Genomic DNA, 71,775 nt, shown 5'->3' on the forward strand with positions numbered 1-71,775 from the left:
GTTGTAGTTTAATTGCAAACATTCAAAGTAATAGTCATACATAACATTAAATACATAACATAAAGTCATACATAACAAAGTAATAGTCATACATAACATACATAACATTAAATGTGTTTCATACCCAGTGACATAAAGGGTTACACATGATCATAAAATTAAGAGATCATATGTTGCTTGGAATTTCATTATCACCAAGTTTGATCTCATGCTAAGCAAATAAATGTATTACGTGCACACTGCACACGCACCAACACACACACACACACACACACACACACACACACACACACACACACACACACACACACACACACACACGTGCACACACACATACGTGCGCACACACACACACATATACGTGCACACACACACACATATACGTGCACACACACACACATATACGTGCACACACACACACATATACGTGCACACACACACACACACACATACGTGCACACACACACACACACACACACACACACACGTGCACACACACACACACACATACGTGCACACACACACACACACACACACACACATACGTGCACACACACACACACACATACGTGCACACACACACACACACACACATACGTGCACACACACACACACACACACACACATACCTGCACACACACACGTACACATACGTGCACACACACACACGTACACATACGTGCACACACACACATAGGTGCACACACACACACACACACGTGCACACACACACACATGCACACACACACACATACGTGCACACACACACACAAACAAACACATACGTGCGCACACACACACACACACATACATACATACGTGCGCACACACACACACATACGTGCACACACATACATACGTGCACACACACACGCATACACACATACGTGCACACACACATACGTGCACACACACACATACGTGCACACACACACACATACGTGCACACACACACACGATGGAACAGTTTAAGCATTCTCTTCGTTTCAGGTCCATCTGATAACGAGTAACACTATTTATTTATACTTGTAGTTGTACAATCACAATGTGCAATGTCCCCGTTCAAACGTTGCAGTAAGGGCAATCACAGCGTTCACACGTTCACACGTTCACATGTAACTCCAGGTTTCGCCCTCCTCTGTACACGCACACGCAGCGTTTACAAACGAGTGGTCGATGATTGCAACTCCTCGTCTATTACTTTAAACACGAAACAACGAAAGCAGCTTCAGCGAGAAATTACATGAAGAACGTGTTATTTACGTTCTATATAAACGAGTTTAAATAACTTATTTTCACAACTAATCCCCCCATCCACTTATCATGTCCTCACCGATCTTCGCAATCCTTGCATTTGAGGAACAGCGTTACCGGCTCGCAAAAGCATCCAGGCCCCACGACGGGCGCCATGTTGTTGAGGAGGCACGACCGCGCAAAGCCTCATGGGAAATCTCGATTCTGGTTACTCTTACTCCTTCATTGGGATCGCCGTTGCTCCTTGGTTTGTTGTTGTTGTTGTTTGTTACAAGAAATATAGTTAATAAAATATAGAGCCAACCGACATGAAAATACGAATAACAAGCTATTTTACCGTTGGACCAAATTTATTGGTGACGCCTCATAATCTGTCTAGTCAGGGTTCGAATCCCGACAACTACAGAGGGTTTTACCGACCCATCACCCATCCCATAATGCTGTGCGCGCCGCCATGTTGGTTGTATTCGCTTCCCTAGCAACGATAGCATCAGCATCTCTCCAATCGAGCACGTTTATCTCGTTATTCCCACTTACTGCAATGGAACGTTACACTAATTATATTTGGCCTTGTTTAGCTTTTCGCACTTTTTTTTAGCTTGACAACCAATATGGCGCCCGCTATTGCCGGCAGCCTGAACAAATTCCCGCTTTAATTACTGTGCTCGGAAGGCAAGCAATGGCAAACCACCCAGGACACATCACAATCGGTTAACCTGAGCCTCGACCTTTCGGGTGCATCATATAACCGCTGTTTTAGTGGTTATGTAAATTAACGCCATTTTTAAACACTGAACCGGAACCCTCGAAGTCCAAAGTGTCCATCCTGAGGCTGTTACATCTATTTATTATGTAAGCAAATAAGGCAGAATTTCTTTTTTTACGCTTTCAATACCTGTGGGTCCTCGGAGGTTGTGCTTTACCCCTGTCTGTTTATCTGTTTATGAACGAGATCTCTCACAAAGTTACGGACGAATCTTGGTGTACAAGTTGGGTGTGCGACAAGAATCAATTTAGTTTTGGTGAAGATTCGAATCCGGATCAGATAATTTTTTAAGTGATTCTTCACTAATGAGGGATAGGGCTAAAACTGATGTCATACATAGCACGATATCTCAAACAGTTATGGACGGATTTGGACAAAACTAGGCAGACAGGTTGTGTGTGTGACAAGCATGAATTGATTCAATTGTAGTGAAGATTCGAATCCGGATCCAGATCAGAGAATTTTTAAAGTGATTCTTCACCACTGGCTGTTCTTCACCTTCACCATCTTCAAAAACGATATATAAGCAGGATATCTCAAAAAGCTATGGACGGATTCGGATGAAACTTGGTGGATGAGTTGGTTAGGTGACAAGAACAAGCCGATTTGATTTTCGTTTCAGGTCCAAATGCAAATTCAGCCTCTCAGTGGGATTCAAAACGTAAACTGTTCAGCCTGGCGGAGGTATTCGCTCCACCGAGTGTCGCTCTAGTTCACTCTGTTCTTCCATAGTCCTGCAGTTTCATCTGTATGACTGATATTAGTTGAAGGATTTTTTAATTGGAATTTTTTTTATACAAGTTCTAGGTTCGTGAAAGAGCGAGGACACAGAACAGATCAGGACACAACATAAAGTGAACAGCAGGAAAAGGGGAAAACGCCAATAGCAGGGCGAAGGGTAGAGGGAGGTAGAGGAAGACGGACAAACAAAACAAGCGATGTAGGTAGCGATGCAAAGTAGGTGAGATCGCAAGAGTGGACAAGATGGATACATAAGCAAAATTTTGAGAGGTGTGGGGATGCTTTAACGGGTGTAGAAACGATCAGGGGTTTCGATGGGAGATGACCTAAGATGGGGAGGGGGGGGGGGGTGAATAGCTATCTTGAAGACCCGGAGGGACGAACGAGGTCGAAGAGTGTAGAAGGCAGGTGGGAAAAGAAAGGAATAAATGAGTCGAGGTGAGCAGTGGTTCTGGATTTAAGCAGTTTCAATAGGATGGGGTCACTGGTGGACCACGTGCGTCCTGATACCTTTGGGGGGGGGGGGGATGGGGAGGGAATATGGAGAAGGCAGAGGGTGGAAGACCAGAAATGAGGCGGGAGAGGATAGAGAGACCAGCGACCTGTGGGTGATGGCGAAGTGATATAGGCCCATAGACTCAGCTTTATCACGAGAGATTCTAATGATCTTGAAAGTCTTGGTTTTCACGGTGTCAAGGTGAGCAAGATGTGAAGCAGGGGAGCCAGCAATGAAGGGCAATACAATACATGCAGGGACCGAAGTACAGTAATTCAACACATGATTTCCACATGACAATTGAACCTCAATTTACCACATGATAATATTTACACAGCCATTTATAATTCTCTCCTCCCATCTCCCCCCCAAAAACACACAATAGAAACAAGTCAGAAAAAACCTTTTTTTAAGATCTGAAAAAACATGACAGTATACAATCCTAAAAGACAACCAAGCAAGGTAGGGAGGAGAGCAAAGGTGAAAAGAGGTCGTGATGACAATCCGTTTAAGGATCCTACCTTGTTTGTCATTCCTTCCTACCTTGTTTGGTTGTTTTTGTAATATATAAATTTACAGTGCAGCTAATTTGCCTTGTTATTGTTATCGCCACGCTTATTGACAAACACAGGGGCAATACCCCTGGTGCTCACTGGTAGAATAAACAGTATAGTGCACCGACTAAAGGTATTTTAAACCAATTTCAATGGTTGCTAGAAGACAGGGCAGCATGAAGAATCATACTAACATAATCGTAAGACTTTAAACAAACAAAAAAAAAAACTATTTTGGGGGGGTCAAACCTGGACCCACTTTGACCCCCGCCCCCTCCCCCCCGATTCCCCCGCTGACCCCGTAGATCCCATCAGACTTCGATATTTTTAATGCCGTGAACAAACTTTGTTACATCACGGGTGATGAAGGTTGTGGTAAAGTTTCATCGAAATTGTGTGTGTAGTTTCAGAGGAAAAAGCAAATATCTATTTTGGGAAGGGGTCAGGGGGGGTCAAACCTGGATGCACTATGACCCCCGGTAAACCCCCATAGACTCAGATTTTTTTAATGCCATGAACAATCTTTAGTCACAACACAACAAATATAATTTGTGCCAAGTTTGGTTACAATCCCCTCAGCGGTTTCGGAGAAGAAGTTGCAAGTGTTTACAGATTGACAGACGGACGACGCGCCATCGCATAAGCTCCCAGGAGCTAAACATGGACTAATGGACATCAAAACAATTGTGCTGTTTTGATTCATCAGCTGAGCAGAATATTTCATTTACACTTCCTGCTTTTAATTTACACTTTTTAATTTTACATTTACACTTTTTAATAGCCTGGTGTTGGCTTAGCGGTTAGGGTGCAGGCTTGGGTTCCTAGGATCCTGGGTTCGATTCCCGGTCGATCGCTGAATTAACGCCAGGGGTGTTGACTCAGCCTGTCATCCTTCCGAGGTCGGCAAATTGAGTACCAGCTTGCTGGGATGAATGATCATGGTGTGTACCCAGATTTAGAATAGGTACACCATATCCCTGCGCATCCTAAGAGCGTGACCAAGGGTTGGCGTCAGGAAGGGCATCCGGCCATAAAAACATTGCCTCAAAAAGGGAACCATGATTGTCATGGGGCCCGCAAGGCTAACCCCCGCTCTAGCGGGGAAAAATGGCCTTAAAACGATCATTCATTCATTCATATTCATTCACTTCCTGCTTTTAATGTGCGAGTCAGGATAACATGAGGGTAACTGGGATGTCTAGGTAACTGGGATGAAAAATTGTCCCTATTGCTTCAAAATAGCAATAAAATTCTGTAACAGTATCAAATGCAAGTCGTGAAGATGAGCAGGAAGGCGAATAAGGCGAGAGTGTGTGTGGTTTCATAAAGGAGTTTGGGTGCGAAGACACTCCAAATGAAGAGATGGTGCCGCTCCACCATCACAAACACCAGATAGAAAGTCAGGGGCAATGCTCGGCACATTGCGAGCGCTCGACTGGCAGCACCAATGCTGCTTACCCTGGAAGAGCACACAACAGGCATGTCAATATTATCTCTGAATGATGTTACAACTAGTTTAGGGCAACAAAGACCAAGTGTAACTCAATCATACCGGATTGAAAGAGGATGGTGTTATTAGTGCATGAAGCTGCCATGTCACAAATATGAAAAGCCATCGAATATCGAATACCTGGTATGAAGCGGAGCCAAACGGATTTCCTTTATCAGAGCCATGGCCCAAAGAATTGGGCCGGAGTAAGTGCAGAAGGCGGTAAGAATAACAGCAAGAGGACCAGAATGTGAAGACATCCCAGTGTACCCTGCGGCCACATCGACAGTGGCTAGCCCATTCGAATTACCCTGCAACAGATAATATTAATTGCATATATTGGCTTTCCAATTGGCTGGTTAAAAATAGCGTTTATTATATAAATGAGGCAAGCATCACCATATAAAGCATAAAGTACAATGTCTATCTCCACATGGACCCACATGGAAGCTCAACACAAGCACACAACATCTTTAATAGCATTATACTCCAACAATTTGATTGCTAAAACAACTTGATTTGTGTTCCTCTATTTTTCCTGGTAAACGTTTGCCATCATCATGTAGACAAAATCTTTGCTCATGGGAAAGCAAATTGTAACAGGCAAAAAAAGCAAAGTCTTGACAGTGGGGCAACAGGTGGAATCATGCAACAAACAGTGAAATGAATGGATAGGGAAAGAGGATAAAGAGGAGGGGCGGGAAATACAGTAACCCACAACGAAGAAAGGTGCGTTAGGTCAGGTTTATGGGGGTGCAGGGGGAGATCGAGGGTAGGGATAGGGATGACATGGGATGACGTTCAGTGCACTGCAAACTTTAAGTGCTAGAAGACGGGTGTGGTGGAATTGAACCGCCCCAGAGGACAATTCCACACACAGGGGAAAAGAGGAACAAAACAGCAAAAGTGGGAACTAAGCCAGGATTTTGGTAGTTTAGTGAGTTTGGGGTGGATGGTAGAAAAAGTGCATCCAGGAGGAGCTGGTGAGGATGAGGGCTAAGAGAGCAGAGGCAAAAAAAAACTCAAATGGCACTCAGTAGAGCGCATATCTCCACCAGGCTGAACAGTTTACATTTTGTATCCCACTGATAGGTCAGCTCTGGATTCGGACCTGAACCAAAATCTAAACGGCTTCTTCTTGTCACTTACCCAACTCATCCACCAAGTTTTGTCATAATTCATTCACAACTTTTTGAGATATCGTGCTATTATCGTTTTTGGTCCTATCACTCAATGATGAAGAATCACTTTTAAAAATTTTTTTAACTCTCGTATCCGGATTCGGATCTTCACCAAAACTGAATCAATTCTTCCTTTCGTCCGATCTGTCCCACAACTTTTTGAGATAGTGTTCACAGACAGACAAACAAATGAAAAATCACTCATAGAGTGACATTTGGCAAAACAGTACAAAGTAGAATGGCACTCAGTAGAGAATACTTTTGACCTCAAATATAATTTGTGGTGGAATTCAGTGACCTGATATGCAAATCGTCTTCAACCTATCCACAACGTTTCGACCGAATCCGTCCATAACTTTTTGAGATATCGTGCCATAAATCGTTTTTGGTCCTATCTCTCGATGGTGAAGAATCACTTTTAAAATTCTCAGATCCAGATCCCTATCCAGATCTTCACCAAAATCTAACAATTTTGTCCTTGTCGCATACCCAACCTCCCCACGAGATTTCGTCCGATCTGTCCACAACTTTTTGAGATAGTGTTTACAGACAGACAAACACAGACAAGTGAAAAATCACTCATAGAGCGACACTTGGCAAAACAGTACAAAGTAGAATGCCACTCAGTAGAGAATACTTTTGACCTCAAATATAATTTGTGGTGGAATTCAGTGACCTGAGATGCAAATCGTCTTCAAAGTTTAAGTTAATCTGAGAAAATTGACAATTTTAGAAATTTGGCCTATGTTGACCTTTTTGGCTATGTTGACCTCAAAAATAGTTGGTGGTTGGGTTCAGTAAGCTGATGTGCAAATCCTATTCAGATTTTTTTTTTTTTTTTTTGTATACAAGATCGAGGCTCGTGAAAGAGCTAACATTAATCACACAGAAAGACAAACCAACACATAAAACATATAACATGGGGAGCGGTAGACAAGATGGGGCGAGAGGGGGAGGAACACAAACACAACATCTGAGAGCAGGGACATCGAGATATCTGTGGGAGGGAGAGGGCTTTGGGGGGGGGGGAGGCATGGGAAGGGGGGGGGGGGGTGGGAGAGGTATAAAACATATGGACACTGCCAGGACTTCCAGGAAAGAAGTTGCAATTTCAAACAAGGTGGATCTGGGGTGAATTAGTGGGGGTAGAAAAGATCAAGGTTTTGGATGGGGAAAGATAAGAGATGGTGGTGAACAGCTGTTTTAAAGACCTGGAGGGAGGAGTGGGATTGAAGGGAGTGTGGGAGTTTGTTCCAGAGGCCGGAGAAAAGAGGAATGAAAGAGTGAAGGTGAGCAGAGAGCCGAGATTTCGGCAGTTTAACCATCAGAGGGTTGCTGGCAGATCTTGTGCGACCTGTAGGAATATTTGGGGGACAAAGCACAGAGAGAGTTGGGGGAGCAAGGCCGGAGAGGAGTCGGTAGAAGACAGAAAGACCACCAACCTGCCTGCGGTGAGTGAGTGAAAGGCCCTCGGAGATAGCTTCATCATGGGAGATTCCAATGATTCTGAAAGCTTTGGTTTCAACAGCGTGAAGCCGAGCTAGGTGTGAGGCAGGAGCACCGACCCATAGGGGAGAACAGTATTCCATTGAGCTGCGGATGAAAGCCTTGTATGTGGTGAGGAGCTCAGGTGTGCCGAGGAAGGACTTCGCACGACGGAGGATGCCCAGTCGGCGACTGGCTTTGGAGGCCAGCTTGGAAATGTGGTTTTCCCAAGAAAGATAATGGCAGATAGTGAGACCCAAAAGCTTGAGCGACAGAACTTCTTGGAGAGGATTGTTGAAAAAGTAGATGGGAGGGTTGTCCATTCGGTCCTTTCGGAGAGACATAGTAATAGTGTGAGATTTGACAGGATTGAAAGACATGTTCCACTTGTTTGACCAGTCTGTGATTTTGTCCAGGTCTTCAGAGAGTGAGGAGGCTGCAGACTGCCGATCTGAGGGAAGAGGAATGGAGTGGCAGAGAGTAGAGTCATCAGCAAAGAGATAGAGAGGTTTTTCCAGAGAGTCGGAGAGATCATTGATAAAGACCAGAAAAAGCACAGGGCCCAGAACACTGCTTTGGGGAACTCCAGCCTGAACAGGAAGGGGAGATGAGAGAAATCCATTCAGGGCCACACGTTGTCTACAACCAGAGAGGCTTGATTTCAAGTCAATCGGATGAAAATTGAGGATTTTAGAAATTTGAAATGGTTGTTGACCTTTGGCCTATGTTGTCTTTTTGGCCTATGCTGATCTCAAAAATAGTTGGTGGTTGAATTCAGTTTGCCGATATGTATATCCTTTTCAAATTTCAAGTCAATCTGATGAAAATTGAGGATTTTAGAAATTTGAAAAAAGTGGTCAACCTTTGGCCTATGTTGACCTTTTGACTTTTTGACCCCAAAAATATATAGGATTTTGTCGGACCACGAACTCTACCACTTGTTAAAGTTTCGTGAAGATCGGTTTAAAATTGCGACCTGCAGGCAAGTATAAGTGAGCGGACAGACAAACAAACACACACACACACACACACACACACACAAACCGAAGAGATCAACATACTTGCAAAAAAAAAAAAAAATTGGCCCAAGTAACAAACAGACATGGGGTGAAAACATAACCTCAGCCAACCTTCAGTGGTGGAGGTAACAACTGCGCACTGGTTCTATTTGGATGCTGGTTCTTCATACTGCCCTGTTGAGATTTCCACCATCTCATGTATGTCATGGGATCAGCACTTGTTCATGGCATTTTCTCCAGTGTTTTGAAAAATAGTTCGAATTCAGATAAAAACAAGTATTCTTTGACGATCCTGGTTGATCAGTATAAAATATACAGCTGTTGTTCTTTTGAAAGTTAACAAATGTATCAACACCCACGAAACGTTGAGCTATTCTGGAAAAACACAAGTTTTGTGATAACGGCCGAACGTCCCCCACTTCCCTCCACCATCGCCAGTGCAGATATCAACAGATTTTATGAGACTTCACTTGTGGCTCCATTCGCAGGAAACATGCTGCAGTGTGCGAGTTTAACATTTCCTCAACCATTGAAGCCAAAAGAAGCCTCCACAATTACCTTATCTTGCCTGTGACAATGGAAAAGGGCACTTTATTCAGAAGCGCCATCTTTTTCCAAGCCGGCTGATTTTCCCTGGGTGTTATAGTCCAATCAGGTTTGCTATCTTTCAAACGAACAACAGCAGTATATTTTACCATCACCGATTGAGATGGGTTTGAACATCCCTGGCCTGTGGCCAGGTGTGTCGCTTTTTCTCCCATTCTGGGATGTTGCAAGATCCGGCTTCATCCTCGAGTGCTCATGCACAATAAGGTTAGATCTTCATTATTTGAATCACTTGTACAGAATCTCACATAAGGCAACATACGTCTCCTGCTGGTCCTGAACAAGAGATTTATGTCAGTGATGCTATCAGGGAGCCTGTCCACTGAAAGGTCACAGTTACGAACACAAAGGACACAGGCACAAAACACAAGCTGAATAGAAGAAAAAAAAGAACCACCTTTGGAGGCCATTTTTTTCCCGCAGAGCAGGGGTTGGCCTTTTTTGGACACCGTGGTCCCCTTTTTGAAGCGATGTTTTATGGCTGGATGCCCTTCCTGCCGCCAACCCTGTTAGTCGCCTCTTGCGACACACAGTGAATTACCAGTGAACTGGTACTCAAGCTGAATGAATTATATTATTCATAGATAAGTGCAGCTCCACATGTAAAATCATGAAACACACATAATACTACATAATACTACATCCCCTATCTCAAAACATTAGTCTATGGTGAATAAATCTTGCTCATGGTGCTACGAGTTGTCAGATCGTACCTGCTGGAAGAAAGCAGCTTGTCCCAGCCAGTAGTAAATGATGGCCATTTCAAATGGAGGCAGGCAGACACAAGGCCAGACCCAACTGCTAAGCACGTGCTGTAGGCCCAGCCACAATGCAAGTACGGGTAGGTTATGCGGCCGAAGGAGCAAGGACAGCAGGAGTGTTAAGGCAGCAGATGCTCCATTAAATCCCATCTGCCTCTCTCTCTTCTGACATTGTTGCGTGCATTCATTGTGTTGCCATCTTGCATACAATCTGTGAATATTTCCGGTGTTCTTGTGTGGTGTTAAACTTGTTTGATCTCCCAGTCTCTTATTATCTGGACACAATTTGATTGTCCCTGCCAATACCGTCGGCTGATCATCTTCCGATGATGAAAATCCAAGGCAGGTGCCAAGTAATGAATGAATGCCTGATATGGCAAGAAGCAAGAAGACACAGATGTACGCAAGACGTGCCTCCCTCACACCCCTGTCACACAAGCAATATGAGTCAATCATCAATGGAAAACTTTTACAAAATCCATCAGTGAAGAAAATCACTGGTAGCACTTTAGCAAAAGATTAAATAAAATACTTGTACTGCAAGATAGCTTTTTCAAAATAATACAATTACAATTTATAAATATATTTTGTTATTGGAAATATATTGTGCACTTACTCAGAGCTAAGTATGGAACTGAGCATTTCTGGTTGGGTCAGGGTCCCGCTGCCACACCGGTAAGCCCAAACAGCAACCAGGCCAAAGGCCAGCAAAAATCGGCCAAAAAATGAAAATGTCGGCCCACCCGCCAGCCAGAAGAGGCCAAGAAGAGAAACAGCTGACACTGCAGTCAGAGCAAGTTCATTTCCAGGGCTATGAAGAAATATGATCAATGATGTTAGAAATGCTAAAATATGTGGCAAGTAGGACTTTTTCACAACAGAAAACTAGACTTTGTATGGACTAAAGTCAGTCTATATTGGTGTGAAAATAAGCACAAATATGCTCCAAACCAAGTGGTCACAGAGGTAAGCTAATAGCCATCTGTAAAACGTTTCATGTATGAGCCCTTCTTCAAAGTAAAACAGAAAACCCTGGATTGAGAATATATATATATATACACTACTGGTCAAAAGTTTTAGAACACCTCAATTTTTCAGTTTTTATTTAAATTTACGCAGTTTAATGTCCAGTGAATAACCTGAAATGGTACAAAGGTAAGCAGTAAACTTCTCGAGGTTAAGAAGAAAGTTTAGGTTCGCAAAAACGGGAAAATAATGTAAATTGCACAGTTATATTGTAAAAAAGGCCTTCTTCAGGGAACAAGTAATGGGTTAACAACTTACAGCAGTTCTGCAGCAATGTAAGTAAATTAAGCCTTGAAAGTTGATGCAAACAATTTCTACAGGTGTCCCAACCTCTGCTGATTACTTGATTACAAACCTCCTGTCTGTATAAAAGCAGTATTGGAACAGACTGTTATTACACCCCCTGAAGCATTATTTGGACAATATTGCACTGCAGGAAGTAGTATATTGGAAACTGGAGGAAACTCTGACAGGAAGAGGTCTGGCAGACCCAAAGCCACAACAGAATCAGAAGACAAGTTTCTGAGAGTCAACAGCTTGCGTGATAGGCGGCTCACAGGACAACAGCTTCAAGCACAGCTTAACACTGGTCGAAGTAAGCAAGTCTCAGTTTCAACTGTGAAGAGAAGACTATGAGCTGCAGGTTTGACAGGTCAAGTGGCAGTAAGAAAGCCATTGCTAAAATGGCAAAATAAGAAAAAGAGGCTTGCCTGGGCCATGAAGCACCACCAGTGGACTACCGAAGAATGGAAGGTCTTATGGACCGATTAATCAAAATTTGAAATCTTTGGTTCATCACGCAGGGTTTTTGTACGCCGTCGAGTAGGCGAAAGGATGGTTCCTCAGTGTGTCACACCAACTGTCAAACATGGAGGAGGAAGCGTGATGGTCTGGGGCTCTTTTGCTGGATCCAGAGTCGGCAACTTGCACAGAGTGACTGGCACCCTGAACCAAAAGGGCTACCACAGTATTTTGCAGCGCCATGCAATACCCTCTGGTATACGCCTAATTGGTCAAGGGTTCATCCTACAGCAAGATAATGACCCTAAACACCTCCAGGCTATGTCAAAACTACCTTCGAGGAAAAGATCAAGACGGTAGGCTTCAAATCATGGAATGGCCAGCATAGTCTCCAGACTTAAACCCCATTGAGCTGGTTGGGGAAGAACTGGACAGAAGGGTGAAAGCAAAGCAACCTACAAGTGCAACACATTTGTGGGAACTTCTACAACAGTGTTGGGAGAACTTCCCGAACAATATTTGATTTCCATTGTAGAAAGAATGCCACGAGTGTGTTCGGCGGTTATATCTGCAAAAGGCTGCTACTTTGGTGAGTCAAAATTTTCAATTAAATTTTGTTAAACAAAATGATTCTCCGATTTATTTTTTTTATCTCCAATTGTTTATTTGTTCTATGCTTAATTTCAGAGTACATTGAGACATTAAACTGCGTAAATTTCAATAAAAACTGGAAAAATCGAGGTGTTCTAAAACTTTTAATCGGTATATATATATACAGTCGTGGCCAAAAATATTGGCAACCTTGCGCTTTTTTCAAATAAATCACAATTTTCCCGAAAAATAAGTTGAAATTGACAATGTATTTGGTCTCCACAATTCTTTATTTCACTGTTTATATTGCAGAACCTTTGTTTTTATTCAGAACTTAATATATCCTTTCAAATCAGAAAATAAAAAGAAATGGCATTGACAAAATTATTGACACCCAAGACTTAATATTTGGTAGAACAAAGCAATTCTCGCAGAAGGATTTTGGCTTGTTCAGGTGTGTTTGGGCAAACTCCAGTCGGGCTTTCTTATTTCTCTCTCAGCAGTGGGGTCCTCCTGGGTCTCCTACCATAGAACCCCCTTCCATTGACTTGGCGACGGATGGTGCGAGTTGAAACTGTCGTACCTTGTGTCTGAAGGTCAGCTTGAATCTGTTTGGCAGTTGATCGAGGTGCCTTCTCCACCATTCGAACAATCCTTCACTGCAATCTTCGATCAGGTTTTCTCTTGTGGCCACGTCCAGGGATGTTGGCTACAGTGCCATGGGCCTTAAACTTCCTGATAACATTGCGTACGGTTGACACAGGAACATCAAGGTCTTTGGAGATGGACTTGTAGCCCTGAGATTGTCCATGCTTGGCTACAATCTTGTGTCTGACCTATTCAGACAATTCTCTGGTTTTCTTTCTTTTCTCCATGCTCATTGCGGTACATGCACAGTGACACAAAACAGCAGAATGACTACTTTTCTCTGTTCAAACTGGTTCAATTCTGGGCAATTCAACATTGTCCGGGCAATTTTAGGATTACTGTGTGGAATAAGCTAAGATTTCGTAATTTCTTCTTCATCCGCACTGAGGATTTCAAATCACATTTTTCTATCACATTTTATTACAGTTTGACTTTTTAAAATCCTTGTAGCGCTTCAGGATAGACAATGCTGCATATTTTTCCATGTAGTGTCAAGACTCCCTCTGAAACCCAACTCTCTCCCCTCCTCCTGCTCATAAAAGTGAAAGGGCATTCTTTCATGGATCATTACATATTGTTGCAGTTTGAGAATAAAGGCAAGCCCCCCTCTTAGTTAGTTGCACCACAACATGTAGCCTCGCTTTAGCCAGTTATTTCTTATTAAATGTTAAAGTATAGTCTCCTTTCCTGTGTTAGTATGCGTTGAAGCAGGCAAGTAAGTGTAGGCTTCATTGTTCATTGGGCTGGAATGCCATGTGCTACGCCCAGAACAAGTCTGGAAGGCCCGAGGGAGGAGCTGGTGGGGAGTGGCCGGTAAGCGGCGAGCAGCCAATGGGAGCTAAAGAGGAGTGGCCAGCGACGGCAGCCAGGGGAGGTGCTTCGAACATTCGGGTGGGACTCTAGGAGGGGCTATAAAACCCGGGCCGGATCCCAGGTCCTCCTCCTCCGTGGCCAAGCTCCCAGCGTGCTGTCTGTCTCTGAGCTCTCTGTCCCGGGATTCTGAAGGACTGTGTGTGTGATCGACAGCACGAACTCTCCCTGCCCTGCGCTTTGCTGCCTGTTAATAGCGCTTGCGAGGACGATCTCTCCCGGAGCCACAGACACCAACGATCTCCCTGCCTGAGCTTCCTGCATGTGCCGCGGACCTCTCAAGGGGATACGCCCAATGAGCTGACCGGGGCGAACGGCACCAATGGCCGCGCTTTGAGCGCGTCCTTCTTCATCCTTTTCCCCGCGTGAGTGAAAGGGCCCTTGTCCGGGGGATTAAGTTAAGGACGATAAGTTTCTCCTCTGTGTCTCTTTGCCCTGATCACTGTACATTTGTAATAATAAACCTGTGTTCTTTTGCTTCCATTTGGCCGTTCACGTCTTTTCCCACCATTGGCTTCGCATTGTACGAATAAAACCGCTCAATCGGGTTCAATAATAATTAACGGCACGAGTCACATGACACGCAAACCGCTCGGGCGTATCAGACCAGCGTGACTCGTGCGAAGTCCAGTCCCCGTTCTCGTGGCCGCGTGTGTATCGAATGTACTTGGGGATTCGACCAGATACCCTTCCGCACGCTCGCTAAGGGGGTGGCGGCTGGAATTGCTTCGCAATCCGCCCCACAAGTGTAAAGTGGGTAGCGGCCTCGTGGACTCGAAGGCCTGAGGGGGAAAAGGGTTTAACCCCCCTCTGTACATCGACGGGCTCGAGATCCGCAACAATATTTAATATCATGTCACCACAATCACCGAGTTTGAAGTTGTATTACTTGGAAACTCCTTTTCATTACTCGTCAATAAACAACTCTCAGTATTCTAGTGTCTTTGTGGTACTGACTAAATTATAGCGTTTGTAACCACATTTGGGAAAAATAAATAATGTCGAAATCTCCTCGAACAACTAACTTGCCACGTCATGTCGGAATCTGCCTCTTGAGGGGCAAATTGAGGAGGAGCTTGAGGTGCTCCTGCCTCACACCTGGCTCGGCTTCACGCTGTTGAATCCAAAGCTTTCAGAATCATTGGAATCTCCCGCGATGAAGCTATCTCTGAGGGCCTTTCACTCACTCACCGCAGGCAGGTAGGTGGTCTTTCTGTCTTCTACCGACTCCTCTCCGGCCTTGCTCCCCCAGCTCTCTCTGTGCTCTGTCCCCCAAATATTCCTACAGGTCGCACAAGATCTGCCAGCCACCCTCTGATGGTTAAACTGCCGAAATCTCGGCTCTCTGCTCACCTTCACTCTTTCATTCCTCTTTTCTCCCGCCTCTGGAACAAACTCCCATACTCACTTCAATCACACTCCTCCCTCCAGGTCTTCAAAACAGCTGTTCACCACCATCTCTTATCTTCCCCCATCCAAAACCTTGATCTTTTCTACCCCCACTAATTCACCCCAGATCCACCTTGTTTGAAATTCCAACTTCTTTCCTGGAAGTCTTGGCAGTGTCCATACGTTTTATACCTCTCCCACCCCCCCCCCCCCCTTCCCATGCCTTCCCCCCAAAGCCCTCTCCCTCCCACAGTTCTCTCGATGTCTCCATGTCTCTCGGTCCCTGCTCTCAAATGTTGTGTTTGTGTCCTTCCCCCTCTCTCCCCATCTTGTCTACCGCTCCCGATGTTATTTGTTTTGTGTGTCTGTTTGTCTTTCTGTGTGATTAATGTTCGCTCTTTCACGAGCCTCGATCTTGTATACAAAAAAAAAAAAAAAAAAAAAAAAAAAAAAATTCATCGATATGGTTGAAATAAGTCACGGTCTAGATGTTGATCCTCCCTGCCATTTAATGAATCAGGGGTGTGTTCATTTACCAAGTTTCTTGTAGAGCACATGCCAAGTGGCTTAAGCACTCAAGCAAGCACACCATTCTAAACCGTTGATAAGGAGCAGCTGGCAGGCAAGCGCCAACTAGCTGCTTGGTAACTGAACACACCCCTGGACACATGGACGTCGATGGGTGAGGGACGGGGGTGTGCGGGGGGTACTTGAGTAAATGCTGTCCAGGTTGTCGCTTTCAGTTTTACTCAATCCTCTTGTGACAATTTCCCCTAAAACTAATTTATTGTGTTCACAGGAGCTACAGAGTACAAAGAAGAGGGATAGAAAGATAAATAAATAAATGGCGAATCAGAAGGAGGAGCCCCCTGCCAAGCTTACCTATGGACCTACCACTGTGCATTTTGGGGAAGGTGAGAGGGTGGGAGGGGGATGGTTTGCATGCTTGTAGATGTTGAATTTATTAGGATGAAAAGTAGAAGTAACAATAAAAGTATGAAATGCACATTTACATCTAGTTTTTGAGTGCAATAATAAACTTTTGCACCAAGTAGAAGCGAAAAATTAAAAGCGCCCCCTTTTATGAGTTTAATTATTTCATAGAAACATGGCAATGGCGGTCGGATTAAATTATCAGAATGCACCACAGCAAAGAGTGTAGGGGCTAGACTTGCCCGGTCATCACTATTGGCTTCGTCATTTGTACATGCAATGTTCCCCTTCCACCCCGCCTCCTGGCCTTCCCTCCAAGACATCCATATTGTTCAAGACAGCAATTTCTGGCAAACAGGACATCCTGTTGTCATTTGGTGCCCCTCTGATCGATCCACATATAGGATTATACGTATATTTTTCTCAATCCTCGATTGTCTCTCACACTTTGAAAAGGGCTCACGTCCAAAACATTGCTTCACCTTTCTTCTCATGGAGTTTAGAATTCCTCTGTTAATACTGTAAAAGTACTTATTATTCATGGGCTTATCTTTTTGAGTTTCTCTTTTAGAGTTGTTTTGCGTTATGTAACATTTGCACATCAAAGTTACATTTACATGGGTACAACAATGAACATTTATTCACTTGAGATAACGTTGGTGCAAATAACCTGACAGCAAAAAGCACGAAAGTTAGATCCACTTGATAGATAAGTATTTTACAGTATTTAGTTAAGAGAATTAGGTTGTTGGCTTTTTTACTAAACTTTTAAAATGAAACATAATAAAGAAATAAGCGATAAAAATGATTCATATCTGCTGCAAACATCATTATTTCTGTAAAACAACAAGAATAATAAGCAACATTCATGTTTTTAATCTACCATCACTTTCAGGCACAATTTATAAAAGCAAAGCAATCTTTATCCTGACCTGTTGAGCCAGTCCGAGATATCTGCTTGATCTGCCCAGTTGACACCAGTCTGGTTCCACCCACGGAGTAGTCGGCAAAAAACCATCACGATCAATAGTCCCAACATCTTCGGCCACCACATCTGTTTACAGGTCTGTTTTTAGAATGCATGCTGGAACCCATGTTCAACACAACACTGTCGTCATAATCAAAATCACATTCATACTTGTGGAAACCTTCCATTTTTCCTTCTGACCATTGCCATTCCCTGAATCTACGTTCATTTTTCAGTTCCTTTGCAGTCCTTCTTTTCCTTACAATTATGACTCCAATAATTGCTCCATCATCCTTACTCAATCCTTCCCAATGTGCCTTCCACCACCATGATCCAGTTATTATTCTCCTGTTTCGCTTCGTCAATACACTTGGTCCTCACTTAACATCATAGTTTGATTCTCGAAAAATGACTCTTTAAGCGAAACAATATTAAGCTAATCACATTTTCCCATAATAATGAATGTATAAACTAGAGTTACGCTCTTTTGAATATTTCTCATCAGAAAAAAGCATGAAAAGTTAAAATACTATTATGTCAATGGGGTAGTGATGACTTTAGACCAGGTAGATTTGTATAGGTAGCCTGCTCCGATTGTCGTGTAGAAACCACCATGTAATAAGTACTTGTTAGCCCGGATGTCAGATTAAGTGTATATTTGTCCCCGTCACGAGGGGGCGGTTGAATGCTAACTAGCTTAGGGAATAAGGGTAAATTATCCCTTGTACGTCGTTCCCTTGGTGATTTATCCTTTGTCCCTTTTGGCACCGCACCATAAACACTAGTTAGAATTGCCATTAAACTACACTAAATAACAATAAAAACCAACCGGAAGCCAGGCATCAAGCACAAGGGCTGACAAACCCGCCTGGCAGACACACATAGCTCAGGCAGGCCGAGAGCCACGCCCAGAAGGGCAGTGATTGGGCGGGAGTTGACCAACAAGAAGGCAGGGGTAAGAAGCAACTCGCTGATTGGTAGAGGGAAGGGCGAGTGGGAAGCATCACGCTGATTGACAAGGCACGACCGACGACGTCAGAAGGCGGACTGCTCGCTGATTGGTGGGGAGCTGGGCCTGTGGTGTTGGCCTACGGAGATTGGAAGAAAAGGGCCGATGATGTCAGAGCGGGACGGTAAAAGAACTCTCTAACCAGCATTTTCCCTCTTGCTCTCTTGCTTCTCTTGCCTTCTTCTCCTTCTCGCTATTGTGCCTGCTCACGTTCTGGACCTCGCGAACGACCGTGGACGACGGGCTCCAGGAAGCAATCGGACCGACCGTGTTCAGAGACACTATCGTGAGACGTGCAAAGGCAGCAGGAAGAGCCGCGGCCTGGGAACTGCGGTTCTTCAAGCGGATGAGCGCGGCTTGCCGCTGCAGTGTGACGAGGTCCTAGTGAACAAGGGCGCATCGAGGCCTACTGGGCATGTTCTCGCGCACGGGAACCGCCCCCCCCCTCCCCCCCCCCCCCCCACCCGAGCTAATCAGAGCTAAGTGCATGATAAACCACACGTTTATATTTTCCAGTTTATTTTAATCCTTCGACTGTGTCTTAAGTCTGGTGTGGAGGGACGTCCCGTTTAAGAATTTAGTTTACCGTCGCGTTTTCTTGTTATCGGGATTTCTTTGAATAAACCCTTTTGTTGGTTCACGAGTTATCAAACAGAGTGACCACTATATTCGTCATGGGTGTATGTCTGTCTGTGTGTCTGTCTGTGTGTCTGTGTGTCTGTCTGCAGCATAACTACCCGATGATGTCATCCGATCTTGATGAAACTTGGGTGGGACGTTGATATCATGATCTAGTTGTGCCCTGCCTAGAGTGGGCGTATTGCGCCCATTGTGGGCAGAGCGACACCCGAAAAAGATGTCTTTTTAGGGGGTAATCGAGTTCAAGCTACATCTTCTCCGAGGGAGTTGGTGCAATTTGACAGGGGTTTCGGTATTTGGTTAGGCCAATGTCATGTGTCGATTTTTCATTTTCGCCCCAAGGTCAAGGTCACAAGGTCACGAAATTTAGAAAAGTCGATTTTTGATGGTTTTATTACATTGTTTGCTTCCTGATAGGGTGAAATGTCATACATGATCTTATATTATCACATACATCATGAAATACAAGTTTTCGAACAAATTTCAGAATCTTCGACCTTTGACCCTTGAAGGTCACAAAGGTCAAATTTTCAAAGTTGTCGGAATCGAATCAAATTTTCGGTATTGTGTAGCTAACTAACCTCATAACTGATTATACATTGTTTTCTATCTCATTTCAAAGTCAGTAACCTTCGTTTTGACATTTCCAGGCCAGCACCACACACAATTACGTACAGCTGGTGGCTCTTAAAGGCCTGCGCACGCAGCGCATTGGGGCCCTTTGTAAATAGGCATGTACACCGCATGTCGGGGGGCGACACCTGCCACATGAGCCCCCGACCCCCCAGTTCGGGCCTGTTTCGGTTATAGTCCATCCTTTGTCATTGAATACCGCTCGCTTGTGAACCATCGTCGTCTCCTGACTTGTTATTTTTTACACTTCTAAATCCGTTTTTGTTTGAGTTATTTTCTGCAGGTTTGAGAACCCCAGCGGGATCGACAGGTAAGACCCTTCATCCCTCCCTTTCCCTTTCTTCCACCGTGTATATCAAGTCTGCATTTGATCAGTGCCTCGGAGTTAAAGCTTGCTCGGCGATTCGTTCCTGGGAAAGATTTTAATCGCCAGGAACGCAACAATACCCTACATGTATATTACATTCCGAAATGAAATAACATTTTAAAACAACGTTTATTTCTAAATATAAAAGAAATATAAGTTCAAATAAGATAACACTCTCCAGGGATGGGTGTGGAGGTTGTTTGTCGAGGTAGGGTGTGGTGAGGGGTGAGTAGTGGAGTTAATGGGACAGCCCAAGCGCTCTCACGATATCAACTGCTCGTTCTCCAGAATAAAAATGCTTAAATCCTTCAATTTATGAAATAATAGTTTTTCTTACTACCTGACCCACTACTATCACTTTTTGAGTGTTTTTGACTTGTCTTTATAAGGGACTAATGGAACTATCCAGCGTTGCCTGGGGAAATTTGTGTTGTTGACATCAAATCACTACAACCTCAACATACAATCTTCACAAAACGTATTACACTGTCGCTCTTGGGGAAGAAAAAAAAACATACATTGTGTAAGCAACATTCTCACTTGAAGCCTGATCATGGAGGTGTTATAATAAACCCATGTAAAGCAATCTTTTTAATAACAGGTGCACGTGTGAACATCATAGTATCTAAATTTGTGAAGTATTTAACTGAACATACGATCTTCACAAAACATATTGCTTGATCACTCCCAGGGAAAAAACCCAGGCAGTGTATAAGCACAAGATTTGATCGAGGCAAGAAGACAAATTATCCCGTTTGATCGAGTGAATTTTTTTTTTATCCAAACATAGCCCTCGACCTTCCTCTGGATGCAAGAGGAGGCCATGCAAAGTTTTGTCGCACTAGTCCTGCAGGGTCCGAATGCATCAACAAACAAGCAAACTTTCTTCTTTAAAAATTAGATTGAATCACGCTTCAAACATCATCAAAATGGTGTGATACAACTGTTCAGCATCTACATATGTCTTTACGTCTATGTGATACAAAGTATTTCACTGTGGCCCTCTGGTAAATTACGTAATAGAGAACGTCGCGATGTTAAAAGGATATACAGTATGTTCCGTTGTTCCCTATTGTATATCAGTGACGTTATGACAAAACGTTACCTGAATCGACGTTAAGTGAGGAATTACTACAAAGACAATAATTTACACCATCCCTCTGCCATCTGACTTACGTAATGCTCATCTTGCCATGTACATGCTTTGTTAAGCAGCCAAACATTGTAGCCAATCAGCAGCCACAGGGAGCTGAGCAGGAAGTACCATATCATATGTTCTTCCTCAACAAAACTGCTTGAGGCCTGGCTCATGGCATGACCAACACAACCCAGTTGCAGGAAGGTCCTCACATTATTCATCCCACCAACCTGTGAAAGGCAAGTACAGGGGTGTGACAGTTATGCAATAGAACTTCAACAAAATTTCTCAATAATTCATTCAGCTCCAACGATATCGTTATCAATTATTTTTTCCACTTCAAAACAATCTCTACTTTTGCAATGGTAGTTTCATGATCTCTCTGTGGTAAAGTCCTCTAGCTTCGCTTTACTAGAAGATTAATGCATATGACCTGGAGAAAGAACAGGAATAATTAAAAAGCTTTTTCTCTGTCTTTCTGCACCTACCAGCAGCCATCGCTGTTTGTTTGTCACTGTGTTGCGCCAAGCCTGCCTGTGCTGCTGCAGAAATTTCCAAAGCATAGCAGCCAAGACACCATTTAGGCAGGCTAGTGTGGTGAAACTCAAAAAGACGATCAAGGCATTAGTATGACACAGAGCAGGAGGAGTTGGGTGTGTACAAAGGACAGTGTGCAGAAATAATAGCCCGACTCCAAAGACAATGGACAAGGCCGCAGTCGGAGGCACAACTGTGAATTGAAAATGGGGATGCAGCAACAGAATTAGCAAGACCTGTGCAGAGAAAACAAGAGTGGGGAGGCATAGGGCAAATTAATTTAAAAAAATACATTTTACTTAAACACCACACTTGATTTTACTTTTCGTTTTCATAAAGCATGCGAGGGTCATCCCAGAAATGTTGTCAGCCACCTACAATGTCCTACATAATAGACAAAGTACCATTGAGTAACCTTTTTCATGCCACATTATTCTACCTAATCTCCATCCTCTTCAATTTGCTTCTTCCAACAGTCAACTAACCTTTTTAGTGGCCAGACGGAAGCCTCTCCTCAGTGAAAGACACATGAAAACCCGCTTGGAGTTTGCAAAAAAGCACTTAAAGGACTCTCAGACTGTGAGAAACAAGATTCTGTGGTCTGATGAAACCAAGATTGAACTGTTTGGCCTCAATTCTAAGCGTCATGTCTGGAGGAAACCAGGTACCGCTCATCACCTGCCCAATACCATCCCAACGGTGAAGCATGGTGGTGGCAGCATCATGCTGTGGGGGTGTTTTTCAGCAGCAGGGACTGTGGGACTGGTCAGGGTTGAGGGAACAATGAACGAAGCAAAGTACAGAGATATCCTGAATGAAAACCTGAAACAGAGCGCGCAGGACCTCAGACTGGGCCGAAGGTTCACCTTCCAACATCTCTGGAGAGACCTGAAAATGGCTGTCCACCGATGGTCCCCATCCAACCTGACAGAGCTTGAGAGGATCTGCAGAGAAGAATGGCAGAAAATCCCAAAATCCAGGTGTGCAAAGCTTGTCGCGTCATACCCAAGAAGACTCGAGGCTGTAATCGCTGCCAAAGGTGCTTCAACTAAGTACTGAGTTAAGGGTCTGAATATTTACGTCAATGTGATATTGCAGTTTTTTCTTTTTAATAAATTTGCAAAACTTTCTAAAATCCTGTTTTCTCTTTGTCATTATGGGGTATTGAGTGTAGTTTGATGAGGGAAAAAATGAATTTAAACGGTTTCAGCATAAGGCTGCAACATAACAAAATGTGAAAAAGTGAAGGGGTCTGAATGCTGTATGTATGTATGTATGTATGTATGTATGTATGTATGTATGTATGTATATATATATATATATATCTGATGTATGATACTCTTCACAGAGTGTTGATGCCACTGAAGCAACTTCCTGAGCAAGGGTTATAGTGGGTGGTTGATGATTGCCTTCCCAGTAGTAGTTCGGACAAGAATTTGGAATTTGTTTATGATGCCGAAGATAGCCTGACTACTCTTCATGAAGGACACCGAGGGATCATTATTGACCACCAACTAATGCCGACAGACAGGACACCAGTTTAACATCCACCCAAGGGACGGCATACATATTGCTGAATCACCCTGCCTGTCGAACACTAGGATGACAGTTCATAGCGATTCGACGATTCTAAGGTCGAGATTCGAACCCAGACTCGACAGCTTAGAGGCAAGTGTGCATACCTCTAGGCCATCCTGCCAGCTCAAGGAAGATGCAATGAGAGATAAAATGAAAGTGAAAAATGAAACAGTGAAATATTATTGTTATTATAAACGCCTGAGGCTCAAAGACTTTCTAAAAATCTTGTATGCAAGACATTAGTAGACAATGAAGAAATAAACATTGTATATGGCATTAACATCTGAGCCCCCAGCATGATTTAGCCGTGTGCTCAGATTAAAACTCAAAATAAACCAAGCATCTATCTATAATTCCAGTAATCTCTGTGTGTCTGTGTATCTGTGTGTTTGTGTGTTTGTGTGTTTGTCTGTGACCGCTGTTTCTCGACAACCACGGGTCCGATATACTTGAAACTTGCCAGGTATATTGCTGGGGACCCGAGGATGTGCCTTTTCAAGGTTTCATATTAATCGGACAAGTAGTTACCGAGCTATGGCGATTTAGCCGTTCGCCGTTCGCTTTGGCTTTGCGAATGGACCGAACCATTTCATGTAAATAGAGGGAGGGGTTCTGTGGTCGTTCGCTTTGGCTTTGCGAATGGACCAAACCATTTCATGTAAATAGAGGGGGGGGGGTTCTGTGGTCGTTACTGCATGTAAACGCATGTTTTTTTGCACGCACGTACGGGCAAGCACGTAATCGGAGAAGTAGTTACCGAGCTATGGCGATTTATTTACCAAACTAATCACAGTTACCTCCCACGGGTAACCCACGTACCCACGGGCACGGGCACCCACGTACGGGCACGTCCTAGTAAGTTAAATAAAGATAGCATATATTGTGAAATCAGGAAAAGAGTCATATAGTTGCATCATGGTAGCCCTACCACGACCAAATACAAACAAGTACCTGAAACTCGAGGAGAATTCCAAGGACCATACTGTAGACATCATACTGGGCAAGGCTTTCTCCCAGCGATTGGCTCATGAACTGCAGAGCTTCCTGGTACCGTTTCATTAACCGTGAGCCCAGAATGGATAAATCCTTGGATGAAACATTTCCAGCATGCACAAGGTCAATCCATGCGCCATGTTCCATCTCGGTTGCTTTGAACAAAGCATGACCACGATCTACAAAGATACAGAGCAACCTCACTTTCTGACTAGCCGATTCCTTCATAATTATCATATTTTTACGATGAATAAAGCTGGTGGAGGAACGTGCGCATTTAATAAATTATGATACATTAAAATTGAACTCGTATTATGTATGCACACAGGGAGATGGGGTAAGGCGTGGGGTGATATATACATTTTAGGAAGAGATGCGTCATATTTGTGTTTCACAGCCAATCATGGACAAGACATGGTTGACTCTATATATATATATATATATATAAACTATTGGGAAATCCACTGAAGCTGCATTTGCTGACTAATGGTGCATTGTTTTCCATATAAGAATGGCATTTTAAAAAAAGAAAGAGAACGCATCTGAAAATGCAAAGCCCGTTCGCTTTGTATTCAGAATTCTTCTTCCGTATGCTAAACATGACGAAAACAGCTTAAAAATACAAAAAGATTGACGAGTTTAGGTAACATTGACCTTTTGACCTTAAAAGCAATAGGCTTCAGTGACCCAATATGCAAACCTTGCTCAAATTTAAAGTCAATCAGATGGAAATAGACGATGTTGTGGCCTTGACATCTTGACCTTCTTGACAGAACACAGGTAACACTCAATAAATTGGGTCATATTGGGTCACTGATATATTGATACGACTGATATTAACATTATATGCAACCTTGCCCTTTGACCTTTTGATCTAAAAAAAATAAAACAATCAGCTTCTAGCTTTTGATTGGTGAACCGATTCAGTGACCCAATATGCAAATTCTTAAAATTCCAGGTCAATTGGATGAAAATTGACGATTTCATGTGACTTTCACCTTTTGACCTTATTATTAATTTATCTTCACCATATTCTCATAATAAAACTTTGTTGAAAATTTGATGACAAAAGCGCAAATTGTAAAACGTTACGGCCTGTACAGACACACAGACAGACACACATACAGACAAACACACACACACACACACACACACACACACACACACACACACACACACACACGTGATTACAAAAACCCCACGGGCTAAGAATTATTGAATTTAACATGGATTATAAAGGATTTTACAGGGATTACAAAGGATTTACATGGATTTAGATTTTACATCGATTTTAAACACAATATTGTTGTTGTTGATTACCTTATAAATAAGGAAAGTGAAGTTAGTTAACTATTTGCCCTTTTTGTTGATTTTAGCGACACAATCATCGGCGAGTGGTGAAAGGTAAATAAACAAATTTTAAAGCTCAACATAGATTAATTTTGCAGTAAATTAGCGATACTTAAGTTGGTGAGAATGGCCTTCATAGGACCCTATTTGAATTGCATTTGAATTGTGGAATATTAAATTATGAAGATTTGGTTGAATAATAAACATAGGGGCAATACCCCTGGCGCTCACCTGGTAGAATAAACAGTATAGTGCACCGACTAAAGGTATTTTAAACCAATTTCAATGGTTGCTAGAAGACAGGGCAGCATGTAGAATCATACTCACATAATCATAAGACTTTAAACAAACAAACAAAACTAGAGGTTCCAGGGAACCTGAACTCAACTGGTCTATATCAATATGGTTAGAATATGCATAATGGAACCACAAATGATATAGTTTATATGTGCTAAAAATATATGACAAAAATTGATTTTCAATATGGCCGCCCTGCCGCGTCCATTTTTGGGTGTGCAACACCCAAATGCAATCCCAAACAAGTTTATGTCTTAAAGATGCTGCATAACAAGTTTCATCAAATTTCATCAATATTTGTGACTTTTAGAGCGTAGACGTCGAATTGTTTACAGACGACAGACAGACAGACGACGGACACTGGGTGTCGACAAAAACCCAGCTGGACGTAGTCCAGTTGAGTTAAAAATACCTATTTTGGGAGCACCCCCCTTCCCCAAACCCATATACCTCCTCAGACCACAATTTTTCTAATGTTTTGAACAAACATTGGTACATCACGGGTGATGAAGGTTGTGGTGAAGTTTCATCGGAATTGCTTGTGTAGTTTCTGAGAAGAAAGCAAATATCTATTTTGGGGGGGTCAAACTATCCACTAAAAAAAAAAAACCCACCTTGAGAGGCCACTTTTCCCCACAGAGCAGGGGTTGGCCTTTTTCGGGCACCGTGGTCCCCTTTTTGAAGCAATGTTTTATGGCCGGATGCCCTTCCTGCCGCCAACCCTGTTAGTCGCCTCTTGCGACACACAGGGAATTACCAATGAACTGGTACTCAATTTGCCGACCTCGGAAGGATGACAGGCTGAGTCAACCCCCCTTGTGTTAATTCAGCGATCGACCAGGATTCAAACCCAGGATCCGAGGATCCAAAGCCGGCACCCTAACCACTAAGCCAACACCAGGCTCTATCCACTGAAAGCCTATATCCAGGAAACTATCCACTGAAAGCAAATATCCACTTTGAGCCCGGTAAACCCCCTTAGACCCCGATTTTTGTAATGCCGTGAACAAACTTTAGTCACAACACAACAACTATCATTTGTGCCAAGTTTGATCACAATCCCTTTAGCGGTTTCGGAGAAGAGGTTGCAAGTGTTTACGGACGGACTGACGGATGGACGGACAATGCGCCATCGCATAAGCTCCCCTGAACTTCGTTCCAGTTTAACTAAAAATGTAGGTAATAATAAAAATGAGTTTATTAATGACTCACTGAGGGAATGCGAGTCACTCGGAGCTAAGAGAACAGTCAACTGCCATCCATTTATATGCAAAAAACGCAGTTTGTCGCGAAGAGGCAGGTGATCCACAACCGGCAAAAGCAGATGGCCTAAGCTGTTACGTGGCACAGGCAGGCCCAATGTGAAGGACAAAGTCACAGCAATGTCTGTTTGCTCTGCATGCGGTACAAAATCTGCAGCTGGAAAACAGCACAAGTGTGATCAAAATAAAACATTTCTTAAACAAGAACTTTGAAAATTCTTCATATTTTTAGAAATCGATTTAGAAATCTGAATTGCTTTTTAAAGAATACACAAATTTCGAACAAAAAGCTACTATTTATGTCGCACAAGGTGGCACAAATTAGCATCCTACACCAATATACCAGAGTAGACAGGTTTTGGAACTGACTGGTCACAGGGAAAGCCGAGCTGAAGAAGATGAGCGGGGTGAGGATTTCCTCATCACTTGAGCCGCCATGGCTACCAGCGTTGGATATTCCATGATCGGAGCATACCACCAACAGATTCGGCAAAACTGATGCATCAACCTGAGTAGACTAAGGTGGAGATTTAAAATAGCAATCAAATTGCAACTCCTTCAACCAATGAAAATTACTTTATGATGAAAACTTTAGAAATCAAAATGCAAAAACATTTGAAAGTGATATGTGGCTGTTAACAAGAGACATGAGAGGTTTTGTTAGGTTCAGTGTAAAGATGAATGTATAAATATGAGAGGCCTATTTTGAAAGCCTCATTGAGTCAGAATATGAGTCAAAACTGATCTTCGTTTCAATGAAGATTGAAATAAGATTATAAAAACAATGTTAAATGGCAGTTTCTGCAGTGAACACCTCAATAAACTCGAGTTGGCCTGTTTGTGCTTTGGCCCCAAGATTTAGCTATTGTATGTTATTTGGGATCACGTACAGATGAATTATTAGAATATTAAAATATTACAATACGGAACAAACAAATACCAAATTAAGCGTTGAGTGTACTTCAGCCTGCAAAGAATGATCAATCTTCTGGATGATTGTGTCCATCTCACGTAGCTTGGGACAAGCAAGGGGGCTTCTTGGCCCAGAAACGTGGCCAATGTGGTCAAGGCCCAAATAATGAAGCACAAGGATGTCCCAAGAGGATGATGAAAGCTCCTTGGGCAAGTGGCGAGTCACGTTATCATCGACCTGTATAACACGCAGGTAGTATCTCGTGATTAATTTTCAACAAGGCAATCTGATTTGGTTCCCAGCAACACATTTTTCATACATAACAATTTATATACAAGTACTGTATGTACAGTATATATATGTATATATATATTGTTACGGTTTTTAGAACCTTCACTTTGTAAAATAATAAGCCTTGTAAATAATTCCCTGTAAATATCCCCATCTTCTAAAGGTCAAAGGTCGCACCCTAGTTAGTCCATTTTGCAACACGTAGGATAATAGGACCTTCTTCAGTTATTTCATTAGTATGTGTTTCAGGTAAGGCTCTGTTTCCAATAGTTTGACTCTGCATTGCATTAATCAAATAACCTAGGCCCCTTTTCAAATCCCCTTCATTTTGTGGCGGAGCCTCCCTCCAAATTGGATTGCGCGCCTCTGCCAGCCGCAGCGCTGGCTCCAAACGCCATTAACCACGCGGTCAGGCTGGAGGAAAAGGGGGAGGAGTTGTCGGAGCGAGGCGTGGCCCCCTCAAAGTGTTATGAAGGGAGGAGCCGGTGAACCCTCGCGACCAATCAGGGCCGAGGCGTGCTCACCGGTAGGCGGACCTAAAAGGTATGCGGCTTGATACGCGAGCGCGTGATAAAAGCGCTCGCGTGGGACTACTTCAATAGAGCCGCAGTGAGTCAAGAGGTTGCGAGGCAGAGCAGAAGGGAGAGCCAGAGAGCCGTGGTGAGTCAAGAGGTTGCGAGGCAGAGCAGAAGGGAGAGCCAGAGAGCCGCGGTGAGCAGAAGAGAGAGGAGAGCAGAGCAGAAGGGAAAGCCAAGGAGCCAAAGAACGAGACCAGACACGAAGTTGAGTGAGAGAGTCGGTCCGCTCGCGCTGACAATACCGTGGCAATACCAACTGCACTGCCTGCCGGGTTTCGCCACGGAACCAAAGCGTGGACCGGAGTGGAGCGCGAACCTGGAGCCGGACCTCAACGCCTGAACCATCTGCCCGGACCTTCCTCCCCTGCCATCTGCCTGGACCTTCTCCTCCTTCCTGCTATTCCCCGTTCGTGTAAGTCTGTCTGTATTGTCCTGGGAAATGGGCATGTTAATTAAGACTGTGTAAGCTTGCCCTGTGTCCTTTTGCTCTTCTTCTTGTATATGCCCTTCTTTCGTTTCCTCTTTGGGTTTTGTTGTAAATAGTTAATAAACCATATTTGTTCTTCCTTACCTTTTGGTTTCCTCTCCATCCGATCGCTTTCATGATTTCCTCAATTGAGTACCGGTGGCACGATTTCAGAACCGCTCAGAATCGGGTTAGTCTTTTTGCTAACGGCCCGAGTCGCAGCTCGCTTCGCTCGGCGTATCCATTAACGCTGCGGCCCGGGTGGGAGTTATCTCCTCGCTTTACGGCCAGGGGTAGCACTCAGGTATTTGGGACTTTATTGACCAATCACCCTGGCTACTCCCGACCGGAAGTGACGTTATAATTTCCAGGGCTGGGGTATCGGCCAGTGTAAAAGACAAGGGGATTAACCCCCCCTTGGTAAGGGGAGCGCCGACCCCCGGATCTGCAAAAAAAAAAAAAAAAAAAAAAAAAAAAAAAATATATATATATATATATATATCCCATATATATATGGGTTTTTATTTGAAGGGATATTTTGGAGTTCTTTTCTTCCTCCCCATAAAAGTTCCCAGGGAAATTGTTTATGGAGTGGGTAACCTGTGGCATTTAATGACAAAGACACACAGAAAAGTCCTACGGGCTTTCAAAAGAACACCACCATGGACAGTTTGGCAGGTGGACAGAAAGCCATGATGGCGAAGTGAGATGTGGAGCCCTGGAGAGGGCCGTTCAAAAAGGCAGTACTGCCCCACTGGAAGCGGGTGGCCAATGAGATGGACCCGCCATGCATGAGGGCGGTCCTGGGAGTAGAAAGGGCCGTGCCCACATATGCAGATAGAGGAAGCGACATCCCTCTCGAACATTGCAGACAGAGGAAGACACATCCCTATCTCTGTTTAGCCACGTCCCTCATCACCATTCTATCTCTTTACCATCACACCCCGGAGCCACACTTCACCTTGTGCCAGCCTCAAGCCTCGCCTGTTCTGCTGCCCCCCCCCCCCCCCCTCATTGTACGATTTTGGTATTTGGAGCCAATCGCTGGGGTTATGCCTGATTTATTTTATACATTAGACTGCATGTTCCTTTAATTCCTTTCTCTGCAGTTATTTATCGATTGTCCTGTCCTCCCTTTTCTCCGAATAGTGGACAGTAATCCTGTACGAATAGTGGACAGTTTCTCCGTATAGTGGACAGTAAATAATCCCCCTTTTAATTATGAGAAATATTCACCCACCTTTTGCTTCCGTTGCATTTGACCACCTTGTTCAGCTTTTATGGGAATGATCCTTGGGGAATCATAATAGATAGCAATTGAACGCAGTAACTTAAAAGATTGTTTCGGCATTCACATAGGCCTTTGCCAGACCTTCGGCTCAGTCGGTCGGTGTTAACAGACCGCCTGACATGACAATAACTTAAGATCCAAAAAGCACCCGAAATTTCATAACCTGGGATATATGCAACTTCATAACATGTTGTGACAGCATGGAAAAAGCTCAGCAGCATGGGTGCGGTTCAAATTCAAACATAACTTATACAAAAGAGTACAAAATAAAAAATGGTTTAATGTAGCAAATTTTTAAAAACTACATGAAAGAATCATGTAAATTTAGCATGAATGTTAGATGGAACTGAAGATAAAGCTGTAGATCGAAAAGCAACATCTCATAAGTGTTGGCTTGCACATCCTTTAAACCCAAATGCACACGTCTCTTCCTGCATCAAGATAATATTTTATGGAATCTTCAACAGCTGCAAATTTTGCTCCAGTACCCCCCAAATATTTAACTTAAATATATTTGCAAGTTTAACTTTTGAACACAAGTACTGTACACATGTATGTGACAAATACAGCCATGACTAAATTCTGCATAGTTGGAGAAACTTTGTGTAGAGTGACTGCAGGAATACCATCATTAACTGAAAACGCTACAATTATGGCCCATAAACACATATCGTCCATAATACGCTAGTCACATCGATCTGTCTGTGACATAAAATATCGTGAGATGACGTAATCTCACGAGATAGTGAAATGTTCTTTCATCAATTAATTTTAACGTATTTATACATCACAAACTAGAACGGGCACTCGGTAGAGCGCATACCTTCGCCGCAGCTACTGTTCTGTACTTGGCATGGGAGTGTAGGGAACAGAACAACAAAAATACGATTTTGACCTTTTCGTGACCTTGACCTTGACCTTTGACCCGATTGCTCCCAAAATCTAATCAAATGTGTCCCGTATAATAACCAATCATCCCACCAAATTTCATGCAATTCGGTTGAATACTTTTTGAGTTATGCGAATAACATACACACACACACACAGACATACAAATAAATACACAGCGATCAAAACATAACCTTCCGCTTTTGCGAAGGTAATAAGATAATTAATTTCGGATCATTTGCTAATACAATAAGGCTACTTACACTACTACTTATCATTTGGGATAGAGAGTGGGAATTCCATGGAATTTCCATAAGACATATCACGCAAGATAGTGAATTTAACATTCTTTTGAATGACTTCACAGTTCACACCCAACACATGTAGTCATAACGTTGACCTGTAACGTCCGAGGTACAGTGCGGCCAGACTGCCGGCGACTGAGAGACAGTGCGACAAGCAAACGGGGAACATCATCGGCAAAGACATTGTTGAAGTCACATCTTACATTACGTGGAATTTCCGAGGGTATCTGCTCGTATGTATAATTCTGCTTATCCAAATTTGTCATCAATATATGGCTAATTCAGCTGCACAATGGAACAAACTTGAGGCAAAAAACCCACATAATGGCAGTCTTGTGACCTCACTTGCTGGTACCTTTTTGAAAACATCAATACACCAATAAATTCCATGTTGTGTCACCTTCAAAATATGTATAAAATTCCCCCCTGCACACTCCCCTCTAACCAAAATCCCATTGCTTTCTCTAAATCATCAGCAAACATATTGGGAACTAGAACGGCACTCGGGTAGAGCGCATACCACCGCCAGGCTGAACATTTTATGTTTTGTATCCACTGATAGGCTGGATCTGGATTCGGACCTGAACCAAAATCTAATCAGCTTGTTCTTGTCACCGAACTAACTCGTCCACCAAGTTTAGTTATAACTCGTCGATAACTTTTTTTAATATCATGTTATATATCGCTTTTCGCCAAATCTTTCAATGGTGAAGAATCACTTGGAAATTAAATAATTCTCCTATCTGAATCCACATTCAGATCTTCACCAAAATCGAATCGATTTGTCCTTGCACACACCCAACCTCTCCACCAAGTTTGGTCCAAATCCGTCCATAACTTTTTGAGATATCCTGCTATGTATCGGTTTTAGCCCTGTCACTCAATGGTGAGGAATCACTTAAAAGATTCTACGAGCCGGATCCGGATCCGGATCTTCACCAAAACCTAATCATTTCGTCCTCGTCACATACGCTACCTCTCTGCCAAATTTCGTTCGAATCCGTCCACAACTTTTTGAGATATCTTGTTCACAAACAGGCAGACAATCAAACAAACAGACAAACCGACAGGGGTGAAAACATAACCTCCATCCACCTTCGGTGGTGGAGGTAACTACTCATATGAAGATTTTTTGGCACTATAAACTCAAACCTCTGTAAAGTCACTGACGAAGAAAGATGAAGTACCATCGTGTACAGAGAAAATCGAAGGAAAGAGACGCAGCCAAGTGTTGTCACCGAAGAAGTGTAGTCTCTTGCCAGCAGCATATGCCTGCCACACAAATGAGTCATCTGCAAAAGCACCTGAGCCCAGGTTCAGAAGGATGTCCAGGAATCCCGGCACTGTTCCTGAGGTCAATGCCTGCCAAGTGGGGTAAGATATTCAGCAATTGCACACTGTTTGTAGAAACACAGAATATGTGCTATTATTCAGATTGGTTAAAATCTCTTGGAAGAATGTACATCACTTTTTTTAATATTGAGAGATTATATGTATAGTACCATAAACCCTGGTGTTGGGCTAGCGGCTAGGGTGCCAGCTTAGGATCCTAGGATCCTGGGTTCGAATCCCGGTCGATCGCTGAATTAACGCCAGGGGGGTTGACTCAGCCTGTCATCCTTCCGAGGTCGGCTAATTGAGGACCAGTTCACTGGTAATTCCCTGTTTGTCGTTAAAGGCGGCAAAAAGGGTTGGCGTCAGGAAGGGCATCCGGCCGTAAAACATTGCTTCAAAAAGGGGACCGAAAAACAACAACAACCACGGTTCCCGAAAAAGGCCAACCCCCGCTTGCGGGGAAAAATGGCCTCTAAAGGTGGTTTTTATATGTATAGTACCAGCAAAAGGGGTTTCCTGGCCGGAGGAGCCATGAAGCACTCTAAAACTTGGCCGGTACAACCTTTTGCCTCTGTGACAAATTGTCCAAATCCGTCCAGATGTGTAGGAGTGCATACGTAACACACGGACAGATCGGCATTTATAGTTATAAATATAGATTTCAACACTGGCAACAACATAGGGAAGCGGAAGTTGTGCAAGTGGAAGTATAGTTACCGAAGGCCAAATTTTTCAGCCATGTTAGCTGCGGCACACTGTCAGTGAATGTCAAATAGTCACCATAGGATGACCGAGAAAACTGGAAGAAAAAAGCATGGAGTACATCCAAGAACGATTTAGAAATTATTTAGAGGCACTAATGGTGGATATGGCAATAGATTGTAAGGATCAATAACATCCGGCCTCTCAATGTTATAGGACAATGTCAGTGATTCAAATTTTGCAAACATCGAGTACTGGCAACGATCGCACAGACACTGAAAAGTCGGCGCCTGATAAATGTCAGATTAGAGGCATTTTGGAAGATAAGGCATGTAAAGGAAAGAATTTGTGAAAATTTTAGATACCCAGGAAACTAAGGGATTGTTTTAAGAATTTTTGCAGGTTTTGTGGGTCTTTCCTACCTTGATGCGTGGCATCGTCACAGTGGGGGCACGTGCATGTGCTACAAAAGCCCAAGCCCGTCCTTCCTGCACACTGTGTGATGTGTATTCCATGCACTTTTGGGCATCTGCTTCCAGTGCCATGTCTGCACGTAGACCGTCGACAACCATGAGCACAACACGAGCGAATACTGCATCAGGTGATGACTGCCGACCTGCAAAAATAACCGAAAAAAAAAAAGAGCAATCAGAGACTGCAGACCCTCATCAGGATCTGTTTTAGTGTTTTTAAGGCTTTTGTGTTAAAACAAATATGGCGGCTGAACAACGTGACCAATGACATCATCAATATTTATTTTTCTCCACCAATTTATCCTTAGATGACGCTCAAGAGATTTCATCTTCATCAGATGAAGTTTTGTACTTGTCGAATTATGACGTCATAATGGAGGAACCTATGACACCATCATTAACATATTTTATTCCCCATGGAGAGTTCTTTACAATGAGCCATAGCTCACTCAATTTCTTCTATGCAGCGCTTTCAGAGATATGGAGGTGGAAAGTTTTTCGGTTTTTCCAAGATGGCGCCCATACCACGTGACCTATGGCGTCATAATTATCATTAAAAATATACCGGAGGAGGTGCACCTATGGTGAAAATTTCAGTGTCAATCGGACCAACGCTTGCAGAGAAAATCATATTTATTCCGTGCGTGCGGACGGACAAACAAACAGACAAACAAAAAACGACTCAAATGCAATACCCTCTCCTCTGGCGAGGGTAAAAACAAAACAAAATCCACATCAGAAAAGTCAAACATAACAAGCGAAATAACGAAGAGGCAATGAAATATTGAGGGAACGATCATATTGGCCAGGAAGCAACATGCAAATCTACCGTGATTTCCAGGTTCTGGTGGTATATCAGCCAGTGATGAGTGGCCAGGAAGTACTTTTCGCATTGAGAAAAACCCAGAGTGAAAAAGTGCCAGGCCTTGGAGCTGGCATGCCAGACAGAGGAGTGATAAGTTGTCCAGACGCATCATGAATGCAGACCAGACTTCAGGAGAGTCAGCTTTTCCATTCTGCACATCACATTTGAAGATGGATTTCACACGACAATAAACTCTGCCCCCCACTTTGTTGAACATTTGAAAGGGGAAAAAAGTGTGCTCAAAAACAAATATATGCTTAAATATGGGCTTATGAATACCTTTTCCTAAAAATCCACTGCAGCTATTATAATAACCACCAAACATATGATGATATCCCAAATGTCTCGATTTGTCGGGTCAAAAAACTAGCGATAACCAATCAAAAGATGGTTGTTTGCCTTTATGAAGATTGTCTGCTTTGAACTTGTGTCACAATTATCGAATAAAGGGACCTCAGCCTCATCACAATCTTACTATAATTCACCAAATGTCCGTCCGTCTGTCTGTCTGTCCGTCCGTTCGAAGGTACCGTAAAAACTGCTGAAGCGATCTCAACGATATTTTGGGTGGATAATCCTGGGATCTCCAGGAGTAAAATAGGCTATTTAGTTTCCCAATTTCAGCTTTAGTCTCCAGCATTCTCAGGTTTGGACTCCCGCATAACATTCGCGTTCGGATAACGTTCATTGTTCTCATTGTGACGATGTTGTTTTCCCGGGTGCCGCACAAACAGCTGCACCGATCGCTGCACAGCTGCACCGATCGGACTCGGTGACCTCAGACAAAGACCTTTTATAAGGACACGGGTTGAATCCCTGCTTGAGAGAATTATAACCCATTTCAACTGAAGGAAACACGTATCGGGAGTACATACGACATAGCGATTGTGAACACGATTATCGATCACGATTCACGATCACGATCATCACGATCATAGTGCATCAATCACTTTGGGACATTTGGTGAATTATAGTAAGATACTGTTTAGATTTTGATGATTTGAGTGTGATATCATTTAACGGATGTTTATATGAATCGTTTAAAGTAAAAAAAAGCCTTCAATTTCTGATACTTTACCTTTTCATTTGGGCCTCCCAATTGAAGCCCCGCCCAAAGGGCGGGTACCGTTGCTAGTCTATTTAATAAAACCTAAAAACACAGTTTGTTTGTCATCAACTGCAATGTGTACCAGTGGTGGTGCCACCTGGTGATTGTGGGAGAGGGTATTCCAAGTCAGCTGTGGAGATCACTGGGAATTTTGTATTTTCCACGTGGTATAACACAAGTGCTTTACTGACCTCGCCAGAAGTAGGGGGTACTACTCACTCATAGGGAGCGGGTCTCTCTCTCTCTCTCTCTCTCTCTCTCTCTTTCGTGTGCAGCACAAAGCTGCGGGGTAGCATCATTGGCTGGGGGAGCAGCAGTACATGTGATGCCATGCCCATGACTGGTTATGTCAGGAATTTGGAACTTAGCCATGGTGCCGGCGAATGCTCACCTACTCTTTGTGTAGGATACTGTGGGACCTTTAGCATCCACCAACTGATGTAGTCCGTGGGCCGAGCCCCTGTTTTGTTTACTTTCGTGACTCACCTCGCGTATCTACCTGCATTTATAATATGTTGTGTAAAAATATTACAGAATTCATATCTGAAACTCGTCAAGCACCAAACTTGCACATATTTTCAAAATGTGGAAGAAACACCCAAAATGTTGATGATCTTTTTAATAAATATTGTCCAATCACAGCACGTGTAACATAGGCCATGAGCAGCCGTGAGCGCTAATCAGCCAATCGCGTGCTTCGTTGCAGACTGTACAGTGTACATACAGTACTGGCACAGCTGTCATGGTGACTTACATGTCATCAGATGCAGCTACGGAAGGCAAAGATTCTGATGTTAGTTCTTCGAGGTTTTGCTTCATGCATGTCATCAATACGAACAGCAGAGTGATTCCATTCAGTGAAAAGAGTGTGAAGAAATATCTAGAATGTGCTTTTAAGTGGATACAAGTGGAAGGAAGTCCCGATTCATTTTTTAATACAGGTGGATTAATTCCATTTTTTAATAAGAACTTTGATAACTAGTTTGATAATTAATTTCAGTTCATGAATAATTTAAAAAATACTCAGTTTGATATTAAAATTAGAATGGCCGTCTTCTGGTAAAAAAAATATTGTATAATTTCCTTACTTTATACGAGAGTGTGTGTGTGTGTGTGTGTGTGTGTGTGTGTGTGTGTGTGTGTGTGTGTGTGTGCACGTGTATGTGTATGTGTATGTGTGAGTATGTGTGAATGTCTATGTGTGTCTCTGTGTCTGTGTCTGTCCCTGTGTCTGTTTTTGTCTCTGTCTCGTGGGTGGTGTGTGTGTGTGTGTGTGTGTGTGTGTGTGTGTGTGTGTGTGTGTGTGTGTGTGTGTGTGTGTGTGTGTGTGTGTGTGTGTGTGTCGGACCTCGATCACCCACACTCCTGAACAGTTCCCCCATCTCTACATCGAGTATATATTTTATATTTAGAATTCCCATTGTTGTACACAGCTATATAATAATGGCCACAAGATGGCGCTATAGTTTTTTCTAATTAGCATAACTAATTAATGTGCAACTTTTTGCATTGATGAGTTATTAATTCTTTATAAGTGATTTTTAAACTAAATATGTGCAAAATTTCAGCTGGATACCAGAGGTGGGTCACAAAAGTCAAAAACTACACATTTTGCCTGTTCTGCCCACGGTATAATGCCAGCAGATGGCACACCCGTTTAATGTCCCTCCAAGGAATGGCACACACATTTATGAATCACTCTGAGGGAGCAGGTGTATATAGTTTCTTAAATGTACAATTGTTTTGCTGAAAATAAGCACAGTAATATCTGTAAACTGACTTCCCAAGATAAGGTTTTTCATGTTTGTTGATGTTTGCATACATTATATCATAACATCTCATTTTGTGTAATGGCGGTAGTTCGGTATGCAGCCTGTGGCTCCTTGGCTGCATCATTTTCTGGAGGGTGGCTGTTCCTATGATGCAGTGCCCCCTATTACCAGTGAGCTGGTCCTTATTTTGCGCACCTCGGAAGGATGACAGGTTGAGTCAACCCACCAAGTGTTAATTCAACGGCACTACATGGGCTCAAACTCAGGACTCCAAGATCTCAAGCCAGCCACGTTAACAGTTAACTATTAAATTTTGTGTGATCTACACAAAGATTTGTGTAAATCTACACAATCTACACAATCTATCTACACAAATCTACACAATCTACACAAAGTCTACAGGATGGTGTAGACTGTAGAGGTAGTGCACATCCCTTTGAGTCGTCTAGTTTTGGGTTTGATTCTCACCCAGTCTGTAAACTGGTGGATTGGTGATTTGGATCATCCTTCAGATGTGCCATCTGATAGCGGTACCCGGTAGATGTTAAAGACCTCACTGTAGCTTTAACGAAGATTAGGCGAGTTATCGCCAAACAAATCATCGTGAATGACTTGTCCAAAGCTTCCCCCTCAGACAATCAATCCTTCAAGGTGGGTTTAATTGGGGCCATTAAAGAAGTAATACTTATACTTTATAGTACATCTCTTGTTGTGTAATAAACAACAATTATTTTTCCATGTCCAACAATATAATCCATGTGGTAGCTTCCTCTTCTTCTTCATCATCTTTTTCTTCCTCCTCCGTAATATTAATATTCTTCTTCTTTGCAAGTGGGCTCAGGCCGAACTAATCATGTTTCATTGTAATGTTTCTCAAGGTAATCTGCCATCTGCTTGGAAATCAGCCAACATTACCGCTTTACACAAAAAGATGCTAAAACGGATCCTTGCAACTACAGACCAAACAGCCTGCTCGCAATAATCAGTAAAGTCATGAAATAGATCATCGCTTCTGACATAAAATCCTTCCTCTTCTCCAATGGCTTGATCTCGGATCATCAATTTGGATTCAGACCAGGTCATTCTACTCTGGACATGCTGCTTCTGCTGTCTCAACAATGGATGGAGGTCCTCAATGCCAAACAGAAAATCAGAGCTGTCTCCCTTGACATATCTCGTGCCTTAGATATGGTCTGGCACCCCGCTCTGCTCAACCAACTCTCCTCTTGTGGTATCAATGCAAACTTCCACGCATGGCTTGCAGACTTCCTCACCGGTCGCAGTCAACGTGTGGCCCCAAATGGAACTCTCTCATCTCCCCTTCCTGTTCAGGCTGGAGTTCCCCAAGGCAGTGTTCTGGGTCCTGTGCTTTTTTTGGTCTTCATCAATGATCTCTCCGACTCTCTGGAAAATCCTCTCTATCTCTTTGCTGATGACTCCACTCTCTGCCGCTCCATATCTCAACCCTCAGATCGGCAGGCAGCAGCCTCTTCACTCTCTGCAGACCTGAAAATGTCACAAACTGGTCAAACAAGTCGAGCATGTCTTTCAATCCTGACAAATCTCACACTCTTACTATGTCTCTCCAAAAAGACCATCTGGACAATCTTCCCATCTACTTTCTCAACAATCCTCTCCAAGAAGTTCTGTCACTCAAGCTTTTGGGTCTCACGAGCAGCCATGATCTTTCCTGGGAAAACCACATTTCCAAGCTGGCCTCCAAAGCCATCCTCCGTCGTGCAAAGTCCTTTCTGGGCACTTCTGAGCTTCTCACCACATACAAAGCTTTCATCCACAGCTGAATGGAATACTGCTCTCCCCTTTGGGCTGGTGCTCCTGCCTCACACCTAGTTCATCTTCACGCGGTTGAAACCAAAGCATTCAGAATCATTAGAATCTCCCGCGATGAAGCTGATTGTGAGGGCCTTTCTCTCTCTCTCACTGCAGGCAGGTTGGTGGTCTTTCTGTCTTCTACCGACTCCTACCTGGCCTTGCTCCCCTTGGAATATCTTATCTTGTTTGGTCCGTGTCCGTGCTCTGTCCCCCAAATATTCCTGCAGGATGCACAAGATCTGCCAGCAACCCTCTTCTGGTGAAACTGCCAAAATCAAGACTCTCTACTCACCTTCACTCTTACATTCCTCTTTTCTTTCACCTCTGGAACAAACTCCCACACTCTTCAATCCCTCTCCTCCCTCCAGGTCTTTAAAACAGCTGTTCACCACCATCTATCTTCCCCCATCCAAAACCTTGATCTTTTCTACCCCCGTTAAAACACCTCAAATCCGCCTCTTTCAATCCCCAACTTCTTTCCTGAAATTCCTAGTCATGAAATTCCTAGATGGGTTCATTTGCTTTATACCGTGTACCCCTCCCTCCTCCCCCAGCCCTCTCCCTTCTACAGATCTACCGACGTCCCTGTTCTCTACTGTTGTTATGCTTGTGTGCTTCACTCTACCTCCCCCCTTGTCTCCCACTCCCTTCATTGTATGTTTCATGTGTCTGTGCATGTTTTCATGTTCAATGTGATAGCTCTTACACAAACCTTGATTCTGTATACAAAAAAAACAAAACAAAAAAAAACCACAATAATTATTTTTTGCGTGTATAATAATCTATATAAATAAAACACAGTTTGTGTGTGTATATGTTACCTATAGACTCCTAAAGGGAGAGGCTCACGTACTTGATTTTTGGCGTAGACATGGCCATTGGGCCTGGGAAGGACATGGCCTACCTAAAAATGACCTCAGATGAAGAGATCCATATTTTTTATTCATATTTAACTTAGCGCATTTCAGCGAGGAAGGAGGCGGCCTGTGCCAGAGCAGCTCGCTGATTCGCTCAGAGCGATCACGTGATGTTCCATCCTCGCCGCCAGACTCCACGCTGCCTGCTATACTATAGATCAGTGGCTATACTCCCACGCAGGCTGCATTGGGATTATGTGGGGATTATCAGCGGCAGCCTGGTCAACTGAGCCATGACGTCAGAGTGCTACACTGAATTCCGGAGAGCGCTATACACCCGTACACTGGAGTCCTGTGCCGCCAACCACCATATATCACGGTGTCATTTGTGCGAGGCTTTTGTCCGAGTGAGCTTGAGTTGAGAGGGCGAATGTACGGGTTGGGAATGTACGGGTCTCCCTTCCAGCGCCCGGCAACGCCGGTACTGGAGGACGTCATAGGATAGGCGAGTCTCCAAAATCCGCTTCGTGCTGTTGCGAAGATGCAGGACGATGTCGCGATTGTTGTACTGCTCCTACCAAGTACCATGAGAACTACAACGTCATTGTTGACTGGCCCTCCCCTTCCCCTTCCCTCCCCCCCCCCCTTCCCCCTCTCCCCCTCCACTTCCCCCCCCCCCCCCACTCCCCTTCCCATAAACCCCGCCCCCCATCCCCCCCTCCCCCGACCGGCAACGCCGGGTACTTCTGCTAGGATATCATATTGTGTAATCTATGTAAATTTATATGCACGTCTCAGTCACTCCAACCGTATATCATCGGCCTTAAATCGAAAACTGTTCAGCTCAGTTGGTAAAAACAATATTCTCTAAATACGGGATTGAAAATGCGATGTTTTACTTTTACTTACCCCTTTACAACTCGCAAGCAATCAGGCAATCAAATGTAACTTGGAAACCTCTTCATCATTTTTCCACTCTTCGATCTTTCATCGAGACAAATATTAATTTTGAGACGCCACGACATTTAATATCGGGGCTAAGACTGCAGAACCAAATATAACTTATAAGTTCATAATCGACCTTGTACTCGTAGTGCAGATAGCCGGTTTCGCTCCAGAGGAAACGGGTCAACGGGAGTCGGGAGTACCCCTTTCACTTCCGGAAACGCTGCTTGCTAGTCACAGTAGGTCGAATAATACAAATACGATAAATTACATATGGAACACATGAATCTTTGTTGAGTAAGGACCACATCTTTTAAAGAATGATACTCCATAATAGAAATCTCACTCATCTAAATTGTTACGTACGTAACCGTCATGAGCTATAAATAGTAATAATAACAGGATTATTATTGTTTATCATATGCTTACTATTCATTTCTGTCCGATACTGGCTACATGCGTAGTTTAGGAATAGTTTATGGGAATTAGTATATTAGGCGGTGTATGTGAGAAATATATTGCTTTTTTTTGGTATGGTTGACATCGGTCTTTATCTCTTACATATGTTACATAATGATATTCTTTAATATAATTTTAGTTCAGCACAGTAATCTGAAGTTCATGTAACACTTGAAAGAATTGTTGAGTTACGATAAGGAAGTAGACAAGCGATGGTTGTTGTGCGCATGCGTGCTAAGTTGGCGCTTGCGGCCTAACAATGTCTGGCAGTGACTTCTATTTGCGCTACTACGTGGGACACAAAGGAAAGTTTGGCCACGAGTTTCTGGAATTCGAATTCAGGCCAGAGGGTATGCTGCTGTTTGAGCTGAGTGCTCTTGTGGTGTTTTCTTCCTTGTGTTTAGTGAAGGTGTGCATGGATCAGGCCTAGCGAGTCCAAATTGAAATTGGACTTCATTCATTTTGCTACCTAGTCTGCGTTTCGATTTTCGACCCGACTATAAACTGTCTTGTTGGTGCTTGTTGAGCGTCGCATTACATGGTGTGCCGTCCCTCGGATGGACGTTAACCTGGACATCCTGCCTGTCGGAATTCGTTTGTGAACGTTAAATATCCCACGGTTCTCTTCACGAAGAGTAGGTGAGGTATCGCCGGCACCATGAACTAATTCGAAATTCCTGCCCGAATCTGCAACTACAAGAGGGCACTGCATCCTCCATCAGCGGCCGTGTTCCCAGCAATGATGCAAAGCAACAACCATAGGCTGCGTATGAATTATGAAATGAATGAACACTCCTCTTCCTTTTTGACACACAGAGAAATAAAGTTGAATTCTTGTTCGCAGTTCTCTTACTGCTACTTGTATTATAGTCAGGTTCACTATGTTTTTTCGTTCAAAATCATGGTAGATTAGCAAACCTATACATTTTTGGAAACGTTATTACATGAAAAATCTGAAAATCAATGTTTACATTTGCCGATTCCGACCAATTCGACCAATCGACCAATTCCATTCGACCAATCGACCAATTCCATTCGACCAATTCAATTCGACCAATCGCTTCGATCGACCATTCGACCAATTCGATTTGCCAATCAATTTGACCGACCTTTGCTTGTGTGGAATGGACTGTGAAAACGATGCGGACTATATTGTCGGATACGACACACAGGACAGTGATGACGAACTCTAAATGGCATATTCTGTAATCGTGTATGTTTGATGCCATTGACTGCCTGTGTATATTTTGTCATTGACTGCCTGTGTAGATGTGAAGTTATACTGACTGCATGTGTATATATGATTTTGCTGACTGCCTGTGTATGTTTGGTGATATTAATTATTGTGACACATTTTGATGTTATTAACTGCCTGTACAAAATGATAACATGTATTTGATTATGCAACTTATCGCGAATATAAAGACAGTATTGTAGGAGCTGTGCTCCCACGTCGATCGGAAGAATGGACGCGACAAAAAGCTGGAATTCGTCCGAGTTTCTTTATTCCCACAAAACAACTCGGGTACTCTGAAAAGCCCGTTTATCGGGCAGCAATATATATACACACATTATCCCGGAGCGTTTGCCCAGGAAAGGCGAGAGGGGGCGTGGCCTGGCGTCCTGGCCGCGGCCTGGCAAGTCGAGGGCGGGCATGCCCGGGCGTCCCGGACGTGGCCTGGCAAGTCGAGAGCGGGCGTGGCCGGGCATGCCTGGGCCTGCCCGGGCGTCCTGTATGAGCCCGGCATGGTGATCGCTCCACGTCCCTGGTAGGTGCAAGGCGATTGTAAAAACCCAGCGGTAGCCGCTACAGTATTTTGCAATTCAAAACCTTTGATTCGTGTCTTACCATTCCCCATAGCACTAATTTGATACTTTCATTGGATTCATTGTCCCTGAAAAGATAGGTTTAGTATATTTTAAAAAGTTGTTAGGGTAATTAGAGGCAGAAATAGAACAAAATATGTATTTTACAGTGGCCATTTTGAAAATCCAAAATGGCCGCCATACAGGTATCTCTCCGAATGTAAACATTGATTTTTAGTTTCCTTATGCTATAACCTTTCCAAAAATGTATAGGTTTGCTAATCTACCATGATTTTGAACGAAATATAATTTATTGACATAATGAACCTGACTATTACCTGTAACCTGTGCACCTAATCATTTGAGCCTGAGCTACTGTACCATGTGACTGCACAATGCACATGGACCCAGACAAACCAGACCATTGTGATTTCATTCTTTCCAGGCAAACTTCGTTATGCTAACAACAGCAACTACAAAAATGACGTCATGATAAGGAAGGAGGTACGTATGTGATTCCCTTGAGCATCTCGATTTTATATTTGAGGCTTTGTCTTTTCTGCGTATTTTCCTCTCGACACACAAACACTCCCTAACTACCTGCTGGGCACCAAGCTTTTCAGAGGTAATTCAACTTTACATCCGTGACGGGCTCAGAAGGCATCGTTGCATGTGCTCCCAAAATGCCAATGAGCCTCCATATGCTGGACGCTCCACGTTCACCTGCTGCGTCTGCAGGCCTACGTACACAAGAGCGTCATGGAGGAGCTGAAGAGAGTAATCGAAGACAGCGAGATAACGAAGGAAGACGATTCGTTATGGCCGCCGCCAGATCGTGTTGGCCGGCAGGTGAGCACATGGGTAGGGGTCTTCGTGGGGGTTGTCTGGGTGTATTTTCAGTAAAAAGGTTCACCGCTATTCTCCTCTTCTTCCTATAATGGATAACACGTAGCAATAACTTGATAACGAAACTGTTGCTGTTCGTGCACGGTCATCGTTCTGTGTCACCTGCAGGAATTGGAAATTGTGCTTGGTGATGAACACATCTCGTTTACCACATCCAAAATTGGCTCCCTCATTGATGTGAACCAATCCAGGTTAGCGGTACTTTTGCACTCACTAATTGTCAGATTTTAGCTTTTCCATGTGTCTTTTCTCTGTATTGAGGAAAAATGTCAAAAACAATTAATCCACATTGTTATCGGGCAACATGTATGACCTTGAATTTTTGTTACTAGGACGTGCCCGTACGTGGGTGCCCGTTCCTTGCCAAAAAAAAAAAAAAAAATGTCTGGGCGTGCCCGTAAGTGCGTGATGTGACCGTACAATGAATGTATCGTCCCGACGCCGCAGCTCGGATGGCGCTGCAGTTAATCGGGCCTGTATCGGCAGAGTTATTATAAACGTGTACTACAATCGATCGTACCTTACAGCGTCTGCTCGCCACGTTCAGCATCAGTACGTCGTCACTATGACTATCCGTAAATCCGGAAGTGACTTCCTCATTTGACTGTCCGGAAGGTCGCATATCGCAGTTATGATGAATCGCAAATTAGTTTTAATTAGTTATAAAACATAGTTTAACGCCAACATAGTTTGCCAACGTGAAATAAATGAATACGCTCTCAAATGTGCCGTCCGAGGCAGAGTCTGTTCGGCACGTTCGGCACACGTGATAGCTCGCTGCTCTCTGATTGGTTGAATCGTTTTTTGGACATAGCTCGGTAACTACTTCTCCGATTAATATGAAACCTTGAAAAGGCACATCCTCAGGTCCCCAGCAATATACCTGGCAAGTTTAAAGTATATCGGACCCGTGGTTGTCGAGAAACAGCGGTCACAGACACACAGACATACACACAGACAAACACACACACACACAGAGATTACTGGAATTATAGATAGATGCATGTCTGTTTTTAAAGGGGTGTGAATACAACAACAACAACATGCATTTTAAGGCCATTTTCCCTGCTAGAGCGGGGGTTAGCCTTGCGGTCCCGATGACAATCTTCTCCATTTTGCCCTATTTTCTGCATCTCTCCTTGTTAACCCCCTTGCCCGCATTTCTTCCACCATCTTTAGCCAAGTCTTTATCGGTCTTCCCCGTCCTCTACTTCCTTCTACATCAATTTCCATCACTCTTCTCAACCAGTCACTTTCATCCTTCCTCAACACATGACCAAACCATCTCAGCCTGTTCCTCTTCACAGCATCAATCACAGGCAATATTCCCATCATCTTTCGCAATTCATCATTTGTCTTCCTCTCTCTCAACGATACTCCGCACATCCATCGAACCATTCGCATTTCCACCCTTTCCAGCCTTCGTTGCTGCTCTACGTTCATTACCCATGTCTCGCTCCCATAAATCATAACACTTCTCACACATGCAGCATACACCTTTCCCTTCAGCTTCAGCGACACTCTCCTCCTCATCAGCACGCCACTCAGTTCCCGAAACTTCTTCCATGCACATCTCACTCGAGCAACCGTTGCCGAGTCTGATCCACCTTCTCCATTCAGCATGTCTCCGAGGTAGCAAAATGTTTTCACACCTTCCAGCTTCACGCCGTCTCCAAGATCCAACTCAACATTTCCTCCATCTGCAGCTCCCTCTGTGCACACCTTACATTTGAATGTAGCTGCCACACTGGTAAATGACCCTCTCAGACCACTACATTTTTGATGAACCCACTCAGCACACATTGTACATTGAATGGAGTTCACTCCGACACCCTTCCTGCACACAGCACACGGCCACTTCCCAGTTCTTTCCACCTCACCACATGCTTTACCACTTGCCATCACCTCCGTCTTTCCGATATTCACCTTCAGACCTTTTGTCTCCATACATTCCTTCCACTTGTTCATCTTTTCCTTCAGTCCATCCATACTTTCCGCAATCAACACCAGATCATCTGCATACAACAACTCCCACGGTAAACCCTCCTTTACGTTCTGAGCCAGCACCTCCATCACAACTACAAATAGTAGTGGACTTAGTACCGACCCCTGATGCACTCCCACCTTCAGCTCAAACTCACCACTGTTCCCGTCCTTCGTCCTTACAGCTGTGCGCGCTCTTTTGTACATTGCCATCACTACTCTGATCAACCATTCCTCCACTCCTAACTTCCTCAATGCCCATGTCAATACTTTGCGTGGAACCCTATCGAATGCTTTCTCCAGATCAACAAACCCAAAAAACAACTTCTTCCTCTTCTCCATGTACTTCTCCTGCAACTGCCTCACAATGAAAAGCGCATCTGTCGTTCCTCTTCCTGGCATAAATCCAAACTGCATTTCGTCGATCTTCACTTTCTTCCTTATCCTCCTCTCCAACACCCTTTCCAATACCTTCATTCCATGCTCCAATAACTTTATCGCTCGGTACGAGCCACACTCCAGAGGGTCACCTTTCCCCTTGTATAGAGGGATGAGGGTACTCAGTTCCCAATCCACTGGAATGCGGCCTTCTTTCACCACCAGATTACAGATCTCTGTCATTCTCTTCACACCCCAACTTCCTGCTGCCTTCAACATATCTCCCACAACTCCCGTCGGCCCTCCCGCTTTTCCACTCTTCATTGCTTTTATCGCTTCCTCAACTTCCTTCTCAGTTATCTTCTCTGCCGGTCCTAAAACTGGGTTACTCTCTATGTTGCCATCCCATTAATTCTCTGTATTCAACAGCATTTCCATATATCTTTTCCATCTTCCTTTAATTCCATCATCTGGGTCGAGGTCGAAGAAAGGTTATTACCAAATGAAGCCGAGTGTATCTTGACCAAACTATAAACTGTCATGCTGGTGTTTCACAGGCATTCATCAATGTGTCGTCCCTCGGATGGACTTTAACTTGGTGTCCCGTCTGCTGACGGTGGTGGACGTTAAAGACTCCAAGGTGTCCTTCACTTAGAGTAGGCGAGTTATCGCCGGCACCTTGAACAAATTACGAGTTCCTGCTCTGACCTACATGGGGCACTGCATCAGCGGCACAGCTTCAACCCCAGCAAATGATTCTGCTCGCAGATTTGCTGCATCCGTAAGAAAAAGAAGCAGAAGCTGATTGTCACAATCCTTGTCATTAGTGGCTTTGCAGAGAAACCAAAAACTTTATGCCATAATCTGTTACTTTAAGGTAATCTCTGGAGCATCTGAGTTCTATTTTAACATTCATTGATAAGATCGTTCGTATGATTGGAAAACAGTGATTCACAGCACACCACAAGAAGGATTGCAGGTAACATCAAATCTGGTTTCCACCTCACGCTATAAATTGGAAAAAATAATCGGACTGAATTTTTTTTGTCCAGACTTGTTTTTGGAGCCTGTACATGACACAGGCCGCTCGTCATTACGCTAATACCTGCATTTGTTAAATTTTGAAATTAATGTGGCATTTTGTGTAATTTCCCTGCTTCTCCACCCACACAAAAGTGAGGGGAGGGAGGGGGGATGTCTTTGGTAAGGTGGGGGAGAGGCAGGCGGTTAGCTCAAAATTTGATAGCACGAAGAAAGTATATTGATTGGAATTGTGTTTATTTTCAAAATAGGTTTTCTGTTTCAGGCAGAATGTCTGAACTCGGTCTTTCCTTCCAAATTCTGTGTGCCAACCCCATCCCATTCTTTCCCCGCCTTGCGTTCTCAAATCCATTGCCTTATCGGCTGCTTTTCACACCCGAGAGTGTGGAAGAGGAAGATGTCCATCCTCGACTCTTCACCGGTGACTGGCCCAAATGGCAGTAGTATACATGTTCTCAAATTTCTGCTTTTGTCTGCTCCCTCTTCCTGTGCTTTCCCTTTGGCCGCCCGGAGGTCTGCCAACATCGCTCCCATTCACCAGGAGAGTGCCACAACATCATCTCACCTTGCCGGCAAGCTTACTTCCAATTACAAGGGGTGTCATGCAATCCATAATTGCGAGCTGACCTCAAATCTTTCATGTTTTCAAAAGGCCCGATTTCTGACCATTCGGTTGGATTCTGTCCCAAACATTCAACTATGAACATGTTGCTACTTCTCTCTCACCAATGGTCAGAGACACTAAATCTCAAAAAGATCCTTTCATTTTCTCTCCTGGGGGCAGATGGAATGCTTCAAGGCAGTGTCTTGAGCCCAGTCTTGTTCCACATCTACATCTCTTGCGCTATAGAAAACCCTCTTCCTTTTTGTAGAGGACTTCACCTTCTTTGGTGCAGTAGTTACTCCATTCCACTGATAGGCTGCCAGCAGCTGGGTCACTATGTTCATCTACAATCGATTACATGTTGATCTCACAAATGGATTATGTCCTTCACTCCTGAAAGATGTCTCACCCTGTCACTTGGGGAGGATGGTCAAACCAACCAACCAATCTATCTATTTCCATATTCGGCCACTGGAAGAGGTTAACATGTATGCCTCACCATCAGCCATGACCTCTCCTGGGCTGACTATATTGCAGATTGGGCGTCATTGGTTGATCATTGTCATTCTTTAATAAATCAGAATTGCTCACAGACCCCAAGACTTTTTTCCATACTTCAATGGAGGACTGCTTCTCAAAGGGCTGGTACCTCAGCATCACATCTGTTTCTCTCTTGGAATCTAAAATGCTCACCATTCTTGGCATCTCCCAAATGAGGCTGAAGCATATGACCTGTTGCTCTTACATCGTAGACAGGTCTTGTTTTTATGTTTGTTTTTTTCTTCCTCTTCTCGTATAATTTAGTTTAGCTCCCTCTGCTCTCTTAGCCATCAGACCATTCCCAGCTCCTCCAGGACACGCACGTTCTTCCAGTAACCTCCTTCCCCTGTACTTACTTCTAGTAACCCCTGTACTTTACCCTCCCTGTACTTTACCCTCCCTGTACTTTACCCTCCTTATAATTTACCCTCCTTGTAATTTACCCTCCTTATAATTTACACTCCTTATAATTTACACTCACTGTAATTTACTCACTGGACTTTACAGCGGCATTATCTTTGCACATCCACCACTTGATTGTCTTCCACCCCACACTTAACTTCGTTTCCCTTCTGCATGCACACAACAAACACCGCAGGCTTGTGCTGGGTTGTGGCTTGCTCTCCCACCACCGCATTGCAGTCCTTGATCTTCCACAGTTCTTGCTTCCCAACTACCAACAAATCAAATTCTGTTTTGTGCTGTTCACTCCTGTAAGTGATCTTGTGGCTCTCCCGTTTCTGGAAGAATGAACCAGCTATGGCTAATAGATGTATTCACGGTCTTTACTTTTGAGACGTATGAAACGCATGTACTTTCATGACGAAAGCATGTTCTAATAGTATGTACTTTATCGACTTATTCACAATCTTAATATCTCTCTCTGATATACCATACACTTCACAGAGCATTGGTTCCGTCAAAGAAGCTTACGGGGCAAGTGTTATACTGGGTGATTTGCCGTTGCCCTCCCAGCAGTAGTTAGGTCAGGAATTTGGAATTTGTTCATGATGACGGTGATAGTTCACCCACTCTTCGTGAAGGACACCGTGGGATCTTATGCATCTACCAGCAGACAGGACGCCAGTTTAACGTCCATCCGAGGGACAGCACACACATTGATGAATTACCCAACCTGTGAAACACCATGACGACAGTTTATAGCTCGGTTGGGAATCAAACCAGGCTAGACAGCTTGGAGGTCAGTGTCCGCACCTCGAGGTCATACTGCCAGCCCACGTTCTTAATAGTATGTCCTTTTTATCATAATTGCATTCTAATAGTACGTACTTCATAGACGTGCTCACATTGTAGTAGTACACACTTTATAGACGTGCTCAAATTCTAATTGTACATCTATATATATAAAACAGTGTGTGTGTGTGTGTGTGTGTGTGTGTGTGTGTGTGTGTGTGTGTGTGTGTGTGTGTGTGTGTGTGTGTGTGTGTGTGTGTGTGTGTGTGTGTGTGTGTGTGTGTGTGTGTGTGTGTGTGTGTGTGTGTGTGTGTGTGTGTGTGTGTGTGTGTGTGTGTGTGTGTGAGTGTGTGTGTGAGTGAGTGACAGTCAGTCAGTGAGTCAGTCAGAGAGAGAGAGAGAGAGATGTTACCGATAGACTCCTAAACGGAGAGGCTTACGTGCTTGATATTTGACATAGACATGGCCATTGAGCGTGGGACGAACATGGCCGAACTCAAAATATTTGACGATCCATATTTTTTATTCATATTTACCTCAGCGCATTTCAGAGCACGGAATCAACGGAATCAGAGCAGGTGGGTGCTGATTCGCTCAGAGCGATCACGTGATGACGCTATGACGCTATGAACGATATGACGCTATGAACGCTATGACGCTATGAAAAAAAAATCGCTATGACGCTATGACAGTATGAACGCTATGAAAAAAAAAATCGCTCGCTTTGCCAAGGGGCTCGCTCTCCCCCCCACCCCCCCCCCCCACTCCCCTCCCCTACCCCTCCCCTCCCCCACCTGGCAATGCCGGGTACTTCTGCTAGTACTTCATAGAAGTAATCAGTTGAAAAAAGAATGACGTGCAGTACGGGCTACCACCAGGTGGATTTTGTGGCCTACGTTAGCACATTGTTTGGCAGTTGCGGAGAAGTACATGGAGAAGAGGAAGGTCTGGAGAAAGCATTAAATAGGGTTTCACGTGAAGTAGTAACATGGGCATTGAGGAAGTTAGGAGTGGAGGAATGGTTGATCAGAGTAGTGATGGTAATGTACGAAAGAGCGCGCACAGCTGTAAGGACGAAGGACGGGAACAGTGGTGAGTTTGAGGTGAAGGTGGGAGTGCATCAGGAGTCAGTACTAAGTCCACTACTATTTGTAGCTGTGATGGAGGTGCTGGCTCAGAACGTAAAGGAGGGTTTACCGTGGGAGTTGTTGTCTGCAGATGATCTGGTGTTGATTGCAGAAAGTATGGATGGACTGAAGGAGAAGATGAACATTGAACAAGTGGAAGGAATGTATGGAGACAAAAGGTCTGAAGGTGAATATAGGAAAGACGAAGGTGATGGCAAGTGGTAAAGCATGTGGTGAGGTGGAAATAACTGGGAAGTGGCCGTGTGCTGTGTGCAGGAAGGGTGTTGGAGTGAATTCCATTCAATGTACAATGTGTGCTGAGTGGGTTCATCAAAAATGAACTGTAGTGGTCTGAGAGGGTCATTAACCAGTGTGGCTGCTACATTCAAGTGTAAGGTGTGCACAGAGGGAGCTGCAGATGGAGGAAATGTTGAGTTGGATCTTGGAGACGGCGTGAAGCTGGAAGGTGTGAAAACATTTTGCTACCTCGGAGACATGCTGAATGGAGAAGGTGGATCAGACTCGGCAACGGTTGCTAGAGTGAGATGTGCATGGAAGAAGTTTCGGGAACTGAGTGACGTGCTGACGAGGAGGGGAGTGTCGTTGAAGCTGAAGGGAAAGGTGTATGCTGCATGTGTGAGATTAAAGTGTTATGATTTATGGGAGCGAGACATGCGTAATGAACGTAGAGCAGCAACGAAGGCTAGAAAGGGTGGAAATGCAAATGGTTCGGTGGATGTGCGGAGTATCGTTGAGAGAGAGGAAGACAAATGATGAATTGCGAAAGATGATGGGAATAGAGCCTGTGATTGATGCTGTGAAGAGGAACAGGTTGAGATGGTTTGGTCATGTGTTGAGGAAGGATGAAAGTGACTGGTTGAGAAGAGCGATGGAAATGAATGTAGAAGGAATTAGAGGACGGGGAAGACCAAGAAAGACTTGGCTAAAGGTGGTGGAAGAAGAAATGCGGGCAAGGGGGTTAACAAGGAGAGATGCAGAAAATAGGGCAAAATGGAGAAGATTGTCATGGGGACCGCAAGGCTAACTCCCGCTCTTGCAGGGAAAATGGCCTTAAAATACCTGTTTGTTAGCACATTGTGTGCGGACAAACAAACGGACCCAAAGGCAATCCCCTCTGGCGAGGGTGAAAGAGGGTTTTGAAGACAGAAAGAAAACTCCACTGTAGAAAAGAAAACTTTTCTTTCTCTGAATGTGTTTTAATGTTGGTGTTCAATTTTGGAGCGGCAGGTTAAACTAAAAATTGAAAAGGATTTGCTGATTAGGCAGAACACTCATTGACTGGTACTATAACAGCACAGGTAAAAAATACCACTGTTCAATTGCCACAAACGCATCAACATTTCACTGTGCTTATTATCGGTCGTGGATGATAAATCCCCTTCCTTCACCCCCTCCTGTAGTGATATGTAATTTGGATTAATATTTGACTTGTTGATTATGGCTCTAAATAGCCTGACTGATGTCAGTTAATCAATCAGCACACAACCTCATGTTCTGCTCGGTAATGGTTCCCAATTAATGTGGTTGTCATAACGTGACTCGTTGTTCTCCAGGGACCCAGATGGCCTTCGAGTATTCTACTACCTCGTGCAAGATCTCAAGTGCCTCGTGTTCAGTCTCATTGGTTTGCATTTCAAGATCAAGCCAATTTAGACCTATGCTGAGCCTGACTGCTCACAATTTTAGGTCAGCCAAGCTGGAAGAATCGTTCCAGGCTCCCATTCTGATATGACCGTGCTTTGAGGATGATGGCAACACGTGATTTTTTTATTATTATCATTATTGTATTTTACATTTATTATATATTTTTTTTTGGAGGAAAAAATTCACCTGTACGTTCACCCGTTATTTTGACCACCTCTCGGCCAGCACCCACCTGTGTTGCACCAGCACAATGGGGACTTGTAAATGTTGCATTTTTGCCTACTTTTAATCTGACAATAAATAGTTTTCATGGAACCTTTCACTTTGTCAGGTTGTTCTGCAGTCTGACTTTCTTTTCTAGCTGCTTCCCACTATAAATGGACGAGATGTGTGTGCGTGCGCCACATTTTTTGTGTCGTTCTACTCATGCTTTTTTTATGTGGATTATGATGTGCCGAAATGATCGTCATGATCTCCTGAGTTGATTAGGCTAATTAACTACAAAGAATCCAGAAGAATTCCCGTGTTTTAAACGCATGCCATCTTCAGGTGTTTCGAGCTATTTCATAGGTCCTTGTACACATGGCAATCTAATTACAAAATATACAAGAAAGAGCAATCAGAGATTGCAGACCCTCACCAGGATGTGTTTTCAGTGGTTTTTAAGGGTTTTGTGTTAAAACAAATATGGCGGCCGAACCACGTGACTTATGACATCATTATTAACAGACTAGGGCATTGCCCGTACGTGGGTGCCCGTTCCTTGCCAATGCCCGTACTATATATATATCTAAAATTATATCCCCCCCCCCCCCTCTATTTACATGAAATGGTTTGGTCCATTCGCAACGACCACAGAACCCCCCCCTCTATTTACATGCAATGGTTTGGTCCAAAGCGAACGGTTTGGTCCATTCGATGTGATTCGATGATTCGATGTGAATGGTTTGGTCCATTCGCAACGACCACAGAACCCCCCCCTCTATTTACATGAATGGTTTGGTCCATTCGCAAAGCCAAAGCGAACGACCACAGAACCCCCCCCTCTATTTACATGAATGGTTTGGTCCATTCGCAAAGCCAAAGCGAACGACCACAGAACCCCCCCCCCCCCCCCCCTCTATTTACATGAATGGTTTGGTCCATTCGCAACGGCAAAGCGAACGGCGAACGGCTAAATCGCCATAGCTCGGTAAGTACTTGTCCGATTAATTTCAAACCTTGAAAAGGCACATCCTCGGGTCCCCAGCAATATACCTGGCAAGTTAAAAGTATATCGGACCCGTGGTTGTCGAGAAACAGCGGTCACAGACAAACGTACAGACGTACAGACAGACAGACAGAGATTACTGGAATTATAGATAGATGTTATTCCACATGGAGAGTTCTTTGCAATGAGCCATGTCTCAATTTTTTCTACACAGTGCTTTTGGAGATATAGAGGTGCAAATGTTTTCGGTTTTTCCAAGATGGCGACCGAACCACGTGACCGATGACGTCATCATTTTTTTTTTTTTTCCTCCACCAATTTTGCCTACATGACGCTCAAGAAATTTCATCTTGATCGGATGAAGTTTTGTACTTGTCGAATTATGACGTCATAATGGAGGCGCCTATGACATCATCATTAACATATTTTATTACCCATGGGGAGTACTTGATAATGAGCCAGGTCTCAATTTTTTTCTATTCAGCACTTTCGGAGATATAGAGGTGCAATTTTTTTCGGTTTTTCCAAGATGGCGGCCGAACTACGTGACCGATGACGTCAGCATTATTATTTTTTCTCCACCAGTTTATACCGACATGGCGCTCAAGAAATTGCATCTTGATTGGATGAAGTTTTGTATTTGTCGAATTATGACGTCATAATGGAGGCCTTGGGCCTAGGCCCTAAAGAGTTAAAAATTGGGCACAGTCTATTTCAGGGCAAGGCAAATATGTGTGTAAAGTATGGCGATGCTATGTGCAACGATGTGGATGTAGTACTGCGCACAAACAGGCAGACAAACCAACCAACCAACATACTTGCCGGAATCTTTTCCGGCAAGCAACAAACGGACTCAAATGCGTCCGTTTGTTGCTTCAGGCAAGGGTAACTCGAACAGCGAGCAGTGATGATAGGCTTCCAGGCAATTTGGCTGCCAAACCACGTGATCGATGGTGTTATAATTTTCAATAAATTCTCCTCATGGGTAATCGATCTGATCTGTAAAGTTTTATATTGATCGGTTCAGCGGTTTCCAAGAAGGCTTTTAAAGTGGCACTCGGTAGAGAGTATACCTCCGCCAGGCTGAAAAGTTTACATTTTGTATCCCACCAATAGGCCGGATCGGGATTGTTGTCACTTGCACAACTCATCCACCAAGTTTTGTCATAAGTCGTTCACAACTTTTTGAAATACAGTACCGTGTTTTATGTCGTTTTGGGACGAATCTCTCAATGGTGAATAATCACTTTAGAAAATTAAAAAAAATTCTCTGATCTGGATCCAGATCTTCACCAAAATTGGATCAGTGGTAATGGAGCATGAAAAAGGTTACCTTGGGTAATGGTAATGGAGCACGGACAAGGTTACCTTGGTAATGATAATAGAGCATGGACAAGGTTACCTTGGGTAATAGAGCATGGCGAAGGTTACCTATGGCAATGTTTGCAGATGATTTGGTGCTGACATAAGACCCTAATGAGATAAGACCCTGTGGGGTGGGTTAGTAAGGGTAAATGTGGGAAAAAAGAGCAAGAGGGGGAAAACAGGATATGGATCTTGAGGATTGAACAGCAGGAAGATTGAAGCACGTGGATTTTACTTAGGAGGAAGGTAGTGGTTGAGGGTTGGAGTGTTGTTTTGTGGTTGTCTATGATAATACGATTCTGACACATTGAGGGCAGATTTACAAAGCCGTATTAAAATGGTTGTGAATGGAGGCTTGGGTCATGAGAAAGGAAGAAGAGTGCTCCAAATGATGGACACCTGCAAGCTGAGAGAAGGTCTGAGGATGTTTTGAGGTTGAGCAACAGTCAGAGGGACATGACCGAACAGGTAGGGCAAGTATGTCTTGTGTTCGTGCTCAGGAAGAAGAGAATGTGGTCAGACAAGTCTTTGTGATGGATATAGCTGGTGGCTGGAGGAGGAGGACAGACAATATTTGGCATGGAAAATGAGGGGTCTCGGGAGACGAGGTTCGGGATAGATACGTGTAGAGAGTGAAAACTCGTGATTGGCCCCAGAGGAGGGGATTCATTGGGGGAAATTAGTCATGGCCATGAATTGGTCATGTAAATTAGACATGGTAGACGGGACGTCTTGTTTGAAGGCACAAACATTGATGATTCACCCTGCCTGTGAAACACCAGGATGGCAGTTCATAGCTGGGTCGGGATTCGAACCCAGGCTCGACAGCTGAAAGACGAGTGTGTGTACCTCGAGGGAGTCCAGGCCATCCTATATCAGCCCTCCTGTTTTGTTATGAATTCATGAAAACTTTTCCTTGCTTTTCTGACCGTTTTATAATCGATACGTTGTAGCAAAAAGTGATCAATGCTTTCTGAGAACTTTGTGAACATTCCAGTCTCAATTCGAATGACGTTTTAAATTGTAAACACCGTCATTGTATAAGCCTGGTGTTGGCATAACGGTAAAGGTGGGTCTTGAGTTCGAGTCCCTGGTGACCGTTCAATTAACACCAGGTGGGTTGACTCAACCCGTCATCCTTCCAAGGTCGGCAAAATGAGTGCCAACTTACTGGGAACATGGGGCACTGCATCAGCGGCACAGCGGTGCTTCCAGAAAATGATGCAACGAACAAATAAAGCTGCAAACAAAACAACAAGTACCTATTTTAAATATATAAATACTCTGTTGTTACCAAAAGAAGAAGAACCATTCGTTTCACTTCTTCAAACGCACAGGGTTACCAAAGCAGTTTTTTCCTTGGCTCGGGTGGATACCCATGGACGGGTCGCCACTTCCACGCATTGTTATTGAAGGTAGAGCAATAGGTGCAGTTCAATCAAGGACGTATGAGCACGTACCACATTGAGACAACCAGAAAACAATGTCGAACCATTGAATGATGTGCTGAGAACCCACGAGCTTGTGTTACATTTCATTTGATTATAACTAACTCCAACCACAATATAACGAACTAACCACCCACAATATAACTCCATCCACAATATAACTAACTCGACCCACAATATAACTAACTCAACCCAAACAATAATTCCTTCCACAATGTAACCACCCACAATATAATTCCATCCACAAAATAACTCCATCCACAATATAACGAACTAACCACCCACAATATAATTCCACCCCCAAAATAACTCCACCCACACTATAATTCCACCCCCAAAATAACTCCATCCACAATATAACGAACTAACCACCCACAATATAATTCCACCCCCAAAATAACTCCACCCACACTATAATTCCACCCCCAAAATAACTCCATCCACAATATAACGAACTAACCACCCACAATATAATTCCACCCCCAAAATAACTCCATCCACAATATAACTCGACCCACAATATAACTAACTCGACCCACAATATAACTAACTCAACCCAAACAATAATTCCTTCCACAATGTAACTCCTCCCACACTATAATTCCACCCCCAAAATAACTCCATCCACAATATAACGAACTAACCACCCACAATATAATTCCACCCCCAAAATAACTCCATCCACAATATAACTCGACCCACAATATAACTAACTCGACCCACAATATAACTAACTCAACCCAAACAATAATTCCTTCCACAATGTAACTCCACCCATAATATAACTAACCACACACAAAATAATTCCATCCACAATGTAATTAACTGCACCCACAAGAGAACTAACTCCACCCATGATATAACTAATTCCACCCATGATATAACTAACTCCACCCATGATATAACTAACTCCACCTACAATATAACTAACTCCACCCACAATATAACTAACCACCCACAATATTACTAACTCAACCCAAACAATAATTCCTTCCACAATGTAACTCCACCCATAATATAACTAACCACACACAAAATAATTCCATCCACAATGTAATTAACTGCACCCACAAGAGAACTAACTCCACCCATGATATAACTAATTCCACCCATGATATAACTAACTCCACCCATGATATAACTAACTCCACCTACAATATAACTAACTCCACCCACAATATGACTAACTCCACCCACAATATAACTAACTGCACCCATGATATAACTAACCACCCACAGTATACCTCACTCCACTCACGATATAATTAACTCCTCCCATGATATAACTAACTCCACCCATGATATAACTGACTCCACCCACAACATAAATAACTGCACCCACAATATTACTAACTCCACCCACAATATTTACTAACTCCGCTCACAATATAACTAACTCCACCCACGATATAACTAACTCCACCCACAATATAACTAACTCCACCCACAATATAACTAACTAACCAGAAGCAGCCTCGTTTGTGCAAGACGGTCCTAAACTTTTTGAAAGCGTGTGGGAGACCTATATAGTTCTATGGATGTCCCATCGGCCTCGTTTTCAATACTTTTAGTATTATTATTATTACATTTTTTATTTTTTTTTGCAACACAGTGATGTTCAGGCGCGTGGCGTGTATAGAGCCTAACGGCTCTGAAAACGCCATAAAACCCAAAATAAGAAGATATAACTAACTCCGCCCACGATTTCCTTGTCAAAACATGGAAGGTTCGTGAGACGGAAGAGTCCACCCGCAATGTAACGTTTAACAACATGCACCTCATCTTTACACACATTAAAGATTCTGGTATCGTTTTCGGTTTTTTCACTTGATGAACATAAAACGTTTCATCGAATAATCCGCAAATTCCTCTCAGCAGATTCCTGACTAAAAAAAATCCATTTCTGCTGTGGCGGAGAAATTCAGGGGAGGTGAAACACCTTGTAAAGGCGATTTCATAATCGTAAACCCCTTGGGCTAAGTGAATATATAATTTTGAATTCGTCATCTGTAATGAAATAATCCTGAGAAATAAAAATGTTTTTGACGTTTGAGTCCTTTATAAATGAGGAGGTGCGACGTCTATAAACAACAACTGTCATCGCGTCACGCCAGCCTCGGCTGGAAGAGGAAACCAGAGAAAGAGGAACAAAATAGAAGGCATAGGGGGGAAACAGAGGAGGTGAGGGAATATAAAGAGGAGGAATAGGAATAAGACCCCGCCATAGCGACCGCCTCGATGTCTTCGAACAACAGCTCTGACCCTCACCGGCCCAGCAAGATCCAGAGGTGAGACCACACCGTCTTCACAAGAGCGTACGTACTTTGTGGAAGAGCACGACGTTCGGCTAATGCGATATGTCACCACATTTCTCAATTTCACATGTCTTATTGACCCCAAAGTATTAATCACTGGTACGATTATTCACAGTTTTGTACTCCAGGGTTCACAGCTCAAAGGGGAATGCACTCCGCTCCGCTATTCCTTCTGAGTTCTGTTTTTGCCAACGCAGCATTTAATGCCCTCATTTGGAATCTTGGAGATGTCACTGTTTTGGATACAAGATCGAGGCTCACCAAAGAGTAAGCACTTTGACAATGAACAAACAGGTAGAGGAAGAGATGTAACATCAACCTGCAGGTGAGGGAGTGAGGTTAGTGTGGTGGATCAGGGATGACGTGAAATGGTGGTGCACCATCGGCTTCCTCTTCTTCTTTCATGGACAAGGCTGTGGGGTAGCATCATTGGCTGAGGGCGTGGCCGTGCTGCTCATGGCCCTCTGCTGGTCAGGGTGGGAATTTGTAATTTGCCCAGGGTGTTGGTGATGTGATAGCTCGCCTACTCTTCGCGAAGGAGACCGTGGGATCTTTAACGTACACCAACTAATGCCAGCAGACATGACACCTGTTTGAAGGCACACATTGATGAATCACCCTTCCTGTAAAACACCAGGGTCGGGATTCGAACCTAGGCGAGACAGCTTAGAAACAAGTGTGCACACCTCGAGACCATCCGGCCAACCCACCGTCCGCCTGAAACCATGCAGAGAACAGTGGGATTGAAGAGCGTCAGGAAGGGCAGTCTACAAACAAGCGAAAATGGGAACAAAAGAGTTGAGTTGTGCAGGAAGCTTTCATTTTGGGAGTCTTAACCAGCCGGGTTTACTGGAACTGGAAGGCATGCATCCTGGAGTTGTTGGGGAGGATTGAAGGACTGAGAGAGCAGAGAGTGTTGAAATATAAAGGCCATAAATCTACCTGTGATGTGAAGGCAACGGGGCTTGTACTTTGGCCTCATTGAGGGATTATGCTAATATTTTTGTGAGCTTTTTATTCCACAGATTCGAGGAGAGGCATGTTATGATGTGCCAGCCCACAGGGGAGAGTAGAACTCCGTTGAGCTACAGCCGGAGGTCTTGTAGGCCGAAAATTCAAGGAATGCCTTGGAATGCTTGAGGATCCCCAATCTGCAGATAGCTTTGGCATGTGGTTGGGCCACAAGTCATGGCTGAAAAGTTCAAGAGACCGACTCTCTTGCTATTGCTGACCAAGGAAATAGAGAGGTGCGTTTTCTTGACAATCCTTCCTGGAGTGACAGGGTATTAGTTTGTCAGGTTTGAAACGCATTATAAAAGAAATAGCCCCGAGCGGCCTGACCGTCATTTCTTGAGGGAGGTTGTAGTTCAGACTTCTGCTGATTTGGGAAAACCCCCTTAGGAGACCCTCTGGGAGGTGAAAAATCTAAGAGAGAGCGATCCTGCGGACCATCAAGTAGAAGGGTTTTATCGGGTTTTAGAGCAATCGGTTGGTAAATAAGGGACGAGTAGGGATCCAAAGTTTCAGGGGGTAACTCCTCCCCTCCCCTCCCTGCCCTGGGAGCCCCCATGATCCAAAATCGAAAAATCAAAGCCCATGCTCTTGTGGGGGCTACTGTCTTGTATTCATGTGTCAAGTTTCAGAATAATCAGCTCGGTGATGAGGGAGGGGTAGAAATAGCAAAAAGATAATGGACGTACAGACATCCGGACATCACAGCTCATTTGAGAAGTTAATCTCTTCAAGAAGAGATGTTTCTCCAAATCTGGAATTTATTCCGTCGAATGCATTCCATGATTTGGAGATTGATGTAGTTAGTTTGTCTGCTCTGGAAAGCTCAGGTGAGAAAGACAGTCATATAGATACTGGGTATGATGAGGACTGGGTGAGATAGATTGGGTAGATGTGTTTTTTAAAATTAACCACAGGGAAAAGAAACACCACAAACAAACAAACAAACAAATATGTTGTGCATAGCACAATACTTGTGAAGTCCTGAAAAGAAGTTGTTGGCCTATGTGCACCTCAAATACTTAGTGGTTGAATTCAGTGACCAGATATGCAAATCCTCTTCAAATTTCAAGTCAATCAGATGAAAATTGGTGGTCGTGACTTGAATTGTTGTAAATTTACAAAAGGAAACAGTTGACACATCGTCTAACCTTGGAGCAGTCAAAATGGGTACAGGAATGTGCTGGGATTGGGTTGGGTGACTGAGCATGACAAATATAGAATCACTTTCCACTTTCTCATGGGAGCCATCTTGGAAAAACCAAAAAACTTTGCACCTCTATATCTCCGAAAGCACTGCATAGAAAACTAGAGAGGTTCCATGGAACCTGAACTCAACTGGTCTATATCAATATGGTTAGAATATGCATAATAGAACCACAAACTACATAGTTTATATGTGCTAAAAATATGATGAAAATTGACTTTTCAATATGGCCGCCCTGCCACGCCCAAATGCAATCCCAGACTAGTTTATGTCTTAAAGATGCTGCATAACAAATTTCATCAAATGTAATCAATATTTGTGACTTTTAGAGCGTAGACATCGTTTACAGATGACAGACAGACAGATGGCGGACACTGGGTGTCGACAAAAACTCAGCTGGACATAGTCCAGTTGAGTTAAAAATTGAGACATAGCTCATTGTAAAGAACTCTCCATGGGGAATAATGTATGTTAATGATGATGTCATAGGTGCCTCCATTATGACGTCATAATTAGACAAGTACAAAACTTCATCGATGAAGATAATTTCTTGAGCGTCATCTAGGGATAAATTCTGGGAGAAAAAATATAACTATGACTACATCGGTCACGTGGTTCGGCCGCCATATTTGTTTTTAACACAAAAGCCTTAAAAACCACAAAAAAAACACGACTGGGCGAAGGTCTGCAATATCCGATTGCTTTTTCTTGTTTTTTTTTTGGATTGATTATGGCACTTTCTTGACATTCAACTGCTAATATTATGGTCCCTGGAGACTTTACTGTCCATCACAAAGAATGGATAGTCCACTGTAACAGCACAGATGCTCCTGGTGACAGTGCATTAAACTTCTTTATCGAGTTACTGAAAACTTCTTGATCTTCTGAAAGAAAAAAGGTATCTTCTTGATCTGTTTTTTTGCTCAAATCCTGGGAGTTTTCTGCAAAGATGCTGCCCCTGCTAGAAAGCTCTGATCATGTCAACATCAAAGTTCAGGTTTCTTACTCCTCCCTATCAACTGTTGTTCATCCTGCCCATCAAACTGTCTTGCAATGAAGCAAAGCTGACCGGGATGGCTTTCATTCTTTTCTTGCCGACATTCACTGGAACTCAATCCTCTGTCGCAACCCCTCTGAAGCTGCCGTTACCGAGTGGGTCCGTGCTGACATTGACCTCTTTATCCCTTCTCAGACCTACCAAGTGAAACCACACTTTCAGCCAGAACTGACAAAGTCATGATATGTGGGTTGACTGTGATGTCTGTATTTGCAGGTACAAACCTCCGTCGTCAGAAACGAATCAATCACTGGAGGACCCAACACCAGACTACATGAATCTTTTGGGCATGATATTCAGCATGTGTGGGCTTATGTTGAAGGTGCGATGTCCTTAAAACCTTATTATCTATCAAGGCATTGTAGAATAAAAATAAATCGCTTATTTTGCATTGTACAATGTTTCAGAAATAAAATCGAGATCAGTTGCGAAATAAAACTTCCCCCTTCTGGACAGCTCAAGTGGTGTGCCTGGGTGGCCGTGTACTGCTCTTTCATCAGTTTTGCCAATTCTCGCAGTTCTGAAGACACCAAACAAATGATGAGCAGCTTTATGTGAGTTCACCGGTGTTTTTATACTTTCTCTCTTACAGCTTTCTGGTTTTAATCACAAGTAGTATCTATCACTACAGATTTGTAATGCCATATTTTGGATGTTTCCTCTTGCCAAAGTGAAAATTGCAAAAGGAAAGCTGTGATGTTTCAAAACTACTAACAAGTATAAACCATTACTTATTTTAATAATTAAGCACCCACTGTTCTGTCTACAGGTTGTCTATTTCAGCTGTTGTGATGTCATATCTACAAAACCCTCAGCCAATGACCACACCTTGGTGACCCTGCTTTGCCACACCAGAATTATCAGTTAGTCCAGAGGCGGCCTGGCAGAACTGCGGCCGTGGAACTTTGATGCATTTGGCTACGACGTTGCTGCCGTTCGGACCGAAGCAAATACAGGCCGTTTCCAAATGGCAGATATGGAGGATAAACGTTTTGCTCATGAAGAACAGATATTCTCAATAACTATGCGGTACTTTTTTAGTACCGAATAAATGTTTATTACTTTATCATGTCAAATGCTTCATTTGAGACCACACCACGTTAAACAATATGGAGATGTTACGTGCAGTTTTAATTATCGCAGAAGTTTACAAAAACACATCCATGTTATGTGGGGGTCAAGCCAAACGACAGGAAGTACTTTTGCCCAGAGAAAGTACATTTCGACAGAATCCCACAAACGTTGAATGCTACCACTGTAAATCGCATGCTCAGTTTGTTTCTGGTCCAACGACACGAGTATGGACAATGGATACCTTTTGGTTTGAGGCACTCAATGTATGTAAAACATCGTTTCAAAAAGAACATACTTCCTTTTTATTAATTAACTCGACTGCATCACTCGAAGCACAAATAAATGCGCTGCACACTTTTTAAATTTTGGTCACCAGTCATTTTTGCAGCAAATGAACCTACTCTGCTTCGTACTCGCTTTCTTCCGTTCTACGTGCACGTCGTATTCTGCAGTTGCTGCTCAGTCATCTGGGTGCATCACTGCTGTTTTTGTCAGGGCCTAAACACACAAAGTCATTCGCATAATTTACAAATAAATGAATGTTTTTTTCAGTTAGTGCATCTTAACATATTTTAGTTTGTGCATCATACCATTTATTTCCTTCTTTTGGAGGGAAAAAGGCATTACAATATGTTTATAAGCTGAACCAACATCAAATCTGCCCAAGACAAAACTTCAAAATCAGAACAATTTTCTAACAACCTACAACAACAATAATAATTTTTGTACAACAAATCCCAGACTCTCCTTTAAAAAAGAAAAAAAAAAATTATTGCGCAATACTGGGATTATCCCAAATGGATGTCACTTACAGCATACACAATGGTAACAGTTAAAGTTTGTATTATGTGGAATAATTTATTTTCAAGGTGACAGAGTCCAATCTCCAGTTGTGCCCGTACCTTTGTCTGTCATGCTCTTTTCGCTGGGACGTCAATACAGCATTACATCTAGCGCTAGGCTAGACGGATGTACACGTCATCCCAGCGTCCAGCATTCAACCCATCCCGTCGCTTTGCTGATATGATGGCAGTTGAACAACATAACCCATATATCTGACTCTTTCTGATATCTGTAGGCGACGGGCCAAATGCCAGATGCAAGGCATTGGGATGACGGATTCAGTAAGATGGAGGTGTAGTCGTCAGAAGTTCTTACGTCTGGGACGTCATTACAGCATTACGTATAGCGCTAGGCTAGGTCTTGATGGTGCGGTATATTATTCATGACTCAATGAGAATTGCCATTTGCAACACTTGCAACAAAACAACAACAGGCATTTTAAGGCTATTTTCCCTGCTAGAGTGGGGGTTAGCCTTGTGGGCCCCATGTAGTCAGGGCCCTTAGGGATATTTTGGGCCCGTTTGGTTCAAATTCTTCCAAAAGCACCAAATTTGGCCCAGGTGTTTCCCATGCCATACTCTTTCGATTTTTGATGGGCGCCAAGACGGGCGCCCTCCCCCCCCCCGGGGGGCCCATATTGGCGAAATACTAAATGGCCGCCACCCGGATTAGAGGAAAATCAGTTAAATAACCAAAAGGGTTGGAATCATGTATGATACAACTTTTCAGGGGTTTTCGAGGTCGAGGAATCCAATTATGATGTTATTTTGATGATTTGAGGTCAAGGTCAACCCTCAAGGTCATCTTAAAGGTCATTTGAGTCAAACATGTCGGTTTTTGAGTTTTTTGTCTTTACGTGAGGTTCACCATTTTATGTTTCTGGGTTGGGTAATCGAATTCTGACCTTATTTTTGACAATTAGAGGAAATATTTACATGTCTATTTCCTAATTTTCAGGCATATGCAGTTCATCAGTCTAATTACAAAGGTATGGATTTTGATGTTTTATGAACTGTATGCCATATCCTTGTGTTTAATTTTTGTGCGATCATGATCCGGGTTCATGTATACATGTCATAAATATGACGTCATAGGTCATGTGACCTGGCGGCCATATTGGATTTTATGAAAACCTTAAAAATGGATCCCTGCCTTCATTTTTCGATCGATTCATTTTGAACTTTGACCACCTATAGTCGCCATGTGATTGGATGCACATCCTAATTATGACGTCATAGGTCAGGTGACATGGCGGGATGGACCGGTATGGTCCCCGGATCATACTGCCCTTGGCGCCCGTCAAAAATTGAAAGAGTATGGCATGGGCAACATCTGCGCCAAATTTGATGCTTTTGGAAGAATTTGAACCAAAATATCCCTAAGGGCCCTGACTAATGAGAATCTTCTGCCATCATATCATTTGCAACACTTAAATAAATAAATAAAACCGAACGTCTCATCCCTGGGAACATAAAACAAATTCATAATATTGTTAGTTGGCAAATAAGTGTGCGTATTACTAAGATTAATGCTGGGTTGGTAGAACTAAACAAAATGATTTTGGAATAAAAAAAACTTTCAAATATTGACTGTCAAACTATTATTGTACTGTAACATACAGGTAGTAGACAAAAAAAAAAAATGGAAACACCAATGTGAAGTCACTTAATAGGGTGTTGGGCCACCACGTGCGGCCAGTACAGCCTGTATGCATCGTGGCATAGAGTCCACTAGCATCTGGAATTCTGCAGGAGGGATGCGCAAAGTCAATCAACTCACACCTTGTTTGATGGAGATGGAAAATGCTGTCTCAGGCATCATTCCAGAATATCGTATAAATGCTCGATTGGGTTCAGATCTGATGACTGAGAAGGTCATGGCATATGGATAACATCAGCATCATGCTCACCAAACCATTGGGCAACCACACGTGCTCTGTGGATGGGGGCATTTAGGGGTCTCCTCTTGCAGCCACACGAGCCATAATTATAGACAACCAGGCTTGTGCAGCATTTTTATTCATGACCCGAAGCATGCTGGGATGTTATTTGCTAAATTAACACATGGGCCACACATGTGGAAGATGTTTCTTAGTGTCCCTCATTTACCCAGATGTTTCCATTTTGCTGTCCACTACCTGTACACAAGATGTGTTGTTCAAATACTTAGCAAAGAGACGGGTTCAGTGCTAGTCAAAAAGAAAACAGAAGTCTTATTTTCCAAGTGCATCCTGACCTGCATGCTCTGACGACAATGGTCCCATTCCATGGCAGCAAGACATGGAACAACTTGCCGAATGAGTTTTGTTGTTTTTATAGAGTTATCTTTCAATGTTGTCATCACATGTTCCACATTCACCTGTGCACAGTAACAAGAACATAAAGGCAAGGCATAGTTTAAACATTGTACAACAGCACATATCCACATAAGAAAAGGGACATTCATCAGTTTCCATTGCATCTGCTCCACCCCTCGTGTATATCTTGCTCCAGTTGGAAACTGGCATTATGGGAAAAAATATGCAGCTAAGTGAAATTGATGCGATTGTGGTTTTGATTTAAAAAAAAGATGTAATCAACTGGTGCCTGGGGAATACCAAAGACCGACAACTTTTTTGGCCTTGTGCTGGCACCAACCCAACGTAATATTATTTGTTTCATAAATGTTCACAGACAGTTAGTTTACTGGCCATTGTAGTAAGCCAGAAAAAATAATACAACTGGCCATGTCTTTAGATTAGGCATGTGGAACCCCTGGCCCACAGGCCAGATACGGCGTACGGCATGTTTTGATCTGGCCTGCGTGGCTATTTTGTTCAGTATTTTAAGTAGCCATCCTGTAGGAAGAGCTGGCAGGACAACAAAGAGGTATGCAGACTTGCCTCAGCTGTCTAGGATGGGTTGAAACCTCAACCCATCTATAAAATGCCATCCTGGTGTTTCGCATGCAGGACGGTTCCTCAATGTGTCGGCCCTTGCATGGGCATTAAACTGGGTGTCCCATTTGCTAGCATTAGTTGGTGGATGTTAAAGGCCTCAAAGCGAAGGGCGAGCTATCTGCAGTCAATTACAGATTCCTGCACTTGCAGTCAAGTATCCTGTGCCGGAATTGCGACCCATCCAGATTGTACCACCCAGCAGCCTAACCAATGAAACTATATATTATATTATAAAAAGAGGTAAAACAAGTGAATATTTTGGTTTTTTTTAGATGAATGAACAGGATTATAAATAATTAAATTGATATTTGTGGGAATATTACATGCCCAGACCAGGAATCGAACCCAGGTCCTCTGGAAAACAGTACCAGTGCTCTGCCATCTGAGCTATCTCGGCAACCCTGACTCAGCATGCAATTTTCCCCACACATATGATTGCCACTCTCTTTCCGTCAATTTTCATTTTCGTCAAATTTCCTTTGATCATCCTCGATATATCTCTACAACTTGGAGTCCACCTGTAGTCAATTAAATTGATTGGACATGATTTAGAAAGAAACACGCCTTTCTATATAAGGTCCCACAGTTGACAGTACATGTCAGAGCAGAAACTCTACCATGAAGAACAAGGAACTGTCCGTAGAACTCCGAGACAGAATTGTGAGGAGGCATAGATCTGGGAACGGGTATAAAACAATTTATAGTGTTGAAAGTTCCCAAGAGTACAGTGAGCTCCATCATTAGGAAATGGTATGGAACGACTCAGACTCTTCCCAGAGCTCGCCGTTCAACCAAACTGAGCAACTGGGCAAGAAGGACCTTTGTCAGGGAGGTAACTGGAAATCGAGCACAGCTAATCACCCATCTAACGCCATCCCTACCATGAAGCATGGTGCTGGCAGCATCATACTATGGGGATGCCTTTCAGCGACAGGGACTGGGAGACTTGTAAGGACAGAGGGAGGAATGATTGGAGGCAAATACAGGCAATTCCTTGAGGAGAACTCGCTTCAGAGTGCAAAAGACCTTAGACTGTGCTGAAGATTTATGTTCCAACAGGACAATGAACCCAAGCATACAGCCAAAGCAACACTGGAATGGCTTCAAAACATGAACGTGAAAGTCCTTGAGTGGCCCAGCCAAAGTCCAGACTTCAATCCTATTGAGAATCTGTGGAAAGACTTGATTGCTGTTCACTGACACTCCCCATCCAACCTGACAGAGCTTGAGCAAATATGCAAGGAAGAATGGGAGAAACTCCCCAAATCCAGATATGCAAATCTAATACAGACATACCCAAGAAGATTCAAAGCTGTAATCACTGCCAAAGGCACTTCGATGAAGTATTGACTTATTGGGAGTTGAATACTTATGTAAATTGGATATTTCATTTTAAATTATTTTGTTTAAAAAATAGAAAAACAATTTTTCGCTTTCACATTATGGGCTATTGGGTGTTAGTCCGTGGGCTGAGTAGGGTTTACATGCACCCCCCCCCCCCCCCACAACTTAACTTCCCGGGTATGTCCATGTACCCCCCCCCCCCCCTACCCTAGGGGTTAGGAAAAACCATGTTAACAGAAAAAACTCATTCCCTCATAGTTTGACCTCTGGTGACCTCATTAGTGACCTCATTTGCATATAACACATCATTGTAAAGAGTGTCCCAGGACAAACATTTTGAGGGGTCATATGCAACCATAGGATGACTAGGTAAAAAGCTATGGCCATTTGAATTTCGCCTACCCCTAATTTTCGGAAATCACTGACACAGGGGGGGTAACATCAAAATATGCGTGGGAGGTACCTTGGGAATGAGTTTTTTTTCTGTTAACATGGTTTTTCCTAACCCCTAGGGTGGGGGGTACATGGACATACCCGGGAAGTTAAGTTGTGGGGGTGGTGCATGTAAACCCTACTCAGCCCACGGACTATGTAGATCAGTGACAGAAACAAATCTCAATCCATTTTAAATTCAGGCTGAAACAACAAAATGTGAATACTTTCTGAAGGCACTGTACACTGCTATATGACCTTTTCCATAGAATTGAACAACACATTTTGGCATATTTTACAAGTCTGATTGATAACAATAAATCACCAAAAAAACAGCTTATTAACTCAATGAGTGACAGTGTTGAGATACCCTATACATAACAGTGTGTATGGAAGTTGCCGCTTAATGTTGAAATGGCTCACTCGATTTATGTCATCCAGTAGTGCCACCCACAAGAATGCCACGACTTCATCAAACAGTGGATGCTTCAAGAAACGTCTACTTTTGACAATGTAGAAAGGAATAAATGGACGAGTTGGAAGTAAATTTGAATGCTGTAAACAGAATTGGCAACTATTGTTCAGTTATGCCAACAGGGTTTGGTGACGATGCATGAAGTGGCAAGAGTGAGATCGGAAACAGACAAACAGATAGAGTCCTTTTATTTATATAATATAAAAAGATTTTAAAAATATAAACACATGGGAACCCAGAAGCATAGAGTTAAAAAGCCAGCATCTGAAGAATAATTGTCGGTCATTAGCTTCGTGAAGTTACGAGAACGCACCGGGCCTTCATCCGTCTTCCAGCAGTCATAATCGGTTGCCATTGCGACAGAACAATAGCAGAGGCCAAGCTCCATAGCCAGAACCACCTCAGGAATGAGTGTCATGTTGACAAGATCGCATCCCCAAGAACGATACAATTTGCTTTCAGCACGAGAAGAAAAACGTGGTCCTTCAATTGTTACCACGGTACCACAGTCGTGGAAGCGCAAAGAAAGTTCTTTCGCTGCAGCAATCATCACCTGCGCGCACACATATCTGGATCAAACAGCATGCCAAGGGTCCACATACTCGAGGAATCTGCACTCAACCCCAGCCACAACATGGATCTATGTCAAAACCCTGCATTTGGTCTTGGTTTTCAATGGTAATCCAGACGGGTCTGATGTACCTGCCGCATTTGGTTGCAGAATGGATCTGCCATGGGAATGTGGCAAACCCCTTGAGGGCTCCCTCCTTCCCCATCATAAAATGACTGCTTCCGTTTGGTCGTTCTGCCAGAAGGGAAGCCTACAATTCAGATCTCTCACAGACATGTTAAACTTGTGGTGCAAAAACATTACATATAATGTGAAAATGTAATCCAAGAGTCCAATTTCAATTTTTCTCATTCCTCAAAACAATAACATTCCCAAATGCATGGAAGACAATTATGTTAAAGGGTTTTGATAGCCCTGAACCAATCAATCTGCTATGCTTCAATTACCACACATTTAAGCCTCAATTGTCAGCAAATCTACACCATCTTCCCACTCTAAATTTCTCTGAAAGCTTTTTGCAGTTATCTGCATTATCAGACAACATTTGTGTAGAAATATTACGAAACAGGAAAGATGCCTTAAAATAGATGTGCCATTCAAAAGGTTTGAGGAGCAACTCCAGAATAGTCCAAGACATGCCAATATTTTATATTTATTTCAATGTAGTGACCCTCGACTTAAAATGCACTGGTTTCATTTGTTCTTTAATCCATCTTTGAAGTTTGTCCTAGATGCTGCAAATTCTGCAAACCCCACCCAGCTCTTCCTTTCCACAAGTATATATTTTGCATAAATAAATAAAAAGCAACTTTATAATGAGCAAAATAAATAAATAAAAAA

General features: G+C 43.3%; 5 protein-coding genes across 14 annotated transcripts in view; 2 read left to right on the plus strand and 3 right to left on the minus strand.

Moving 5' to 3' along the window:
* The window catches only part of SASS6 (SAS-6 centriolar assembly protein), a 41,157-nt gene extending 39,648 nt beyond the window's left edge, over positions 1–1,509 (minus strand). Inside the window, exon 1 of the mRNA XM_068097092.2 lies at positions 1,334–1,509. Within this exon, the coding sequence (XP_067953193.2) occupies positions 1,334–1,410 (77 nt within the window). The 5' untranslated portion in view covers positions 1,411–1,509. The remainder of the gene's footprint in view (positions 1–1,333) is intronic.
* A 2,140-nt stretch (positions 1,510–3,649) lies between these two features.
* PIGG (phosphatidylinositol glycan anchor biosynthesis class G (EMM blood group)) lies at positions 3,650–42,183 on the minus strand. Of its 5 annotated transcripts, none has more exons than XM_078769718.1 (15): positions 42,079–42,183; positions 35,392–35,578; positions 34,512–34,705; positions 33,205–33,414; positions 28,261–28,470; positions 27,690–27,837; positions 27,271–27,477; positions 24,370–24,590; positions 21,792–22,076; positions 21,342–21,533; positions 17,483–17,604; positions 10,969–11,163; positions 10,305–10,779; positions 5,442–5,611; positions 3,650–5,270 (listed from the first exon to the last, which is right to left on the minus strand). In XM_078769718.1, exons 2-15 carry the CDS (start codon positions 35,537–35,539, stop codon positions 5,075–5,077), a joined length of 2,973 nt encoding a protein of 990 aa, XP_078625844.1. In that variant the 5' UTR covers positions 35,540–35,578; positions 42,079–42,183; the 3' UTR covers positions 3,650–5,074. The 5 variants fall into 5 exon arrangements, 4 of the variants coding, with proteins under 4 accessions (XP_078625844.1, XP_078625843.1, XP_078625845.1 ...); XM_078769717.1 differs by having other exon boundaries at positions 41,907–42,156; XR_013621764.1 differs by having other exon boundaries at positions 4,951–5,270; positions 10,305–10,720; positions 41,907–42,136.
* Positions 42,184–42,570: 387 nt separating this feature from the next.
* On the plus strand, positions 42,571–53,964 carry LOC137411843 (protein mago nashi homolog 2). The gene is made up of 5 exons (XM_068097131.2): positions 42,571–42,751; positions 44,653–44,711; positions 44,946–45,056; positions 45,222–45,304; positions 53,555–53,964. The coding sequence occupies exons 1-5, from the start codon at positions 42,661–42,663 to the stop codon at positions 53,652–53,654; spliced, it is 444 nt and encodes a 147-aa protein (XP_067953232.1). The 5' UTR covers positions 42,571–42,660; the 3' UTR covers positions 53,655–53,964.
* Positions 53,965–59,544: 5,580 nt separating this feature from the next.
* WDR83OS (WD repeat domain 83 opposite strand) lies at positions 59,545–64,324 on the plus strand. The gene is made up of 4 exons (XM_068097158.2): positions 59,545–59,956; positions 63,475–63,580; positions 63,715–63,812; positions 64,028–64,324. The coding sequence occupies exons 1-4, from the start codon at positions 59,907–59,909 to the stop codon at positions 64,092–64,094; spliced, it is 321 nt and encodes a 106-aa protein (XP_067953259.1). The 5' UTR covers positions 59,545–59,906; the 3' UTR covers positions 64,095–64,324.
* Positions 64,325–64,370: 46 nt separating this feature from the next.
* The window catches only part of MTAP (methylthioadenosine phosphorylase), a 70,028-nt gene continuing 62,623 nt past the window's right edge, over positions 64,371–71,775 (minus strand). For all 6 annotated transcript variants that reach the window (XM_078769732.1, XM_078769733.1, XM_078769730.1 and 3 more), the window contains 4 exons: positions 71,067–71,169; positions 70,678–70,917; positions 67,411–67,533; positions 64,371–64,830 (listed from right to left, as the gene is read on the minus strand). In XM_078769732.1, coding sequence (XP_078625858.1) covers positions 64,792–64,830; positions 67,411–67,533; positions 70,678–70,917; positions 71,067–71,169 — 505 coding nt within the window. In that variant the 3' untranslated portion in view covers positions 64,371–64,791. The remainder of the gene's footprint in view (positions 64,831–67,410; positions 67,534–70,677; positions 70,918–71,066; positions 71,170–71,775) is intronic.

The sequence above is a fragment of the Myxine glutinosa genome, chromosome 1 (assembly GCF_964187855.1).
Source record: "Myxine glutinosa chromosome 1, kmMyxGlut1.1, whole genome shotgun sequence".
Lineage (NCBI taxonomy): Eukaryota > Metazoa > Chordata > Myxini > Myxiniformes > Myxinidae > Myxine > Myxine glutinosa.

Excerpts from the sequence above, each read along its gene's own strand:
- PIGG (XM_078769718.1), bottom strand. The coding sequence starts at position 35,539 with ATGATGCGTCTGGACAACTTATCACTCCTCTGTCTGGCATGCCAGCTC. Across the intron at positions 10,780-10,968 it reads AGTTCCATACTTAGCTCTGA|GGGTGTGAGGGAGGCACGTC; the intron begins GTAAGTGCACAA and ends CTTGTGTGACAG. Across the intron at positions 5,612-10,304 it reads AAGCTGCTTTCTTCCAGCAG|GGTAATTCGAATGGGCTAGC; the intron begins GTACGATCTGAC and ends TATCTGTTGCAG.
- LOC137411843 (XM_068097131.2), top strand. The coding sequence starts at position 42,661 with ATGTCTGGCAGTGACTTCTATTTGCGCTACTACGTGGGACACAAAGGA. Across the intron at positions 42,752-44,652 it reads ATTCGAATTCAGGCCAGAGG|GCAAACTTCGTTATGCTAAC; the intron begins GTATGCTGCTGT and ends CATTCTTTCCAG. Across the intron at positions 45,057-45,221 it reads CAGATCGTGTTGGCCGGCAG|GAATTGGAAATTGTGCTTGG; the intron begins GTGAGCACATGG and ends TGTCACCTGCAG.
- WDR83OS (XM_068097158.2), top strand. The coding sequence starts at position 59,907 with ATGTCTTCGAACAACAGCTCTGACCCTCACCGGCCCAGCAAGATCCAG. Across the intron at positions 59,957-63,474 it reads CGGCCCAGCAAGATCCAGAG|GTACAAACCTCCGTCGTCAG; the intron begins GTGAGACCACAC and ends CTGTATTTGCAG. Across the intron at positions 63,581-63,714 it reads TGTGTGGGCTTATGTTGAAG|CTCAAGTGGTGTGCCTGGGT; the intron begins GTGCGATGTCCT and ends CCTTCTGGACAG.